This window comes from Phyllobates terribilis, unplaced genomic scaffold (genome assembly GCF_046119375.1).
Source record: "Phyllobates terribilis strain yellow unplaced genomic scaffold, ASM4611937v1 Scaffold_3__8_contigs__length_932513732, whole genome shotgun sequence".
NCBI lineage: Eukaryota > Metazoa > Chordata > Amphibia > Anura > Dendrobatidae > Phyllobates > Phyllobates terribilis.
Window position 1 is genome coordinate 51,859,667 of NW_027362763.1, and position 72,089 is coordinate 51,931,755.

Sequence of the window (72,089 nt, forward strand, 5' to 3'; positions counted from 1 at the left end):
CGGATGGCGGGAATCTTCACCACAGGTAAGTTTGAAAAGTCTCTTTTTCAGGCACGCAGTACCCGGTGGTTGCGGGCACAAAATCCTGCCGACTACGCCAAAGTTGACGCGCCCCTGGGCCTGCTGTGTCGCGCAGCGTCTCGCGCACGGGGGCTTACCCGGAACCGGATCAGATGTGGGTTGTAGTCTCCGAGTGGCGGGGACCCGGTCCGTGCCCAGGGAGTCAACTCAGTGTGTGGCAATCTTGATAGATGTTATTTGAGTGTCGACTACGCCACCCGTTGATTTGCAGCTATGGAGCTGCCGCTGCAGGGCAGACCGCTGAGGCCGGTGTAGAATTGTGCAGCGTGATAGTATAACCCCCAACGGGAGGGGTATGGCCTCAGGGCAGCCGACGTGGAAGATGAGGGTAGCAGGAACCACTCAGAGACGGTGCGGTGTAATTCAGGGTCTTTACTGGTAACAACGATAGACCCTTCCGGAGTACTTGCTAGCGAACGGGGCCTGGTCAGTCCTTGAGCAGATGGGATCTCCCCTGGCCAGGCGGAGTTGTAGGCCTCCCAAACTGACTGTACTCTTCTGGCTACCTTGCTAGAAGCGGATATAAGTAGCCCACATCCCTGAGTGTACCGTGTGGTGCTCACCCGTATGGCCGGTGACTCGGGGCCTTCTAATGGCTTCCGCTCCACGATGGCGGTGCTGGTCCCACGCGTGTGACCGTGCCTTCGGGTTTCTGGGCCTGAGGACCTGAAATCCCCTGCCGGTCGGCTTCTGCTGCTGGGTAAGAGTTGGTCCCCACAGCCTCGGACGCCGGGTCCGGTAAGAAAGCTTCTCAGTCAGGGCGAGCTCTGCAGCTGCCAGCCCCTGACTTGTAGTAGTATTGCTCCCACTGAGCTTCTGCTGTTTCTTCCTGTGACTGTTTCTTGTCTCTACTCTCCTTGACTGACTAACCCTGCTTCAGCCCCGGGTTTATATAGGGGAAGGTCTTCCCCTCCCAAGACTGGGCAGGAGGTGTGGCATGCACAGGATCCCTGGCCAAGAGACCTCCCACCTGCTCTCAGACATAACATTGCTTGTTACTGTGGAAACCAGACCCCTGGGGTGCCACAAATTCAGTTAGGGATAGGACGCTGTTGTTCTGAGGGACAGTTTTAGCTACCTATTTGGTCTATTCTGCTTTACCCAAGCTACTTTATAAATCGCTGTGCCTTGCAGTGCTAGTGCACAGTTCTCTGTGCTGTTCACCACTTTCTGCAAGGTCTCTGTGTGTGAGTGCAGCTCACCCTGTAGTGTGTGCTTCAACCACGTCTGGTTGTAGTGCACTCAGTGTGTGTCACTGCCTCATACATTGTCCTTTTTTGCCAATTCATAATTTTTCCTGATATCTCCTATTAGTGTGGTGGTTCCATCCGTATTCAGCTAAATTGGTTCCAAACACACTATATAGGAGTAGATAGAGAAATTTTTTGGGTCTTGCAGCGCTAGTGCACAGTGCTCTGCATCTGTACTGTTCACCGCTGTCTGCAAGGTCTGTGTGTGTGAGTGCAGCTCACCCTGTAGTGTGTGCTTCAACCACGTCTGGTTGTAGTGCACTCAGTGTGTGTCACTGCCTCATACATTGTCCATTTTTGCCAATTCATAATTTTTCCTGATTTCTCCTATTAGTGTGGTGGTTCCATCCGTATTCAGCTAAATTGGTTCCAAACACACTATATAGGAGTAGTTAGAGGAGCCTTTCTGCAGCATTGGGCCCTGCAGCCCCAGCCAGATTAGTATTAGCCTATTTTTTGCAGCCTCATCTATTGCATTGTAGGTTACCTTCCTACATTGTAATAGCTACAAAAAGTTTGTGATACTATCGTTATTACATCTTTAGGCACATCCAGTGTCTTTTTGTGACAAAAAAAACCTAAATAAAGTTCACCAAACACTCCACTTTACAGTTGTGTAGGCCACATTAGCTCATATTAAAGTCTAGTCCACACTTTATAAAATTAGTGTTTCTTATACCTGTTAGCAGCTGTTCAGGAATAAGCACACTAAGCCCTTAGTACTTTTCTGCCTATCTTTATCAGTCTACCGAGATGAAGAAGGCAGGGAGTAAGGCATGTGGTCGTGGGCGTGGGCGTGGAGTTTCTGCAGGGAGAGGACGTGAGGATTCTGTGCCTGCAGGGAGAGGACGTGGGGATTCTGTGCCTGCTGCGGGCACCAGTGACTCAGCATCCCCCAGTTTTACCAGGGAACAGTCCTTTATGCGCAGCTTTGTAGGAGCTAGCCGTACCCCACTGCTGCGCGAGGACCAAATTGAAGCCGTTGTCGGATGGATGTCAGCTAACGCATCGACTTCAATTAGTTCCAGATTCTCTCAGGTCCTGAGCACTGAAGAGCACCCATCTGTCTCTTCACCACCTGCCAAATTGCCCAGGCAGTCAGAGAGCCCTGGACAGGAGCCATCTCTACTTCTGTTCTCTGAATCTCTTGGCTTGGAAAGAGGGGGCCAGCCAAGCAGAATTCTAGAATTTGAAGAAGAGGTAGTATGCAGCGATGCGCAACCGTTTTGTCTCTCTGAATCTGAAGAGGTGGGTGGGCCAGTGCCTATGGTCAGCAGCACACCTCAGTACGCATCTGATGATGAGACTCAGGTGCCACTTTCTGGTGCGTACTGTGCTGTCGAGACTACCCAGGAGAAGCAGTTGTTTGAAGAGGATGGTGTAGTTGATGAGGTCCTTGACCCATCATGGCGTGAGGGACAGGAAGGTGGTGGGAGCAGCTCTGAGGAAGAGATTCCCCGAACGGCCCAAAAAGGAGGGAGAGGGAGAGGGCAGACTTGGTTGCCTGTAGCCTCCACTTCGGCACCCATTAGGAGCATGGCTCTTCCAAAATCCAAAGCGGGCGCTCCCAAGACTTGCAGTGCCTGGTCCTTTTTTGACACAGTTGCAGATGACATTTGCTTTGTCAAATGCAAGCTGTGTAATCAGAAGGTGAAAAGAGGGAAAAGTGTCAGCAACCTCAATACCACAAATATGTGGAAACATGTGCGGACCAAGCACGTGGTGGAGTTACAAAAACACACTGAAGACCTAGGCCAACCTACAGCGCCACCTACCACCTCTTCAGCTCGTGTTGTAGCCTCTTCCTCCAGCTCACACACAGCTGGTTCGGCTTCCTCACAGGATCGCCATGGAAGAATCTCTGGCACTGTTGTACAGAGACACAGTGTAATTCCACCCACAGCACCACTTTCCCAGTCATCCTCACACTTCCAGGCCAGTCTACAGCCATCGTTAGCACAGGCATGGGAGAAAAGGCGCCCATACTCGGCAAACCACCCCCGAGCACAGGCTCTGAATGCTGGCATTGCTAAACTACTGGCCCTTGAAATGCTATCATTCAGGCTGGTGGAGACTGACACATTCCGTAACTTTATGGCATTGGCAGTCCCACAATACAACGTGCCCAGACGCTTTTATTTCAGCAGGCAAGCCGTCCCTGCCCTGCAACATAATGTGGAGGGAAAAATTAAACATGCGCTACAAAACGCCATCAGTAGCAAGGTCCACCTGACCACCGATGCGTGGACCAGTAAGCATGGACAGGGACGATACCTTTCCCTCACTGCCCATTAAGTAAATGTTGTGGAGCCGGGTACAAATCTTGAGAGTGGCGCTGTACGTGTTCTGCCAACTCCAAGGATTGCAGGAATCCAGTCTGTACACATTGACTCCTCCTCATACTCCAGTTCCTCTGAATCAGCGCTGCAGGAGCCGTCACGGTCTACCTCCACATCGACCCGTGAACGGTTACCTGTTATGATGACCGATATGAGTACAGCCGTGGCCAAATGTCAACAGGCCGTATTAAAATTAATTTCTTTGGGGAATCGAAGCCACACAGCGCAGGAGCTCTGGAATGCCATCAAGCAGCAGAGCGACGTGTGGTTTGTGCCAGCGAATCTCCAGCCAGGCATGGTAGTGTGTGACAATGGCCGAAATCTGGTGGCAGCTCTGGGCCTAGGCAACCTCACTCACATCCCATGTCTGGCACATGTGCTCAACTTGGTCTTGCAGAGTTTTTTGAGGGACTATCCGGATCTTGATGCACTGCTTCACAAGGTCCGCATAGAGTGCGCTCACTTGCGGAGTTCCAGCAATGCAAGATCACGCATTGCAGCTCTGCAGCGCCGATTACGTCTTCCGGAACATCGCATCATATTTGACCTACCCACCAGGTGGAATTCAACGTTACATATGTTGGAGAGGTTGTGTGAGCAGCAGGCAGCAGTAATGGAGTACCAGCTGCAGCAGGCGCAAACAAGTCGCAGTGCGCGCCTTTCACACTTCACCACCACTGAGTGGGCCTCTATGAAGGACATTTGCCACGTTTTGCGTGCCTTCGATTATTCCACGCGGATGGCGAGTGCAGATGATGCACTAGTCAGCATGACTATCCCCCTTATCTGCCTGCTTGAAAAAACACTGCAAGCACTAAGGGACGAGGTTTTGGAAGAGGTGGAGGATGAGGAGTCACAAATGCCATCTGCTTCTCTACAGTCTGCGCAACGTGGTTCCTCACAAAGGCCTAGGCAGGGGACACTTTGTGAGGAGGATGAGGAGGAGTCAATGGATGAGGAAGACATCTGTCCAGAGGAGGGAGGTACACAATGCTCTAGTAGTCAGTATCTAGAGCGAGGGTGGGGTGATGCAGAGCAGGCAGAGATCACGCCTCAAGCAGGGGACAGCGTTTCTTGGCCAGTTGGCAGTCTGCAGCACATGGTTGATTTCATGCTGCAGTGCCTGAGAAATGACCGCCGCATCGCCCACATTCTCAACACGGCTGATTATTGGGTGTCCACCCTCCTAGATCCTCGCTACCGGGACAACTTACAAAGCCTCATAACACCGTTGAACCGGGAGCGTAAAATGCGGGAGTACCAAGACGCACTGGTGCATTCCATCATGTTCTCCATTCCAACCGAGAGCAGTGCTGCTAGTGCTTTACAAAGCAGCTCAGTGCGTCGAGGCAGTGGAGGAAGCTCTGCACAAAGAGGGAGCAGAAGCAGCGCCTCAGCACAAGGCAAGACCAGTATGGCCGAAATGTGGCAAAGTTTTGTGTCCCCGCCGCCACAAATGTCTACACCATCACAGACGGCTCCAGTCAGCAGGAGGCAACGTTTCCGTCAGATGGTGACAGACTACATGTCTTGCCCTCTTAGTGTACTCCCAGACGGATCTTCTCCCTTCAAGTTTTGGGTCTGTAAGCTGGATACATGGCCAGAGCTTAGTCAGTATGCATTGGAGGTGCTAGCTTGCCCTGCTGCTAGTGTATTATCGGAACACGTCTTTAGTGCCGCAGGTGGTGTACTAACAGACCGTCGCATGCGACTATTATCCGATAACGTTGACCGGCTTACTTTTCTCAAAATGAACAAGGCCTGGATCTCTCATGAATTTGCCAGTCCTCTTCCAGAATAAATAATTGGTTGGCAACAGTATCCAGGTCTCCTGTTCTGTTCATGTTTCTACCACCTGAACTGTAATCCTTGAGCTCCAACACCGCCAGTTGGCGCTCGGAAGTGCCGTCTGCACAGTCAACACTTGCTGCTGTGTTATTGGGGTTCAGTAACGTCAGCTGTTCCCCTGCTGTGCGGACGGCAATTTCTCCTGCTCTGTCCACATTCTCACTACTACAGATTTTAAAGTTGCTCCAATTACACCTCTGGCTCCTCTGGTTTCTGTATTATCCCTGAGCTCCAACACCGCCAGTTGGGGCTCGGAAGTGCCGTCTGCACAGTCAACACTTGCTCCAGTGTTATTGGGGTTCAGTAACGTCAGCTGTTCCCCTGCTGTGCGGACGGCAATTTCTCCTGCTCTGTCCACATTCTCACTACTACAGATTTTAAAGTTTCTCCAATTACACCTCTGGCTCCTCTGTTTTCAGTATTATCCCTGAGCTCCAACACCGCCAGTTGGCGCTCGGAAGTGCCGTCTGCACAGTCAACACTTGCTGCCGTGTTATTGGGGTTCAGTAACGTCAGCTGTTCCCCTGCTGTGCGGACGGCAATTTCTCCTGCTCTGTCCACATTCTCACTACTACAGATTTTAAAGTTGCTCCAATTACACCTCTGGCTCCTCTGTTTTCAGTATTATCCCTGAGCTCCAACACCGCCAGTTGGCGCTCGGAAGTGCCGTCTGCACAGTCAACACTTGCTGCCGTGTTATTGGGGTTCAGTAACGTCAGCTGTTCCCCTGCTGTGCGGACGGCAATTTCTCCTGCTCTGTCCACATTCTCACTACTACAGATTTTAAAGTTGCTCCAATTACACCTCTGGCTCCTCTGTTTTCAGTATTATCCCTGAGCTCCAACACCGCCAGTTGGTGCTCGGAAGTGCCGTCTGCACAGTCAACACTTGCTGCCGTGTTATTGGGGTTCAGTAACGTCAGCTGTTCCCCTGCTGTGCGGACGGCAATTTCTCCTGCTCTGTCCACATTCTCACTACTACAGATTTTAAAGTTGCTCCAATTACACCTCTGGCTCCTCTGGTTTCTGTATTATCCCTGAGCTCCAACACCGCCAGTTGGCGCTCGGAAGTGCCGTCTGCACAGTCAACACTTGCTCCAGTGTTATTGGGGTTCAGTAACGTCAGCTGTTCCCCTGCTGTGCGGACGGCAATTTCTCCTGCTCTGTCCACATTCTCACTACTACAGATTTTAAAGTTGCTCCAATTACACCTCTGGCTCCTCTGGTTTCTGTATTATCCCTGAGCTCCAACACCGCCAGTTGGCGCTCGGAAGTGCCGTCTGCACAGTCAACACTTGCTGCCGTGTTATTGGGGTTCAGTAACGTCAGCTGTTCCCCTGCTGTGCGGACGGCAATTTCTCCTGCTCTGTCCACATTCTCACTACTACAGATTTTAAAGTTTCTCCAATTACACCTCTGGCTCCTCTGTTTTCAGTATTATCCCTGAGCTCCAACACCGCCAGTTGGCGCTCGGAAGTGCCTTCTGCACAGTCAACACTTGCTGCCGTGTTATTGGGGTTCAGTAACGTCAGCTGTTCCCCTGCTGTGCGGACGGCAATTTCTCCTGCTCTGTCCACATTCTCACTACTACAGATTTTAAAGTTTCTCCAATTACTACTCTGGCTCCTCTGCTTTCAGTATTATCCCTGAGCTCCAACACCGCCAGTTGGCGCTCGGAAGTGCCGTCTGCACAGTCAACACTTGCTGCCGTGTTATTGGGGTTCAGTAACGTCAGCTGTTCCCCTGCTGTGCGGACGGCAATTTCTCCTGCTCTGTCCACATTCTCACTACTACAGATTTTAAAGTTGCTCCAATTACACCTCTGGCTCCTCTGTTTTCAGTATTATCCCTGAGCTCCAACACCGCCAGTTGGCGCTCGGAAGTGCCGTCTGCACAGTCAACACGTGCTGCCGTGTTATTGGGGTTCAGGAACGTCAGCTGATCCCCAGCTGTGTGTCCGGCAAATTCTCCTGCTTTGTCCACATCCACTGTACTACTGATTTTAAACCTCCTCCAAATACACCTCTGGCTCCTCCGTTTTTAGTATTTACCCTGGGCTCCAATACCGCTAGTTGCTGCTCAGAAGTGCCGTCTGCACAGTCAACGCTTGCTCCAGTGTTATTGGGGTTCAGTAACGTCAGCTGATCCCCAGCTGTGTGTCCCGCAAATTCTCCTGCTTTGTCCACATCCACTGTACTACTGATTTTAAACCTCCTCCAAATACACCTCTGGCTCCTCCGTTTTTAGTATTTACCCTGGGCTCCAATACCGCTAGTTGCTGCTCAGAAGTGCTGTCTGCACAGTCAACGCTTGCTCCAGTGTTATTGGGGTTCAGTAACGTCAGCTGATCCCAAGCTGTGTGTCCGGCAAATTCTCCTGCTTTGTCCACATCCACTGTACTACGGATTTAAAACCTCCTCCAAATACACCTCTGGCTCCTCCGTTTTTAGTATTTAACCTGGGCTCCAATACCGCTAGTTGCTGCTCAGAAGTGCTGTCTGCACAGTCAACGCTTGCTCCAGTGTTGTTGGGGTTCAGTAACGTCAGCTGATCCCCAGCTGTGTGTCCGGCAAATTCTCCTGCTTTGTCCACATCCACTGTACTACTGATTTTAAACTTCCTCCAAATACACCTCTGGCTCCTCCGTTTTTAGTATTTACCCTGGGCTCCAATACCGCTAGTTGCTGCTCAGAAGTGCTGTCTGCACAGTCAATGCTTGCTCCAGTGTTATTGGGGTTCAGTAACGTCAGCTGATCCCCAGCTGTGTGTCCGGCAAATTCTCCTGCTTTGTCCACATCCAATGTACTACTGATTTTAAACCTCCTCCAAATACACCTCTGACTCCTCCGTTTTTAGTATTTACTCTGGGCTCCAATACCGCTAGTTGCTGCTCAGAAGTGCTGTCTGCACAGTCAACGCTTGCTCCAGTGTTATTGGGGTTCAGTAACGTCAGCTGATCCCCAGCTGTGTGTCCGGCAAATTCTCCTGCTTTGTCCACATCCACTGTACTACGGATTTAAAACCTCCTCCAAATACACCTCTGGCTCCTCCGTTTTTAGTATTTACCCTGGGCTCCAATACCGCTAGTTGCTGCTCAGAAGTGCTGCCTGCACAGTCAACGCTTGCTCCAGTGTTATTGGGGTTCAGTAATGTCAGCTGATCCCCAGCTGTGTGTCCGGCAAATTCTCCTGCTTTGTCCACATCCACTGTACTACTGATTTTAAACCTCCTCCAAATACACCTCTGGCTCCTCCGTTTTTAGTATTTACCCTGGGCTCCAATACCGCTAGTTGCTGCTCAGAAGTGCTGTCTGCACAGTCAACGCTTGCTCCAGTGTTATTGGGGTTCAGTAACGTCAGCTGATCCCCAGCTGTGTGTCCGGCAAATTCTCCTGCTTTGTCCACATCCACTGTACTACGGATTTAAAACTTGCTCCAATTACACCTCTGGCTCCACTCTGTTTTTAGTATTTACCCTGGGTTCCAGCACCGCCAGCTGGTTCTCGGTAGTTCCATTTGCTCTTGTACCTTCTACTACCCATCCCGGTTCCAGTACCGTCAGCTGGTCCTCGGTAGTTCCATTTGCTCTTGTACCTTCTACTACCCATCCGGGTTCCAGTACCGTCAGCTGGTTCTCGGCAGTGACTTTGGCACGGGTACTCCCTCCTGCCCAGCCTGGTTCCAGCACGCCAGCTGTTTCCGGGTAGTGTCAACGTCACTTTGCCTCCAATGCGTTGTCCTGTCGTGTTGCGGTTGGGTTAGCCGACTCTATGGTGCTTGCAGTTTAGGTGACTCCTATGTGGGCTGCGGGATCTGGCAATGAAGGCTGGTTCCATAGTGCCAATAGGACAAGCACCCCCTGTAGGACTGTGGGTTTTGGTAACTGCGGCCGGCTCGCGGCCTTGAACTTTTTTTTACATGGGTACCTTCTGCTACCCATCCGGGTTCCAGTACCGTCAGCTGGTTCTCGGCAGTGCCTTTGGATTAGGTGCCTCCTTCTCGGTATCCAAGTTCCACCAACGTCTGCTGGTCCTTGGTAGTGCTTTCTGGCACAGGTACCTCCTGCTTAGTAACCGAGTTCCAGTACCGTCAGCTGGTCTTCGGCAGTTCCATTGGCTCTTGTACCTTCTGCTACCCATCCGGGTTCCAGTACCGTCAGCTGGTCCTCGGTAGTTCCATTTGCTCTTGTACCTTCTACTACCCATCCGGGTTCCAGTACCATCAGCTGGTTCTCGGCAGTGACTTTGGCACGGGTACTCCCTCCTGCCCAGCCTGGTTCCAGCACGCCAGCTGTTTCCGGGTAGTGTCAACGTCATTTTGCCTCCAATGCGTTGTCCTGTCGTGTTGCGGTCGGGTTAGCCGACTCTATGGTGCCTGCAGTTTAGGTGACTCCTATGTGGGCTGCGGGATCTGGCAATGAAGGCTGGTTCCATAGTGCCAATAGGACAAGCACCCCCTGTAGCACTGTGGGTTTTGGTAACTGCGGCCGGCTCGCGGCCTTGAACTTTTTTTTACATGGGTACCTTCTGCTACCCATCCGGGTTCCAGTACCGTCAGCTAGTTCTCGGCAGTGCCTTTGGATTAGGTGCCTCCTTCTCGGTATCCAAGTTCCACCAACGTCTGATGGTCCTTGGTAGTGCTTTCTGGCACAGGTACCTCCTGCTTAGTAACCGAGTTCCAGTACCATCAGCTGGTATTCGGCAGTTCCATTGGCTCTTGTACCTTCTGCTACCCATCCGGGTTCCAGTACCGTCAGCTGGTCCTCGGTAGTTCCATTTGCTCTTGTACCTTCTACTACCCATCCGGGTTCCAGTACCGTCAGCTGGTTCTCGGCAGTGCCTTTGGATTAGGTGCCTCCTTCTCGGTATCCAAGTTCCACCAACGTCTGCTGGTCCTTGGTAGTGCTTTCTGGCACAGGTACCTCCTGCTTAGTAACCGAGTTCCAGTACCGTCAGCTGGTCTTCGGCAGTTCCATTGGCTCTTGTACCTTCTGCTACCCATCCGGGTTCCTGTACCGTCAGCTGGTCCTCGGTAGTTCCATTTGCTCTTGTACCTTCTACTACCCATCCGGGTTCCAGTACCGTCAGCTGGTTCTTGGCAGTGACTTTGGCACGGGTACTCCCTCCTGCCCAGCCTGGTTCCAGCATGCCAGCTGTTTCCGGGTAGTGTCAACGTCACTTTGCCTCCAATGCGTTGTCCTGTCGTGTTGTGGTCGGGTTAGCCGACTCTATGGTGCCTGCAGTTTAGGTGACTCCTATGTGGGCTGCGGGATCTGGCAATGAAGGCTGGTTCCATAGTGCCAATAGGACAAGCACCCCCTGTAGGACTGTGGGTTTTGGCAACTGCGGCCGGCTCGCGGCCTTGAACTTTTTTTTACATGGGTACCTTCTGCTACCCATCCGGGTTCCAGTACCGTCAGCTGGTTCTCGGCAGTGCCTTTGGATTAGGTGCCTCCTTCTCGGTATCCAAGTTCCACCAACGTCTGCTGGTCCTTGGTAGTGCTTTCTGGCACAGGTACCTCCTGCTTAGTAACCGAGTTTCAGTACCGTCAGCTGGTCTTCGGCAGTTCCATTGGCTCTTGTACCTTCTGCTACCCATCCGGGTTCCAGTACCGTCAGCTGGTCCTCGGTAGTTCCATTTGCTCTTGTACCTTCTACTACCCATCCGGATTCCAGTACCGTCAGCTGGTTCTCGGCAGTGACTTTGGCACGGGTACTCCCTCCTGCCCAGCCTGGTTCCAGCATGCCAGCTGTTTCCGGGTAGTGTCAACGTCACTTTGCCTCCAATGCGTTGTCCTGTCGTGTTGCGGTCGGGTTAGCCGACTCTATGGTGCCTGCAGTTTAGGTGACTCATATGTGGGCTGCGGGATCTGGCAATGAAGGCTGGTTCCATAGTGCCAATAGGACAAGCACCCCCTGTAGGACTGTGGGTTTTGGTAACTGCGGCCGGCTCGCGGCCTTGAACTTTTTTTTACATGGGTACCTTCTGCTACCCATCCGGGTTCCAGTACCGTCAGCTTGTTCTCGGCAGTGCCTTTGGATTAGGTGCCTCCTTCTCGGTATCCAAGTTCCACCAACGTCTGATGGTCCTTGGTAGTGCTTTCTGGCACAGGTACCTCCTGCTTAGTAACCGAGTTCCAGTACCATCAGCTGGTCTTCGGCAGTTCCATTGGCTCTTGTACCTTCTGCTACCCATCTGGGTTCCAGTACCGTCAGCTGGTCCTCGGTAGTTCCATTTGCTCTTGTACCTTCTACTACCCATCCGGGTTCCAGTACCGTCAGCTGGTTCTCGGCAGTGCCTTTGGATTAGGTGCCTCCTTCTCGGTATCCAAGTTCCACCAACGTCTGCTGGTCCTTGGTAGTGCTTTCTGGCACAGGTACCTCCTGCTTAGTAACCGAGTTCCAGTACCGTCAGCTGGTCTTCGGCAGTTCCATTGGCTCTTGTACCTTCTGCTACCCATCCGGGTTCCAGTACCGTCAGCTGGTCCTCGGTAGTTCCATTTGCTCTTGTACCTTCTACTACCCATCCGGGTTCCAGTACCGTCAGCTGGTTCTTGGCAGTGACTTTGGCACGGGTACTCCCTCCTGCCCAGCCTGGTTCCAGCATGCCAGCTGTTTCCGGGTAGTGTCAACGTCACTTTGCCTCCAATGCGTTGTCCTGTCGTGTTGTGGTCGGGTTAGCCGACTCTATGTTGCCTGCAGTTTAGGTGACTCCTATGTGGGCTGCGGGATCTGGCAATGAAGGCTGGTTCCATAGTGCCAATAGGACAAGCACCCCCTGTAGGACTGTGGGTTTTGGTAACTGCGGCCGGCTCGCGGCCTTGAACTTTTTTTTACATGGGTACCTTCTGCTACCCATCCGAGTTCCAGTACCGTCAGCTGGTTCTCGGCAGTGCCTTTGGATTAGGTGCCTCCTTCTCGGTATCCAAGTTCCACCAACGTCTGATGGTCCTTGGTAGTGCTTTCTGGCACAGGAACCCCCTGCTTAGTAACCGAGTTCCAGTACCGTCAGCTGGTCTTCGGCAGTTCCATTGGCTCTTGTACCTTCTGCTACCCATCCGGGTTCCAGTACCGTCAGCTGGTCCTCGGTAGTTCCATTTGCTCTTGTACCTTCTACTACCCATCCGGGTTCCAGTACCGTCAGCTGGTTCTCGGCAGTGACTTTGGCACGGGTACTCCCTCCTGCCCAGCCTGGTTCCAGCACGCCAGCTGTTTCCGGGTAGTGTCAACGTCACTTTGCCTCCAATGCGTTGTCCTGTCGTGTTGCGGTCGGGTTAGCCGACTCTATGGTGCCTGCAGTTTAGGTGACTCCTATGTGGGCTGCAGGATCTGGCAATGAAGGCTGGTTCCATAGTGCCAATAGGACAAGCACCCCCTGTAGGACTGTGGGTTTTGGTAACTGCGGCCGGCTCGCGGCCTTGAACTTTTTTTTACATGTGTACCTTCTGCTACCCATCCGGGTTCCAGTACCGTCAGCTGGTTCTCGGCAGTGCCTTTGGATTAAGTGCCTCCTTCTCGGTATCCAAGTTCCACCGTCTGCTGGTCCTTGGTAGTGCTTTCTGGCACAGGTACCTCCTGCTTAGTAACCGAGTTCCAGTACCCTCAGCTGGTCTTCGGCAGTTCCATTGGCTCTTGTACCTTCTACTACCCATCCGGGTTCCAGTACAGTCAGCTGGTCCTCGGTAGTTCCTCAGCTTTCTTGTACCTTCTGCTACATTTCCAAGTTCAAGCTTTTTGAAATGGTTCTTGGTAATCACTCTAGATCTTCCTGACGAGGACCCTGAAGACGAGGACCCCGAAGACCAACCCTAAGAAGACGAGGACCCCGAAGACGACGACCCTGAATACAAGGACCCTGAAGACCACCCCGAAGAAGACGAGGACCCTGAAGACCACCCCGAAGAAGACGAGGACCCCGAAGACGAGGACCCAGAAGACCAACCCGAAGAAGACGAGGACCCCGAAGACGAGGACCCCCGAAGACGACGACCCTGAAGACCACCCCGAAGAAGACCAAGAAGATGACCCTGAAGAAGTTGACCAAGAGGACAAAGAAGAGAAGACAAGCACCAAGATACAGAAGAACAAGAGACAGAAAGCCAAGAAGCAGAAATACAAGAAGCTGCAGAACAAAAAGCGGAAGAACATTAAGCATAAGACTAAAAATCAGAGCAAAAGATAATATCTAAATTATAAGCAGAAGATGACTAAGCAGTGTATGGGGGTGAGTCCGTTCCTCCTCGTGGTGCCCCTGGAATAGACCTGCTGCTGCAGGCCAAACTGAACGCGGACAAATCCTGTTGTAAATCTTTTGTGACGGGCAGAACGAAAGGTGTAATGTCCAACCTTTTATAGATAACAACTACAGGAATGCCTGCCACAAATAAGAATATGATGAAGAAGAAGAAGATGAAGAAGTAGAATATGAAGAATGTAAAAAAAAAGAATAATACGAAGAAGATGAAGAAGAAGAAGATGAAGAAGGTGAAGAAGAAGTGGATAAAAAAGATGCTGAAGATGATGAAGGAGAAAGTGTGGGAGAAGTAAAAAAGAAGGTGAAGAGCATGGAAGTAGTGAAACATAAATATCTGACAAAATATAAAAATACTTAACATAGTCAATATTTCCGTAACTCAGAACGTCTTAGAAAAAAATATTAAGTCCTGCTATTCCATTTGATTGGGCTAAACCTCTATGCCTTTATTGTCTCCCCCACCTCCCCCAATACATTCTACATTATTCTTAGTTGTTTTCCTTCATGTAGAATTAACCTACAAGGAAAGAAAGGGTTTATTTTCATTCCGATATTTCTGTCCCATTGACTTGCATTGGTTTCCGGTATCGGAATCGGTGATATTCGATACTTTTTTGGTATCGGTCCGATCCAATCCGATCCGATATTTCCCGATATCGGAAGGTATCGCTCAACACTAGTTATTGCTTATACCCTGTTATGTATGTTTTCATAAAATGTGTTTAGTCCAGGAGTACTAAAATTTACCAGGGGGGAATGTGGCACCCCAGGGGGTCTGGTTGCCACAGTGGTGGAAATACCATGTCTGAGAGCGAGCATGGGTTTTCCTGGTCAGGAGCACATTTGCATGCAACGCCTCCTGCCCCAGTCCAGGGGGGGGGGGGAACCTGTCCTTTATAAACTGGATCTGGGGTGGGGTTAGTGAGTAGTTCCAGAGACAGTGACAGAGCAGCAAGGAGCTCTGTAGGAGCCAAGAGCTGAAGACCAGGGACTGGAGCAAGCAGAGCTCGTCCTGGCTGAAGATGCAGAGAACCGGACACCGGAGTCCGAGTCTGTGAGGATATTCACATTCAGCAGCAGAAACCACATGGCAGGGGATTCCAGGTCCTCTGGCCATAGAAAGCCCGGAGGCTCAGTCACAAGCAAGGGACCGGCACCGCCATCGAGGAGCGGAAGGTACCAAAGGCCCCAAGTCACCAGCCATACGGGTGAGCACCACACGGTACACTCAGGGACGTGGGCTACCACACGACTACAGCAGGGTAGCCAGGAAGAGTGCAGTCAGACGGGAAGGCCTACACCTCCACCTGGCCAGGGGGACTCTTGTTCGCTCACAGACTGACCAGGCCTCTAATGTTAGCTAGTACTCCCCGCAGGGCCTTCTTCATTACCAACAGTAAAGACCCTGAACTGCACTGCACGGACTCTGAGTCATTTCTGATGCGCCCATGCACCGAGACCTTCATCATCTACACACGTTGCCCTGAGGCTATACTCCTCCCGTGGGGAGTTATACTACCATCTGCTGCGCACACAACATCAGCCTCAGCGGTCTTCCCCGCAGCGGCGGTTCTCAGTGACCGCAATCCACGGGTGGCGTAGTCGGACATTTCAACATTAAAAACCAAGTAAACAGATCCGCCACTGGTTTGACCACCCTGAGCCACGGGACCGAGTCGCTGCCACGGAGACTACAACCCCTAGCATTACACAGAGACCCGGCACCGGGTATTCCCCCACACAGAGGCGCAGGTGGCGCGTCACATAGCAGGCCTATCCAATCAATCAGAAAAAATCTGTAAAGTGTCACATGCAATAGAAAAAATAATAATACAGCAATTAGTGATAGTGAGGACCCAAGATATAGAGTCACACAAATAAACTCAACGGTATGAAAACCTGTCAAGTGAATAAACTATCAGTAGAGGCTATTAAGTGTTGCATGCAATATATATGAGGAAAAAAAGTCCATAGATAGTGCTGTATATAACCTTGAAGCAAAAAAGATTAAAACTCAACATGGTAACACTACCACAAAAACCCTAGGAAGACCAGGAGTTATGGCGAGAAGACATATAGCTGAGTGCTGGTAAAAATGCAATATAGACTAGTGTCAAGAGAGATCCATTCAACATAAAGCAGACATAAGACATCATAACATGGCAGGTATATAGGGAGTGGAGGGAAGAGGCAATACAACCTGGTGACTGTGAGAAAAAGGACAACCCCAACGCGCGTTTCGTGTTCCTCTTCTTTGGGGGGAAGGATACATAGGGGGTAGGGAAGCTCCCTTATATTGGGCCGTGCTCAGTGTACTCACGTGTGGCTGCATCAGTGCTTCTGGAAGCCGCAACAGAATGGAAGTAGCGGCAGCAGCGTTCCACGTCACCAAGCCCCGTCCACCGGCCGACGCGTCAGCCCGGGAGGAGTGGAGAAGTGACGTTGGAGGACGCGTCACCACGGCAACCTAATTCGGCCCGCAACTGAAAGCGCAAACAACGGGAAAGCTAGCCGCAGTATGGAAAGAGATGCACCATATCCAAGTAAGGATAAGCACATCATAAGATCTCCCCAGCATAGTGCCATTAATCAATACTTCAGTCATAAAGGAAGCAAGGAAGTGTCATGATGGTCATCCCTTGATATTGTGGCACCCTGCTACTACAGGTACCACAGGACCCAAAAGGATGCATGGACGGACTTCTCCACAAGAGGCCCTTACTACACACAGACAGCTCCACCCTTCCACCTCATACCACCAGAGGGAGCCCTGTTAGGGATATATATACTGGAGGGTGGAGTTAGATAGAGAGAGTGTGCTGACACTTTAGAGCAGTGAAGAAGCAGCACGTCTGCTGCTGTGTTGAGGGCCCCGAGTGTGGCCAAGGCAAAGAGAGAGGAGAGAAGAGTTAAGGGGGCAGGGGAGCATCTGAAGCTCACCCAAGGACACAAGCCGGACACCGGGTCCGCGCTTACAAGGTCCTCTATACCCAGTAGGGACAACCGGCATACCAGGAGGATTCCAGACCCTTGGTTCACCTGAAGCTACCATCATTTTACAGAACTAGGAACCACGAAGGCCCCAGCATACAGGGATAGCGGTAGCCAAAGAAAAGTTCTACTACAAGCAGACAGGTGAGAGAGTGAAACAGCATAAAAGCTAGGCCTAGTTCCAGGCTGGCCAGTAGCTTTAGAGGAAGGAAGAAACAGATAAGGAGGCCTTATACCCACTCACTGGGGAGAATCCAGAAGTGCACCCTTCCTATCAAGTACCCTGGACTGTACCTGCCGTCAACACCAGTAAAGGTACTGAAGCGAACCCCCTGTGTGCATATCCGTCATTCCCCCTGACCCGACCGGGCCACTTCTCACCTGCATCCCTTACATCAAGCCTGCCCCGGGGGCAAGCTACTTCTGTGGGGTGCAGAAACATCTCAGCTGCCATCCCATCACCCCCGGAGGTCTGCAGCAGCGCCGGTACCCATTACCGGGAACCACAGGTGGCATCACGAGACAAAACTGTTAACAAAACCCCTTTTAAAGAGGGACCCCAGGGTACGGGCCCGGGAGCCGACTGCCGTGACATCCCACAGAAGGTCTAGGCCCGGGTACCGAGTCTCCCCTACATGTCCCCTGGGCGAGTCACATTCTTCCTGGCGCCACGAACATGATTTCGTGCCCATTGCCACCGGGTACTGTATGCCGTATTTGAACTGTGTTTTAACTGTGGTGAACATCGCAGCCATTACCGCGTCGCCGCGTGGTAAGAAGAGTGGCGTAATCGCGAGGAACCAGAGAGGCGTGACCGTTGGTAGCGCGCGAAGCTCAAGCCCCGCTTCGCTCTCTGATGCAGCAACAGGAAGCGTCAGGTCCTGGAAGGAGACCGTGATCTGCGGAGCTGCGGCCTACCTGATAAAAGTAAAGAAGGTAGGCTACGGTTTACTAGGGGGGCAGAACCATGGCCGACGACCAGCAAGACGCCGGAGCACCAGTTAACGCTCTTGATGCTCAAGTCGCACCCGGCGCTGCTCTGGCTGGAGCGGCCGCCCCACCAGCAGGGGTCGTGACGTGACTCCAGTGATACCCATGGCCCTGCCGTATGTCCCCGGAGCGAAATGGCTTCCCCAGTATGATGGCAAACCAGACACCCTGTCTGGGTTCAAAAGGAAAATATGTGGTGTATTGGACATGTACTCAATGACTGGTAAACAGAGAGCCGCTGTTGTGCTGGGACAATTGGCTGGTGCCTCAGAGCGGGAAGTTGAAACCTGGCCGTCCGCAGACCAGGAATCAGTATCTATTATATTTAAGAGGCTGCAAACTGTCTTTGAAAACCGCACTGAGACAGATTTTCGGATGAGGTTCTACCACTGTACCCAGAAACCTGAGGACAGCAACCGGGACTATGCCTGGCGTTTACAAGAGGCCCTGCGGGCCCTGAAACAGATTAGCCCAGTCAGCATACATGATGAAGACAAAATGCTGATAGAACAATTCATCCGGGGGTTAAGGTCCCAGGAGGAGAGCAGAACTGTACGGTGGTGGGTCTTAGATCATCCAAATGCCACCTTTGATGCCCTGAAGGACATGGCTATTAAAGGCCTTCAGCCCCTGGAAACATCAGATACTGCTATCCAGCGTTACCAGGGTGGGGCCATCCCAATGCCCACAGCACTCCCTGCCCCTTCATTAGCGGCTGAGGCAAAAGTGCAAGCAGCGTCCTCTAGCGAACTGGACAGCCTGCGCTCTGAAGTGCCCTACAGCTACAGACGGAGCCCGAGCCAGAAGGAAGGATCCTAGTCGCCGACAGCCCTGAGGATGTCCCCTGGATGAGGAGAAGAAGGAGGACAATGTCACCCCGTGGAAGGCCAAACGACCGACGTAGCCCTCCAGGAGAACTCATCTGCTACCGTTGCCACAAGGCAGGCCACACCACACGGATCTGTCCTTTAAATGGGCAAACCCTGGGGCCAAGGGCCGACACCCAGGAGTAGATCAACCAGGCCCATCGAGCTGGTATGACCGGTTTGTAGGAGGAAGGCCTTTCCTGTCCATTGTGCTGGCATCGCAACACCTGCACTACTAGACACCGGGTCACAGGTAACCATGATACCTGACGTTCTTTACAAAAGGTCTGTGTATGCCTCCAATGGCCTTCCTCTGAACCTAGTCGGGGTTAAGGACGTGACAGTGAAGGTGGGAAGGGTGGAACTAAAGGACCAAGGACTGATTATAATAGAGTCTAACCCTGGTGATACAAACGCATATATGATACTTGGCACAAATGTTGTTGGTAACTGTTTGGGAAAAGTGTTGTTTTTACTCCAACAGATTGCTGACACTGCCAAACCAGGACAGAGGAAGGTGCTCCAGAGAGAGATTCGAGCCCTCCTGTACCAGCAACAGGTAAAGCTATCAGGTGGTGAGATTGGCAATGTCACCCGTACATTACCAGACCCGATACCCATTGTGATTCCCCCAATGAGTGAAATGCTGATTTGGTGTAAGGCTGCAATAGGTCTCAAGGGACAAAACTACCAGGCGGTAGTAGAGCCTGTAAACTCAGAGCACAGACCTAGACTCCTAACTGCTAGAGGGGTAGTTGATGTGCGCAATGGGAGGATATCCATACGCCTCCTAAATTGTGGGGAGGAGGAAGTCAAATTGCCAAGATACGCCACTGTTGCCAGACTGTATACTGTGAATAATAATGCCATACACACCGTGGAATCCTTGACCCCACCAGATACGGTGGAAGACAATGACTCCGAAACTCAGCTGGAGGAATGGTGTCAACAGCTCCATGTTGGAACTGACGCCACTCCTGTCCATCAAAAACACGGTGTTTACAGAGTGGTTCAGGAATACAAACAGGTGTTTACTAAACACCCACTTGATTTTGGAAGGGTCAAAGGGGTACAACACCACATACCCATAGGTAACCATCCACCCATTAAGAAGCGTTACAGACCCATACCACCAGCACACTACCAAAAAGTAAAAGAAATGTTGCATGACATGAAAAAGGCAGGGGCAGTAAGGGATAGTTGTAGCCCCTGGGCAGCTCCCCTGGTCCTGGTCAGAAAAAAGGACGGTAGCATGAGGATGTGTGTAGATTATAGACAAATTAATCAAATAACACATAAAGATGCATACCCTTTGCCCCGTATAGAGGAATCCCTGGCTGCACTGAAATCTGCCAATTATTTCTCTACATTGGATCTCACTAGCGGGTACTGGCAAGTTTCTGTCGCTGAGGAAGACCGGGAGAAGACAGCCTTCACCATCCCGATGGGATTATGCAAATTCAAGAGCATGCCTTTTGGACTCTGCAACGCACCTGGAACGTTCCAGAGGTTCATGGAGTGTTCCTTGGGACACCGGAACTTCGAGACAGTGCTGCTATACCTGGATGACGTTATCGTGTACTCGAGGACGTATGAAGACCATCTAAAGCACCTGGCGGAGGTATTTGAGGCATTGTCCCGGTATGGGATGATACTAAAACCTTCCAAGTGCCACCTGCTCAAACGGAAGGTTCAGTACCTGGGACTCGTAGTCAGCTCAGAGGGGGTAGCACCAGACCCAGAGAAGGTCACTGCCATCCAGAAATGGCCTGAACCAAGGAACATCAAAGAAGTACGTCAATTTCTGGGACTGGTCGGGTACTACTGGAGGTTCATTAAGGACTACACCAAAAAGGCAGCACCTTTACAAGATCTCCTAGTAGGACAGTCCAAAAGAGGTAAAAGTCCCCCATTCCAGTGGGGCAAAGAACAGACTGAGTCCTTTGCATTGATGAAGGATACTCTAACCGGGGAGGAGATCCAGGCTTACCCTGACTACAGCCAACCCTTCCTGTTATACACAGATGCCAGCAACAAGGGACTGGGAGCTGTGTTGTCCCAGAAGCAAAACGGCAGAGAAAAGGTAATTGCCTATGCCAGTAGGAAGCTTCGCCCTACTGAGAGGAACCCAGAGAATTACAGTTCCTTTAAGCTGGAGTTCCTGGCCTTGGTCTGGGCTATCACTAAAAGATTCAAACATCACCTAGTCTCAACTAAATTTACAGCCTTTACCGATAATTAGTGTTGAGCCACCCCTGTAGTGTTCGAGTTCGGTTCGGTTCGTCGAACACCCGTATGTTTGCCGAACTGTTCGTTGCACACCTTCGAACACCGTTCAAACCAATGGCAGGCAAACAAAAACACATAGAAACACAAAGAAAACACCTTCAAAGGTGTCCATAAGCTGACAAACTGCTCAGAAGACACAACTAACACATGGAAAAGTGACAAGTACATATAGTCATGCGAAAAGAAAAGAGGTGGAGGAGTAAAAGGAGGGGGAGACACAGATATAGGCATGTCATGCCCTTCTAAAACCAAAAAAGTGCGAAGCCGACACGGCCAGTGCGCTCCTGCCCGTGCGACCTCCGTGTCGCCGGGTTTGTGCCAGAGCCGAGGTGGACCCTGACGGCCAGCCCCCCTCTCCCAATACTGGTGCCTGTCCGCTGGTGGGTCGAGCGAGCCCCCCTGTGGTGGAGGCAGGTCTAATCTTTTTAATTTAAATTGTCTCTCTAATTTGAATGAGTACACTTTAAATCCTTTTACAAGGATCTATTGGAGGGCAAGTCTCATGCCAGCAGCCGCGGTAATTAAAGCTCCTGTAGTGTCCACTAAAGCTGCTGCAGTTAAAAAGCTTTTATAAGGATCGAGCTTGGCGGTCCACCGCAAGGCGTCCTACCGCCAGTCCCAGCCCCTATGCCTTGGGGTGCCTCCCCGATGCTCTTCACTGAGTGTCTCGGGGGCCCGAACCATTTCCTTTAAAAAAATTAAGTGTCCAAACCACAGGTGGTGTAGCTTGCTTAACAGCTGGGATAATCCGCCGACTAGCAGACACTGCTACTAGGCACAAAGTATTTCCTGGGCTACATGCAGTTAAAAATTTGTAATTAGATACTCTCATTGGATGCTGAAAAAGCATTCCATAGAGTCTCCTTGCACGCCATATATTATTCTCTTAAAAAGCTTGGGGTAGGGGTCTAGGGGACCCTTTTATAGCCAAAATCACGGCCATGTATCGCAATACGTCACCTAGGCTGAAGATAAATGGAACATTTTCATCACCTTTCATAATCACCAATGGGACAAGGCAGAGATATCCTCTGTCCCATCTCTTATACATCCTAGTGATGGAGCACCTGCTCTCATCAATTCGCCATAACCCCAATATTAGGTGGATTGAGGTGCGAGGCACCGAGTACAAGTGCTCTGCATTTGCTGATGATGTCCTAGTATATATCACTCAATCACATATATCCATCCCTGCTGTTATGGCTGAAATAGATCACTTTGTTACATGGTCAAATTTTAAAATCAATGCAGTGAAGTCTGAGGCCCTCGATGTCTCCCTCCCCAAAACCATGCAGGATTCCATCCAGTCCAACTTTCCCTTTGCCTGGCCCTCACAGGGTATCAAATACTTAGGAATTTGTATTCATAGAGACCTCTCCAGTCTATGTTATCTTAATTTTGGGCCCTTTATTGAACAACTCCATACAGACCACGGTTGGCAAGTTAGAACTGTAAGATTACCTACGTGAACCACTGGTGTTTTGTGGAAAAGCACATGTACACGGTGTTCCAAATTATTATGCAATAAGTGTTTAGGAGTGATAAGGTAAGAATTTTTTTGTTTGTCAGTTAAACTCATTGATGGTGATGTGTGTCTGGGCTCTTTATATCACTGTAAGCAATTGCAGACACCTGTGCTAATTAGTTTGACAGGTGTGTCCAATGAAAGGCAAGACTACTTAAGAAGGCTGACCCACATTATTAAGCAGCCTACATTTTCTGCCAAAATGGGAAAGAAAAAGGATGTGTCGGCTGCTGAGAAGCAACAAATTGTGATCATCGCACAATCAAGAAGTATGTAGCTGATTCACAGTACACACGTGTGCGTGCTGATAAGGGAAAATTGAGGACTCTTTCCTACATGCAATTACGTCAGGTTAAAAGAGCAGCGGCAAAAAAGCCTTGTCATAGCAGCAGACAAGTTTTTGAAGCTGCTGGTGCCTCCAACGTCCCCTGAACAACAAGATGCAGGGTCCTTCTGAGGTTTGCAGCTGTGCATAAGCCATCCTGTCGACCTCCTCTATCCACTGTACACAAGCAGAAACGGCTCCAGTGGGCCAAACAATACATGAAGACTGACTTCAAAACTGTTTTGTTCACCGATGAGTGCCGTGCAACGCTCGATGGTCCAGATGGATGGAGTGGAGGATGGCTGGTTGATGGACACCCCATGCAAACACGGCTACGGCGCCAACAAGGAGGAGGTGGAGTAATGTTTTGGGCTGGAATCATGGGGAGAGAGATTGTCGGCCCCTTTAGGGGTAAAGATGAACTCCATAATGTATGTGGAGTTTCTCAAACAGCACTTCCTGCCATGGTTCAAGAAGAAGAACCGTGTATTGTGCAGCAAGATCATTTTCATGCATGATAATGCACCGTCTCATGCTGCACATAACACATCTGCATCTCTGGCTGATATGGGCATAAAAGGGGACAAACTTATGGTGTGACCCCCATGCTCCCCTGACGTCAACCCCATTGAGAAACTCTGGAGCATCATCAAAAGGAGTGTCTATGATGGCGGGAGACAGTTCACATCTAAGCAACAGCTCTGGGAGGGTATTCTGTCCTCATGCAAAACAATTGAAGCAGAAACCATCCAAAACCTGACAAATTCAATGGACGAGAGAGTTCAGAAGCTCCTTTCGAACAAGGGGTCCTATGTGCAAATGTAACATCACCTAGAATAAAATTTTGAGTTGAAAACTGTTTGATTTCAGTTTCTAATAACCTGCTAAAGCTTATAATTTCAAAAATGACCATTTTTTTTGTTCTTTATTAAAATGAAAAGGTTGATCGAAGAGTGTGGGGTATCTAAGAGTGTGGCAACTCAGTAGTCAGGATTATTTCGAATTCTGACAATCTGAGGGTCATGTTGCAGGTAGTGCAGCAAGAAGGCACTCATGTGTCTTGCGCATCTAGGAGCCCCAAAATTATTTTCCAGGCTAGATGCAGCTAAAAATTATTATTAATTTGAAAGCTGGTGGAGCTTAGTATAGATGGCCTAATAGAATCAGTACTGCAAACTGCTATAAGGCCCAAATTATTTTCCAGCCAAGATACAGATAAACATGATTAGTAATTTTAAATCTGGTGGAATTTAGTATAGATGGCCTAATAGAATCAGTACTGCAAACTGCTACAAGGCCCAAATTATTTTCCAGCCAAGATACAGATTAACATGATTAGTAATTTTAAATCTGGTGGAGTTTAGTATAGATGGCCTAATAGAATCAGTACTGCACACTGCTGAAAGGCCCAAATTATTTTCCAGCCAAGATACAGATAAACATGATTAGTAATTTTTAATCTGGTGGAGTTTAGTATAGATGGCCTAATAGAAACAGTACTGCACACTGCTACAAGGCCCAAATTATTTTCCAGCCAAGATACAGATAAACATGATTAGTAATTTTAAATCTGGTGGAGTTTAGTATAGATGGTCTAATAGAATCAGTACTGCACACTGCTACAAGGCCCAAATTATTTTCCAGCCAAGATACAGATAAACATGATTAGTAATTTGAAAGCTTAAAACGGTTGGTGAGGTGATTTTAACAAATCATCAAGCTTTTACTCTCTCCAGGATGACACGGGTAGAAAAAGTCGTTTCGGATCCATGATTTGTTCATCTTTATGAACGTGAGTCTGTCTACATTATCAGTGGAGAGCCGCGTGCGCTTATCTGTCAGCACACCACCAGCAGCGCTGAACACATGTTCAGACAGAACGCTGGCTGCGGGGCATGATAAGATCTCCAAGGCGTAAGTGGCGAGCTCCGGCCATTTATCCAGATTGGAAGCCTAAAAAGAGCAAGGGTCCAGTGACACAGTCATGGCTTCAATGTTTACTTGGAGATACTCCTGTACCATCGTCTCTAGGCGTTGACTATGTGTCAGACTTCTTGTCTCCTGTGGCCTTGCAAAGGATGGGCTAAAAAAGTGGTGAAATGATTCCGCAAAATTGATGTTACCAGCAGATACTGTGTTTCTGTTACGTTTTGAGTGCTGAACACTCGACGGTCCCATGGTTGGCAAGTTAGAACTGTGAGATTCACTTTGTGCACCACTGGTGTTTTGTGGAAAAGCACATGTAAGATTCTGCAACAGTCTCTGAAGATACTCCTGCATGCGTGCATCTCTTTCTATGGCAGGAATAATTTCTACAAATTTACTTTTGTACCGGGGATCTAACAGTGTGGCAACCCAGTAGTCAGGATTATTTCTAATTCTCACAATTCGAGGGTCATGTTGCAGGTAGTGCAGCAAGAAGGCACTCATGTGTCTTGCGCATCCAGGAGCACCAAGTCCCTGTTGTGTTGGTGGTGAGGTAACAATCATGCTTCCTTCCTCTGCCCTCTCCCCCCAACCTCGCACAACAGAAATGTGATCAAGGTCTCCCTCATCTGATGAGTCTTCCATCAGTTCGTCCTCCACTTCTTCCTGGGCTCCTGCACCTTCCTCACTAGTTTGGCTGCTACCATGCGCCCTGGTAAAACCATCTCCCCCACCCTCACATGCCTGCCGCCTTGGTGCTGCCGACCGTCTGGACCTTGCAGATGTTAGCCCTTCCGCATACAACTCCTCCTCCTCTACTTCCTCCACCACCTCTTGCGCCACCACCTGACTCCGAATTCTGTTTAACATGTGCTCCAGCATGTAAATCACCGGAATAGTCATGCTGATAATGGCATCGTCAGCACTAAACATCTTCGTCGCCATTTCAAAACTGTGCAGAAGGGTGCATAGGTCCCTGATCTGAGACCACTCCTCCAGCGTAATTTGCCCCACCTCTGGATCTCGTTGGCCCAGGCTATACGTCAGAACGTATTGCACCAGGGCTTGTCGGTGCTGCCACAGTCGCTGCAACATGTGCAGAGTTGAATTCCACCAGGTAGGCACATCGCATTTTAGCCGGTGAAGTGGCAGGCCCAACGACTTCTGTAGAGATGTAAGTCGCTGAGCTGCGGGATGCGAACGGCAGAAGTGAGCACACAGCGACCGTGCCCTCTGCAGAAGGCCATCTAGTCCGGGATAGTGGGCTAAAAATTGCTGGACAACCAGGTTCAACACGTGAGCCATACAAGGCACGTGTGTGACATTGTCCCAGCGAAGGGCCGCACCCAGGTTTGCAGCATTGTCGCACACAGCCTTCCCTGGTTGCAGGTCCAGTGGAGACAACCATTCATGAAACTGGTTCTCCAGAGCTGACCACAACTCCTCAGCTGTGTGACTCACATTTCCCAGACATTTCAAAGTAAAAACCGCCTGATGACGTTGAGCCCTGCTGCCAGCATAGTAAGGAGGTGTGCAGGATCCCTTCTGCGCAGTTAGAAAGCTTGTGGCATGACCAGACAGGCTTTGGGTGCAGGTGGAGGACCGAGAGGAGGTTGAGGAGGCAGAAGCAGTGGAGGAACTTCGAGATAAAGAGGATTGACGCACAACTCGTGGGGATGGCAAGACTTGGACAGCAACCCCTTGTACTGCTGTCACCATAGTTACCCAATGCCCAGTCAGCGACATGTAACGCCTCTGTCCATGCCTACTCGTCCAAGTGTCTGTGGTGAAATGCACCCTGTCAAACACAGAGTTTCTCAAAGAAGCGATGATATTGTGTGCGACATGCTGGTGGAGCGCAGGCACACCTTTCTTTGAGAAGTAGTGCCGACTGGGCATCTGGTACTGGGGCACTGCGACGGACATAAGGTCTCGAAAATCCTCTGTGTCCACCAGGCGGAAAGGCAGCATTTCTGTAGCCAACAGCTTGCAGATGGTGAAATTCAACCTCTTAGCTTTGTCATGGCTAGGAGGAAATGGTCTTTTACTTGTCCACATCTGAGGGACCGAGGGCTGGCTGTTGTGCTTAGACGGGGTTGAGAAGGGTGTCCCCGGCAAACTGCCGGTCTGTGATGAAGATGCAGGCGGACATGTTAGGTTGCATTGATCCAAAGGTGGTGCTATCGATGACGGACAGCGCTCAACACCAGCTGGTGTTTCCACCTCCAAAGAAAATGATGACCTGCCAATCACGCTGGCTGTCGCGGGTAAAGAGGTGGCAGGTCTGCGTCCCAAAACAGGTGTGACTGCTGTCCCCCCAGTCACAGAGGATGTAGAGGCCGCGGATGCACAAGATGTAGCAGACGGTGGTTGGCCCGGCTGGCTAGGCCGCATTGTAGCACAGTGAGCTTACCACTGCAACTTATGCTTCATATCCATGTGCCGGTTGATGCATGAAGTACTCAAACTATGTATTTTTTGGCCTCTACTTAGCTTTTGCTGACAAATGTTACAGATAACACGAGTTGGGTCATCCTTATCGATCTGAAAAAATGCCCAGGCTATGCAAGGCTTAGCACCCATGCGACCTGAAGAGCCACCACGACTTGTGGTGAGAGGCAGAGTTGTGATTGAGGATGCAGTTGTTGACGTGCTTCCAGCACTACGTCTCTGTCCAGGAAGACGCAACCTGACCTCATCGTCACTAGCATCCTCCTCCACCTCCTCTCCTGACCTCATCGACTGGCTGACTGTGGGTTGACAGTAAGTGGGAACTCCAACCTCGTCATCATCACCCTGTGTGTTATCACACCCGTCGTCCTCAGAGCCAACCTCTTCCTGCCCTGACAAAAAACTCAAGTTGTCGCTCCAATCAGGTATTTGAGTCTCATCATCGTCTTCCTCATTGTCTCCACCAACAGGAGTTACAGTTTGGGAACGAGGGTCTACATTATGGTCAGAACCTTCTGCCTCTGGTCCTGGATCCGACTCATAAAGATTCTGGGCATCAGGGCAGATCATTTCCTCGTCTGGATTCACAGAAGCTCTGGAGCCGACCTCTGATTCCCAGGCTATAGTATGAGTAAACAGCTCTGCAGACTCAACCATCTGTTCTACCCCATACTCAGACGGGCAGCTGGAGACTTGGGAGCTGTGAGGAACCAAGTGTGATTGGGGTGACACCTCTGAGGACTGGAGTATTTGTGATGTTGAAGTTGAGGTGGAGGAGAGACCACTTAAAGGAGCACTTGATATCCGTTGAAGCACCTGCTGTTTTTGTGCCTCATCTGGAATTTGTAGCGATTGGCGTGGCCGTAAGAAAGGGATCTTATCACATTGTCCGCTAAAAGAAGTAGACATTTTAGTTTGGCTGGAAGATGGTCTTTCTTCTGCAGATGTTACTGTTGCTTTAACACCTACCCCACGGACACAACCTTTTTTCCCCTTCCCAACACGCCTATTCCCCTTTCCACCAGCAGCAGGCCTTTTTCCACTCAATTTGGTGGTTAACTAATTCACAACTCTGGAGTTGTTTGCACAAAAAAACAAGGGATGGGAACCGAGCAGAGCTGAGTGGCCAAACTGTGGTATTAGGCCAAAACTATTGGCTGGGTTAGATGCAGAAAAAAATTATATTCAGTTTGCAACCTGATAGAGGTCAGTATAGATGGATTAATCGAACAAGTCCCACACACAGCTAGAAGCCCAAATATTTTTTCAGAGGTAGATGCAGAAAAATTTTTTATTCAGTTTGCAACCTGATGGAGGTCAGTATAGATGGATTAATAGAACAAGTCCCACACACAGCTACAAGCCCAATATTTTTTCAGAGGTAGATGCAGAAAAAAAATATATTCAGTTTGCAACCTGATGGAGGTCAGTATAGATGGACTAATAGAGAAAGTACCACACACTGCTAGAAGGCCAAATATTTTTTCAGAGCTAGATGCAGACAAAAAATTATTTTGAATTTGCAACCTGATGGAGGTCAGTATAGGTGGACTAATAGAACAAGTCCCACACACAGCTAGAAGCCCAAATATTTTTTCAGAGCTAGATGCAGAAAAAAATTATATTCAGTTTGCAACCTGATGGAGGTCTGTATAGATGGATTAATAGAACAAGTCCCACACACTGCTAGAAGGCCAATATTTTTTCAGAGGTAGATGCAGAAAAAAATATATTCAGTTTGCAACCTGATGGAGGTCGGTATAATTGGACTAATACAACAAGTCCCACACACTGCTAGAAGGACAAATATTTTTTCAGAGCTAGATGCAGAAAAAAATTATATTCAATTTGCAACCTGATGGAGGTCAGTATAGATGGACTAATAGAACAAGTCCCACACACTGCTACAAGCCCAAGCCCAAATATTTTTTCAGAGCTAGATGCAGATAAAAATTATTTTGAATTTGCAACCTGGTTGAGGCTAGTATAGATGGACTAATAGAACGAGTCCCACACACTGCTATAAGCCCAAGCCCAAATATTTTTTCTGAGCTAGATGCAGATAAAAATTATTTTGAATTTGCAACCTGGTGGAGGTCAGTATAGATGGACTAATAGAATAAGTCCCACACACTGCTACAAGCCCAAGCCCAAATATTTTTTCAGAGCTAGATGCAGATAAAAATGATTTTGAATTTGCAACCTGGTGGAGGTTAGTATAGATGGACTAATAGAATGATGCTATGCCCAAAAGGTTTTACTTCACTAGGTGCAGTAAAATTATTTGTATTCTATACAGAGGTGGTGTAGCTTGCAACACTGATAGGCTACTCCACTGACTAACACACACTGAAAGAGGCCAAAAAGGATTTGCTTTGCTAGATTTAGCCAAATGCTGTGAAAAAAACTTGCACAGCACTGGCACAGACCTGCCTGGCAAAAAGTGATAGGAACTGATGTAACCTAGCCCTCAAAAGGACTGCAATTACAATTAGTCTTTACTCCCAACCTATCTATTTAAGAGCACAGACCTGCCTGATAAAAGTCGTAGGAAATGATGTAACCTAGTCCTCAAAAGGACTGCAATCATAACTATTCCCTACTCCCAAGCTATCTGTAGATTTGTGTGAAAATTGACTTGAAATTAACACTGAAAGTATAGCGCACACAGCAACAGCGTTGCCATCTAACACGCAGCTGCAGCAGTGAGAGAATGGTGGCTACGTGGAAAATGGCTGGGTCTTATAGGGCAAGGACATGTGACATACACTGCCAATGACACATGCCCTTGCTTGTGTGAAAAAAAGCAGTTCGCTCCGTGTGTGTGCTGCTGATCGGCTGACAGACTGCACCTCCCCACTGTAAATGCGGGAAAGAGAAAAAAAAATGGAGATCTTCATTATTTATGCAGAGATCCATCCCCTGTCCCTCCCCCAGCCCCGCTGTACACTCAAACTGCGTATTAACATTAATTTTCAGCATTACTGAGAAAAAATCCAGTTATGATTTTGGTGCACGAACAGTTATCGAACATAACTTCGAACAGCCGAATTTTTTTCAAATTGTTCGTGTTTGCCGAACGGCTCGAACAACGCCAAAAACAGCTCGAATTTGAGATTGGCGAACAGTTCGAGTCGAACACCGCTCATCTCTACCGATAATAACCCCTTGACACACCTGGAGACAGCCAGGTTGGGAGCCATGGAACAGCGTTGGGTGGCCAAATTGTCGAATTACCAGTTCACAATCAAGTATCGGGCAGGTCACAAGAACACTAATACTGATGCCCTGTCAAGAATGCCCCAGCAGTCGGACACTGAGGATGAAGTGGATGACCTAGAAGAAATTGAATTACCTGCTTTCCACAGAAATGGAATGGTCCACGAGCAACACACCTCCAGAAGACGTCATGGTAAGACGCTAAACCCTTTACCTCATCACAGCTGTAAGGAGACGCAGGAGAGTGACCCGGTTGTCAGCCTCATCAAAGGACTGATAACCCAAGAAGGTTCTCACCTGGAGAAGGATGCTCCTTCACAAGCCAAACACCTGTGGAATGAGAGAATCCGGCTGTTCATCTACAGAGAAAAGCTGTGCAGAAGGTATGTCAACCCCAGAACCCATGAAATGGTGTGGCAGATTGTAGTACCCAGGACGGATATCCAGATGGTGCTAGAAGCCTACCTTGACCAAGCAGGTCACTTTGGCTGGAAGAAGCTGGAAACCTTGCTGAAGGACCGGCTCTATTGGGTTGGAATGCGGAGTTCCATGGAAAGGTGGTGCCAGAATTGTGGGCCCTGTAGCCTCAGAAGGAAAGACTACGGCAGCCAGAAAGCACCCTGGCAGTCCATCAAAAGAACCCAACCCCTGGAGATTGTCGCTCTGGATCACGTCAAACTGTCACCCAGCAGATCAGACTATTCCTATGCCCTGACCATGGTGGATCACTATTCCCGGTACCTGGTTGTGGCCCCTGTCAAGGATCTGACAGCAGAAACTGCAGAAGAACATTCCAAGCCTACTTCTGCAGGCCCCATGGATACCCGGACAAGGTGCTAACAGATCAAGGCCCTGCCTTTGAAGCTGTTTAAAGAATTCTGTCCCTGTATGGATGCAAGAAGATCTGGACTACACCGTATCATCATCAAACCAATGGTATGTGCGAGAAAATGAATAACATCGTCATTGACCTGTTAAAAGCCCTACCTTTGGAGGAGAGGAACCAGTGGCCAGAAAAGCTACCTGACCTAGTGGACCTGTATAACCACATACCTGTGAGTTCTACTAATTGTACCCCAGTGTACCTCATGAGAGCAAGACCTGGAAAATTGCCCATGGACCTGGATCTCGGTGTAGTAGAACCTGCTGCGGATATGTCCACTGAAGACTGGGACACAAATCGGCAAGAGCTGTACAGGAGAGTACAGGCCTGTGTTGAAGACAGCCTAAACAAAGTCAGGGAAAGACAAGAAGGTCAGTATAACAAGCATGCACCAGCAGAACCCTTGGCACCAGGAGAAATAGTGCTAAAGCGGAAAAGAAGAGGTCACAAGCTCGATGACCAGTGGGAAAGAGAGCCCTACACCGTGTTAAATTCCAGATTTGACAACACCAAAACCTGCCTGATCAGCAAGGATGGAGGTAGGACAACTACAACAGTCTCAAGAGACCACTTGAAATTGTGCCCAGGTCTACTGAAGACACAGGAGGAAGAAGTACCTCTTATAATACCGGAAAAACCCAAGGAAGATGTAGTTTATACAGTTCTAGGAGACTTCCCTGCAGACTGGCCTCAACTCGATGGAGCAGTTATCATACCAGTGATACACTTCTGTCAGCCACCAGAAGAACCTCCACCACAAGAAGAGCCTGTGAGCACCCTAGAAGAACCTGCTCAGGAACAGGAAGAGTCCCCAGTAAGAGGAGGATCACCAGTTGAAGCAGAACCTGAGGGTTCAGTAAACAGTGCACTTGCCAGTCCTATAGAGATGTTGAGGCAGTTCTATAACTTACCCGCACGTACACCTGATAGGTTAGTGGATAGTGCATGCACAGACACCAGTATCACCCCAGTGCTACGTAGATCCACACACAGCACACAAGGCCAAATCCCTACCAGGTATAGGGAATAAGGTACAAAATGCCTACTGTGTAAATAGTTACCCGTAAGGGTACAGAAGGAAAATTTAAAATTTGTTTTTGTGTGTGAACTGAAAAATACATGTGTGCATTTAGTTACCCGTGAGGGTATAAAGACTGTAGGTTATGGACAGTGAATAACCAAAGAACTGTCCCTTGTAAATAGTTGCACTTATTAAAGTGCCCCCTATTGGTTTTATGTCAAAGACCACTGAACAAAAACCCGTTTGGCGTGGCTGAAGACGTGTTCCAAAAGGATGCATGGACGGACTTCTCCACAAAAGGCCCTTACTACACACAGACACCTCCACCCTTCCACCTCATATCACCAGAGGGAGCCCTGTTAGGGATATATATACTGGAGGGTGAAGTTAGGTAGAGAGAGTGTGCTGACACTTTAGAGCAGTGAAGAAGCAGCACGTCTGCTGCTATGTTGAGGGCCCCGAGTGTGGCCGAGGCAAGAAGAGAGGAGTTAAGGGGGCAGAGGAGCATCTGAAGCTCACCCCAGGACACAAGCCGGACACCGGGTCCGCGCCTATAGGGTCCTCTATACTCAGTAGCGACAACAGTCATACCAGGAGGATTTCAGACCCCTGGTTCACCTAAAGCTACCATCATTTTACAGAACTAGGAATCACGAAGGCCCCAGCGTCCAGGGATAGTGGGAGCCAAAGAAAAGTTCTACTATAAGCAGACAGGTGAGAGAGTGAAACAGCATAAAAGCTAGGCCTAGTTCCAGGTTGGCCAGAAGATTTAAAGGAAGGAAGAAATGGATCAGGAGGCCTTATACCTGCTCACTGGGGAGAGTCCAGAAGTGCACCCTTCCTATCAAGTACCCTGGACTGTACCTGCCGTCAACACCGGTAAAGGTACTGAAGCGAACCCCTTGTGTGCGTGTCCGTCATTCCCCCTGACAGGTGGCATCACGAGACAAAACTGTTAACAAAACCCCTTTTAAAGAGTGACCCCAGGGTACGGGCCCGGGAGTCGACTGCTGTGACATCCCACAGAAGGTTAAGGCCCGGGTACCGAGTCTCCCCTATATCCCCCCTGGGCGAGTCAATATAATCATAGAAAGGTGTATGAGAATGAAAACAGTGCAAATCATTAGATAATTAATAACCAAATGGGGATAAAAGATAGAAGTGATATTATATAAACAGAACCCCAGTGATAAAGTGGACATATGCCATCAATGAGGGGAAAAAGGAGGATGTACACTCAGAAGAATACACAAATAAAAATATTATATCACCATATTGATACATGAGTGCTAGAAGTCCCATATTGAAAGTGAAAAAATAATAAATAAAAAATAAATAATAATAAAAAATAAGTGCACAGGAGTGAGACTGAATTATAGGAAAACTTATTTATTAATGATAGAAAAGTAAAGAAAGTGCAGGAATAATAAAATTAGTGATGATACATCAAATGGATAAACAGTATACATAGTAGATCCATATAATGTCAAATACTGTAATACACAATAAGTATATGGAACGTGCGTACATGTAAATATACTAAAGTGCAAGTGCATGGGGAAAAGATATATGTAATTATATCTATGACATGTTACAAGCTATAGGAAACTCTAAGACAGATTGAAAATAGTTATTAGTAATAATAAATTAAAATCTTTGAAATGAACAAATGAAAGTCAGACATTACTTTTCTGGTTCCACAGAATTTAAAAAAAATTAACCTCATGAAATCGGCCTGGACAGAAATGATGGTTCTTCTTAACTTAATATTTTGTTGAACAACCTTTTGAGGCAATCACTGCAATCAAACGATTCCTGTAACTGTCAATGAGACTTCTGCACCTCTCGACAGGTATTTTGGCTGACTCCTCATGAGCAAATTGCTCCAGTTGTCTCGTGGTTGAAGGTTGCCTTTTCCAGACGGCATGTTTCAGTTCTTTCCAAAGATGCTCAATAGGATTTAAGTCAGGGCTCATAGAAGCCACTTCAGAATAGTCCAATGTTTTCCTCTTAGCCATTCTTGGGTGTTTTTAGCTGTGTGTTTTGGGTCATTATCCTGTTGCAAGACCCATGACCTGCGACTGAGACCAAGACACTGGGCAGCACATTTCTCTCTAGAATCCCTTGATAGTCTTGAGATTTCATTGTACCCTGCACAGATTCAAGACACCCTGTGCCAAATGCAGCAAACCATCCCCAGAACATAACAGAGCCTCCTCCATGTTTCACAGTAGGGACAGTGTTCTTTTCTTGATATGCTTCATTTTTCCGTCTCTGAACATAGAGCTGATGTGCCTTGCCAAAAATTTCCATTTTTGTCTCATCTGTCCATAGGACATTCTCCCAGTAGCTTTGTGGCTTGTCAACATGTAGTTTGGCAAATTCCAGTCTGGCGTTTTTATGATTATTTTTTCAACAATGGTGTTCTCCTTGGTCATCTTCCATGAAGTCCACTTTGGATCAAACAACGACGGATGGTGCGATTTGACACTGATGTTCCTTGAGCTTGAAGTTCACCTTTAATCTCTTTAGAACTTATCCTGGGCTCTTTTGTTACCATTCGTATTATCCGTCTCTTTGATTTGTCATCAATTTTCCTCCTGCGGCCACGTCCAGGGAGGTTGGCTACAGTCCCATGGATCTTACATTTCTGAATAATATGTGCAACTGTAGTCACAGGAACATCAAGCTGCTTGGAGATTGTCTTATAACCTTTACCCTTAACATGCTTGTCTCTAATTTTGTTTCTAATCTCCTGAGACAATTCTCTCCTTTGCTTCCTCTGGTCCATGTTGAGTGTGGTACACACCATGTCACCAAACAGCACAGTGAGTATCTGTAGCCCTATATACAGGCCACTGACTGATTACAAGATTGTAGACACCTGTGATGCTAATTAGTGGACACAATTTGATTTAGCATGTCCCTTTTGTCACATTATTTTCAGGGGTACCATCATTTCTGTCCAGGTCTATTTCATGAGTTTCATTTTTTTTTAAATTCTGTGGAAGCAGAAAAGCAATGTCTGACTTTCATTTTGTTCATTTTCATAGATTTATAATTTATTATTATTTTTGTCAGATTCAAGTTATTTCTGTGACCATTGTGGGTTTTTCTTTCATTAAACAATTTTGACCACGTGTGTATGTACTGAATTCTAATGTACGTTATCTGCAAAGTAAAATATTAACATTGTGCAAACATCATCAGGTAGACTACAACTTTGGGGCATTAAATCCATATTTAGGAACAGCCGTACACAACTCAGTGCACATCCAATTCATTTTAACCAACAAAAGTTTCCTTCACAGTTCAAGGACATCAGATTGGCACACGCAGTATCAGGCACAGCACCCGCCGTTTCTAGCTTCAGTAATACAGTACATTTCCCGCTTTATTTTCCTTTCCGCCTGGACTATCCCTACACTTACTGGCAAAGAACAGAGACCACTGGGCCTGACGTGGATTGAGTCTCTGGGCGTTTTGTAAATAGGCCAGGTTTTTGTGATCTGTGTAGATGATCACCGGGTGCAAAGCCCCTTCCAGCAGGTAGCGCCACTCCTCCAGCACAAATTTGATGGCAAGCAGTTCATGATCTCCTATGGAGTCAGGATCGGTCTGGCCTGGCGGGAAATCGGGAAATTTCCTGGTGGGCCCAGATATGAGAGTGAGAAAATTGGTAGCGGGGGCCCTTTAAAAGTGTGGGTCCTTTAAAAGTGCGGCTGAATCAAATGTAGCGTCGTGCGTGTGGCGCCCCTTAGGGTTCGGTCACCACAGAGGTGTTGCAGCTCAGCCAGAGATGTGGCATCTCACTCTCAGGTAAGGAAGGAGTACAGTTCAGGACCCTAACAGCTGCATCCAACACACACAACTCCAGGCAAGCAGGAGGGGCAAGATGACTCTGCTTCTTGCTGAGCCCCTTTCCTGGCTGGAGCGGGGGGAACCCAGAGAGGGGGAACCACATAGTGGGTGTGGGTGGAGGAAGTAGTTAAGGGGAGCACATAGAAGGAAGATATAAGTAGAAAAGCCATCTTAGAAAGAGAGGCTAATCAGAGGAGGAAAGTGACAGGAACAGAGTCTCTGTTGGAGCTCTGCTCCAGAGGCGGGCCTAGACAGTGAGGCCCAAGTTGGAGAGGAAGGAGAGAAGAGAGGAGAGGGAACAGGAAGGCTCCAGGAACCAGAGAAAAGGACCCTAGGGGTACAGGCCATGCAGAATGCCACCCGTGTGTCCGCATCTACCGGGAGGTGGAAGGGTCAGGCTGCATAAAGGGGACCGGTCCCTCAGCTAGCGGAAGACTGTACGTCTTAACTAGAAACCAGAGGCTGCAGTATTTCATGTCCTGTAGCCAACAATCCATACCAGTCTCACCAGGAAGGTAGCTATAGAGGACCCAGGGGATGGAACAGACGTTGCCCGCCAAGGCCCGCAGGTACTGGACTGGGACACTTGGTATGAGGTTCAGGGAGACAGCCAGAGAGAAGACACAGAAGGGGGTCCTATGTACTCCGGAGTTAACTGGGGGTGGACTGAGCCCCTCACTGAGTAAACGCAGCACGGCACGGGAAGTTAATTTGACGTCTGTAACTTGGACTGCAATAACCGAGAGTAAAGACCCTGAGGACTGCACTTCCTTGCCTCTGTGCTTCTTGCTGCGCCATCAAACCCTGCACTACAACACCCAGCACAACCAACATCAACTACACTGCCCTGGAGCTAGCTCTCATGTGGAGAGCCACACCATCCCTGCTGCAGTATCATCAGCTTCAGAGGACTGCTCCTCAGCGGCGGCTCCCTTAGCCGCTTTCCACAAGTGGCATCACGAACTCTATAACTCCCCTATACATAACCCCTTTCTATTGACCGCCCTGGGTCACGGACCGGGTCACTGCCACTGTGACAATTCCCCCAGCGTCCACCGGCCCGGCACCGGGTACCCCACGGCCCAGGGGGCGCCTCACGCACACGGCACATTCATTGGTGACAGCGGGCCTGCAGTAACGTGCATGCAGCATACTTACCACGTGAGTCCCTGACACTAAGAGGATGGATTCTTTCTGGGCGGTGACACGCACTGCGCTCTGCTTTCCCGCTGGCTGGCAGACTGTGGTGTGGTGTCAGGTGACATTGACGCCGCTCTCTTCTGGCCTCTGATACGCCGTGGCCGCACTCTGCAGTGCTTTCTCTCTGCTCCGGGGCCGTCCTATGATACGCCGGCGCCACCGAATCCGTCGTCTCGCTCTGCTCTCCCTGCTCCCGGGCTTCTGATACGGTCCCATGCCGGCTCCATATCTGCCCTGGCCTGCTCCTCTGTAGTAATACCGGCTCCCGACCGGGTGGTGGCACCGGCACCGGCGCAGCCCCGCTTCTCTCCTGCTCTGACTCTGGGCTTTTTTATACCGGCTCCGGGGCTGGATATGTGGACGGTGACCGTCCTCTACAGTTCAACTCTCCAACCTGGCCTGGAATTGGAAACAAGGCTGCAGTCATATGCCTGCATATGTGTGTGTATATGCCTGTGTGTGTGTGTATATGCCTGCGTGTGTGTATATCTCTGCGTGTGTGTATGTATATGCCTGCGTGTGGGTGTATATGCCTGCGTGTGTGTGTATATGCCTGCGTGTGTGTGTATATGCCTGTGTGTATATGCCTGCGTGTGTGTGTGTACATGCCTGCGTGTGTGTGTATATGCCTGCGTGTGTGTGTGACGCGCCCCCTGGGCCATGTTTGTGTAGCGTTGCGAACGCGGGGAATACCCAGAGCCGGATCAGATAGGGGTAGTAGTCCTCGTGGCGGTGACCCGGTCCGTGCCCAGGGTGTCAAACTAAATGGCAGTCTTTAGCAGTAGATGTTAGAGTGTTCGACTACGCCACCCGTTGAATGCGGCTATGAAGCCGCCGCTGCAAGGCAGTCCGCTGAGGCCGGTGGTTCGGATGTGCAGCGTGGATGGTATAACCCCCAACGGGAGGGATATAGCCTCAGGGCAGCTATGTTAGAGATGACAATGGGAGTGATGGTGCGGGTGTCCCAGTACTGATGGTGCAGGTGCGACGACGAAACACGGAGGCTTGAAGTGCAGTTTCAAAAGCTTTACTCACAGTTCTTTATCAGGTCCCTTGTGCACAGTTGGACCACCCGAGCCGTGCTGCGTCCACCAGGTCAGGGACTCGGCCAACTCCCAGGCAGTTCCAGAGCGTGGTCCTGAGCTCCCCTCTCTTCCTTCCTACTGGCCGTCCCCACCAGGGATCCACCTTTGTCCAGCTCCCTCGGGCCTTCTGGTGGTGAAACCTTTCCCAGCTTCCCTGACCCTATACGTGGTATGCCTTCCTGGTGGATATGGCGAGGGGTCGCGCCAAAATTTGTCCACGACCTCCGGTTCCTGGCTAAGGATAATTGGCCTCCACCAGTTTGGGATCCGGTACCCTGCTCTGCCAACCCTTCACCCGTTTCCGTTCTCTCGTGGGATCTCAGGGTTCCCTCTATGCTTTCGTCTCTGGGCCTTTCCTTGCGTCTCTCTTCTTCCTCCTTTTTCCTTCTCTCTCTCTCTCTCTGCTTCAGGCCTGGCTCTGGAGCTGGGCCCAGACGGAGCCACAGCTCCCTGTCAGCCCTCTCTGGCTGAGCTCCTCTCTGAACAGACCCTGATCTAAGATGGTGCCCACCTTTTATATTCCCTCTGACACCCGAGCCCAGGTGACAAGCACCCAATGGGCTCCTTCCTATGCCCATAGTCCCTCCCCTGTCTGCTCCTACACCACTGGGATGTTCCTCCCCCCCCCCCACTCCAGCCAGGGACAGAAGCTGTCGTACCTGCACATCTATCTGGTGGGAGTACCGTTGATCTGTCCCCCGGAAATGGGGTGAGTGTAGTGCATGCAGCTAACTGAGCCCAGTTCCACACTCCATCCTTACCCGGGAGTGGAATACCACACCTCTGGTCTGAGGTGCAATACCCCTGTAGCAGCCGAGTCCTCGGGGTGCTACATTATCCCCTGGTAAATCACAGCACGTCCTCGGGCTGAAACAGAGCAAAACAATTAAACATACAAAAATTTTAAAGTGTACACTCACATATAAGATATATCAACTGACAACTCATCCCTTTATGGGAGGTACTCTTTTCTTAGAATGTTACAGGTATAAAACATTACGAAAACATTATCAGACTTTCTACACACACTTATAAAATACCATTAATTCTTTTAGCATAACATAAAACTTTTTCATATAAAACATTCTCATACAAAACACATTTTCGATCTTCTGGCCACGGTGCAACTTGTGACCAGGTAAAGTGCAACAGTCACTAGTAGAAAAACAGTTCTCTATAAAACCAGTAGGGGGCGCCTTAGGAAGCGCAACTATTTACAGGGTATGGCCGCTCTCAGTCCTCGGCCAGTGGGAATAGGGAAATGGCTGCTCACAGTCCTCAGCCTGGTAAGGGATAGGGGCACACAGGAAACAGTTCCTTTAAACAGTTCCACACTAGTCCCAACGGGGACCACACTTCAATTAGCAGCATGTCAAGTACCCTTACGGGTAACTATATACAGTTCTCTGTTTATGCTACTTCCTTCAGTAGCAGTATCCTCTCCTTGTTTCCTCCCGAGGGTAGTCTTCAGACCCGTCCGGGTCCTCTTGGCTTTCCTCATATTGTATCTCCTCCTCCGTCAACCGGTGCACGTGAAGGGCGTATGGTCCTTTGGCACACTGATGCCGGGTGAAGGTGACCTCATCACCCGGGTAGAGGTCACGTCCGCGATGTCCCTCCGGCAGGTGGCTTTCGACATCCCTGCGGGTGACAAAGACGTCGCCGGGGGTTCGGTGATCCCGGATAAAGCCCCAGCCATGCTCCAACTGGAACTTTATTACGGTCCCGGTGGCGCGGGGACCGTGGGCCGCACGGGGGTTTCGTCGGGCTCGGCGTTTCTGCTCCGCACTCCGGACCTGCAGCTGTTCTTCGCGGATCCGCCTCTCTCGTCGTTCTCTCCCGAAGACCTCTAGTTGCTGACGGCAGCACTCCTCCCGCTGGGCTGCGGCCGCCCGGGTCTCTTGGGTGAACCCCATGAGGTCCTCACCGGTCGGATCCCATGCGAATTGGGCCTCTTCCAACGGGAGCGGAACAATTTTGGCGGGCGCCGGAGCCGGGATTAGAGGCTCACACAGGGGCCGTTCCCTCCAGAGTCGGGGGTTGATGTACTCCGGTGGCCACACGAAGGGCAGCCCGTCCGAGCTAGTATGCTGCGCGAAGAGATCTTCGCCCAGGGGCAGCACTGTGGAGGTTGATGGTTCTGTGGGGGCAGCGGCGCCCAGAGGTACTTGGCCTTGTGTCCAGGCCGGAGGCATCCTTTTTGGGTCCAGGTATGGCACCTTTGGTGAAGAGGGCGCTGGAGGGGTAACGGCGCCCGGATGCACCAGGCCTTGCGACCAGGCCGGTGGCACAGTGGAGGTAAAGGGCGCTGTGGAGACCGCGGCGCCCAGAGGCACTCGGCCTTGCGACCAGGCCGGTGGCACTTCCTCTTTTGCCGCGCTCAGGGTCAAGGGGCGTGGCGCGGAAGGGGGCGTGACCGCGGCTCCGGCCGCTTGAGGCCTAGTTGGGAGCAGTGGCGGTGCGGCAACGGGCGCAATAAGGGTGACTTCGGGCTCTGCGACGGGGAGCTGGGGCAGGCTTACGGCTACTGGGCTCGGGGTGATGACGTCCCCATTACCTGCTTCCATCCCTGCGGCTCCCTCCGCGGCGTCGTCTCCGGCCTTCGTCCCTCCTGCACCATCCTCAGGGGCAGACTTTCTCTACGTTGCGGGTGGCGTCCTCTGCTGGCGGGTTCCAGCCTGCTGGGCCATCTCCCTCCTCCATTCGGCCAGTGCTTCCTGCTGTACTCGGGCCATCTTCCGGGCCAAGGCTTCCAGCGCGGTCTGTGCACGCTCCCGATCTCTGGGGAGCTGTGCCAGGATCTCCACCAAGCCTTCTGGGGTGGCAGCCTGCAACAGGTTCCGGACCACAGGGTCAGTGCTGCTCGACTCTTCCTCCATCTCCGGGTGCGATGTGTCCAGACTCCTCCAGGCCGCACCCATCCTCTCTGTTTTGTTCTCTATCCGCCCCCCTTGGGAGTGGTCCCGGGGCAACTTAGTGACAGTCAGTTTCAGGGGCAGACCCCCCACTTTGATGGACATTTCCATGGTGGTAATCTCGGCTGGTGGGGGCGGTCTCCGCTTTTGGCGCTCTTCTGGGACCGCGCCCACGATGGGAGGTGGTCTCTTGCCACCCTCTGGCACGCCCACAATGGCGTCCGCTCTGCCAGGGCGGGAAACTGTCCAAGATGGCGGGAATCGTCTCCTGATGGCGGGAAACTTCGCTGATGGCGGGCAAAGACTGCAGATGGCGGGCAAACGGCGGGAAACGACCCCAGATGGCGTCCAATGGCGGGAACCCTCTGGAATTGGCGGGAGACTCCTTTTTGCGGTAAATGTGAACTTTTCTTCAGGCACGCAGTACCCGGTGGTTGCGGGCACGTAATCCTGCCGACTACGCCAAAAGTTGACGCGCCCCCTGGGCCATGTTTGTGTAGCGTTGCGCACGCGGGGAATACCCAGAGCCGGATCAGATAGGGGTAGTAGTCCTCGTGGCGGTGACCCGGTCCGTGCCCAGGGTGTCAAACTAAATGGCAGTCTTTAGCAGTAGATGTTAGAGTGTTCGACTACGCCACCCGTTGAATGCGGCTATGAAGCCGCCGCTGCAGGGCAGTCCGCTGAGGCCGGTGGTTCGGATGTGCAGCGTGGATGGTATAACCCCCAACGGGAGGGGTATGGCCTCAGGGCAGCTATGTTAGAGATGACAATGGGAGTGATGGTGCGGGTGTCCCAGTACTGATGGTGCAGGTGCGACGACGAAACACGGAGGCTTGAAGTGCAGTTTCAAATGCTTTACTCACAGTTCTTTATCAGGTCCCTTGTGCACAGTTGGACCACCCGAGCCGTGCTGCGTCCACCAGGTCAGGGACTCGGCCAACTCCCAGGCAGTTCCAGAGCGTGGTCCTGAGCTCCCCTCTCTTCCTTCCTACTGGCCGTCCCCACCAGGGATCCACCTTTGTCCAGCTCCCTCGGGCCTTCTGGTGGTGAAACCTTTCCCGGCTTCCCTGACCCTATACGTGGTATGCCTTCCTGGTGGATATGGCGAGGGGTCGCGCCAAAACTTGTCCACGACCTCCGGTTCCTGGCTAAGGATAATTGGCCTCCACCAGTTTGGGATCCGGTACCCTGCTCTGCCAACCCTTCACCCGTTTCCGTTCTCTCGTGGGATCTCAGGGTTCCCTCTATGCTTTCGTCTCTGGGCCTTTCCTTGCGTCTCTCTTCTTCCTCCTTTTTCCTTCTCTCTCTCTCTCTCTGCTTCAGGCCTGGCTCTGGAGCTGGGCCCAGACGGAGCCACAGCTCCCTGTCAGCCCTCTCTGGCTGAGCTCCTCTCTGAACAGACCCTGATCTAAGATGGTGCCCACCTTTTATATTCCCTCTGACACCCGAGCCCAGGTGACAAGCACCCAATGGGCTCCTTCCTATGCCCATAGTCCCTCCCCTGTCTGCTCCTACACCACTGGGATGTTCCTCCCCCCCCCCCACTCCAGCCAGGGACAGAAGCTGTCGTACCTGCACATCTATCTGGTGGGAGTACCGTTGATCTGTCCCCCGGAAATGGGGTGAGTGTAGTGCATGCAGCTAACTGAGCCCAGTTCCACACTCCATCCTTACCCGGGAGTGGAATACCACACCTCTGGTCTGAGGTGCAATACCCCTGTAGCAGCCGAGTCCTCGGGGTGCTACATGTGTATATGCCTGCGTGTGTGTGTGTATATGCCTGCGTGAGTGTGTATATGCCTGCGGGTGAGTGTATATGCCTGCGGGTGAGTGTATATGCCTGCGTGTGTGTGTATATGCCTGTGTGTGTATATGCCTGCGTGTGTGTGTATATGCCTGCGTGTGTTGTAATGCAGCGGCTAGCGGCATTACTGTAATGGTCCAGGGTGTGTTTTGGCTGACCATGTACCTCCCCCTCAGGTTACTGATCACATGACTGTGACATCACCACAGGTTCTGTGCACACAGAAGGTCTGATCACATGACTGTGACATCAGCACAGGTCCTGTGTGTGCACTGGAGGATATATAAATCTTGGTGCTTTTGAAACAGGGTGTGAAAGGCGTGAGGCCTGTTCCCCATGTGTGGGACACCGTGAGAGTGTGAAGCCTGGTGAAGCCTGAAAGGCAGAGGCTGGATCCTTGTGTGTAAGAGATGCCAGTAGCCTTGGAGGGCAAGAGGCTTGGAAGGCAAGAGTGCTGGAAGGCAGTGGCTGGATGTTATGTGTGAAAACATACCAGTAGCCTTTGAAGGTATGAGGGCTGGAGACCCCCATCTGGGAAGCCGTAAAGCCACAGCTCTGGCAGAACAAATCTGAAGCAGCTAAAACCCGGCAAAGGTAAAAAAACTGCTTGATGTGGACATTTATATTGTTACCTTGCTGAAGGCTGTATCTGGTGCCAAGTGGACATATCTGTCACTGGAAAGGCTCTTGGACATTATATGTGTAATATGTCAGCGAGCCACTAAGATGGACTCGGTTATGAGCGGTTTATAATAAATAATAAACTGCTGGATTGTGAAATACCAGAAAGGCGTTGCATGTGTGCTTTAGTTGACCTTGTGAAGCGAGTGTCCCCCAGCATGATGACTAGCGCTGCTTTACCGTGTATATGCCTGCGTGTGTGTGTATATGCCTGTGTGTGAGTGTGTATATGCCTGCGTGTGTGTGTATATCACTGCGGGTGCGTGTATATGCCTGCGTGTGTGTATATGCCTGCGTGTGTGTGTATATGCCTGCGCGTGTGTGTATTTGCCTGCGTGTGTGTGTATATGCCTGCGCGTGTGTGTATATGCCTGCGTGTGCGTGTATATGCCTGCGCGTGTGTGTATATGCCTGCGTGTGTGTATATGCCTGCGTGTGTGGGTGTGTATATGCCTGCGGGTGAGTCTATATGTGGTGCCCCTGAGGGTTCAGTCGCCACAGAGGTACTGCACCTCACCCAGAGGTGTGGTGTCTCCTTCTCTCAGGTAAGGAGGGAGTGCTGCCCGGAACCCCAACACGCGCATTCAACACTATACTACTCCAGGCCGGCTGGAAGGGCAAGATGCACTGTGTTTCTGCTGAGCCCTGTCCCTGGCTGGAGTGGGTGGAACCAAATAGAGGGGGAACCAGTAGTGGGTAAGGGTGGAGGATGTAGAGGAGGGGAGCACCATGATAGGAGGTATATAAAGTGAAGCGATCTTAGGGTGGCAGGAGAGAGAGTGAGTGTGATTCAGTGAAAGGAGAGGAGGGGAGCAGAGTCTCTTCAGGAGCTCTTCTTCAGAAAGGGGCCTAGTAATAGAAGCCCAGGAGGGGAGCAGAGGAGAAAAACTCCGTTAACATAAGTGATCCCAGGGGGTACGGTGAGTGCAGGATGGCACCCGTATGCCCGAGTCTGCCAAGTGTCAGAGGGATCAGACCGCAAGAAGGGAACCGTGCCCTGGACCAGCCGTGTTATTCCAGGTCTCGGCTGGAAAACCGGAGGCTTCTGCACTTCCTTGGTGCAGTTGCCACAGCCTCACCCTAGTCACCGTGAAGGGCATTAAGTAGGTCCGGGAACTCCAGGTTGCCCAGAGGGACTTCAGAGCACCCGATCGGGACTGTGTGTGGGGAATCGCAGGGCAGGAGGGAGAAGACCCAGTGCGGGAAGTCGGTCTATTAAGGAACATAAGGAAAGCGGGGTTCCGTCAAGCGCTCCTGATATACTTGAGAAAGTGCTGGACCCCTCATCTGGTAGACGCCGCACGACGCAGGAGGCTGACACCCGTACAGTGTACCTGAGGAACTTGAACAGAACTGTGAGTAAACTCGGACGACTGCACTCCACTGCCTCTGTCAGTTATTTCTGCTGCGCCATCTCTCCTGCACCACAAGCCCCCGCATCACCATCATCTATTCTACACTGCCCTGGGGCCTGATCCACCTGTGGGGAGCCGTTCCAACCTAGCTGCCCTACCAACCGCCCCAGAGGTCTGAAGCAGCTCTGGTACCTATTACCAGAAACCACAGGTGGCGTCACGAACACTTCCTAAAAACTACAAATCCCATATAAATATTTTCCTTCCCCTTTTTGTTGACCGCCCTGGGCCACGGACCGGGCCGCCGCCCCCTGTGACATATCCCTTCCCCTAGCATCTAGAGGCCCGGCACCGAGTACCCCACGGCTCTGGGGGCGCGTCATATATGCCTACGTGTGCGTGTATATACCTGCACGTGCGTGTATATGCCTGCGTGTGCATGTATATGCCTGCGTGTGTGTGTACAGTGCCTACAAGTAGTATTCAACCCCCTGCAGATTTAGCTGGTTTGATAAGATGCAAATAAGTTAGAGCCTTCAAACTGCAAACGAGAGTAGGTTTTATGAACAGAAGCATAAATCTTACAAACCAAAAAGTTATGTTGCTCAGTTGAATTTTATTACATTTTAAACATAAAAGTGTGGGTCAATTATTATACAACCCCTATGTTTAATATTTTGTGGAATAACCCTTGTTTGCAATTACAGCTAATAATCGTCTTTTATAAGACCTGATCAGGCCGGCACAGGTCTGTGGAGTTATCTTGGCCCACTCCTCCATGCAGATCTTCTCCAAGTTATCTAGGTTCTTTGGGTGTCTCATGTGGACTTTATTCTTGAGCTCCTTCCACAAGTTTTCAATTGGGTTAAGGTCAGGAGACTGACTAGGCCACTCCAACACCTTGACTTTTTCCCTCTTGAACCAGGCCTTGGTTTTCTTGGCTGTGTGCTTTGGGTCGTTGTCTTGTTGGAAGATGAAATTACGACCCATCTTAAGATCCTTGATGGAGGAGCAGAGGTTCTTGGCCAAAATCTCCAGGTAGGCCGTGCTATCCATCTTCCCATGGATGCGGACCAGATGGCCAGGCCCCTTGGCAGAGAAACAGCCCCACAGCATGATGCTGCCACCACCATGCTTGACTGTAGGGATGGTATTCTTGGGGTCGTATGCAGTGCCATCCAGTCTCCAAACGTCACGTGTGTGGTTGGCACCAAAGATCTCGATCTTGGTCTCATCAGACCATAGAACCTTGAACCAGTCTGTCTCAGAGTCCTCCAAGTGATCATTAGCAAACTGTAGACGAGCCTTGACATGACGCTTTGAAAGTAAAGGTACCTTACGGGCTCGTCTGGAACGGAGACCATTGCGGTGGAGTACGTTACTTATGGTATTGACTTAAACCAGTGTCCCCACTGCCATGAGATCTTCCCGGAGCTCCTTCCTTGTTGTCCTTGGGTTAGCCTTGACTCTTCGGACAAGCCTGGCCTCGGCACGGGAGGACACTTTCAAAGGCTGTCCAGGCCGTGGAAGGATAACAGTAGTTCCATAAGCCTTCCACTTACTGATGATGCTCCCAACAGTGGGGACAGGTAGGCCCAACTCCTTGGAAAGGGTTTTGTACCCCTTGCCAGCCTTGTGACCCTCCACGATCTTGTCTCTGATGGCATTGGAATGCTCCTTTGTCTTTCCCATGTTGACCATGTCTGAGTGCTGTTCACAAGTTTGGGGACGGTCTTAAATAGTCAGAAAAGGCTGGCAAAAGAGATCTTTAATCCACACATGTGAAGCTCATTATTCTTGGTGCCTGAACTACTTCTTAATACTTTAGGGGGACCAAACAGAATTCTTGTGGTTTGAGGGGTTGAATAATAAATGACACTCTGAATTAATTTTTAACGTTTTAAAAAAAAAAAAAAATTTGCTGCAGTGCATTTCCCACTTCCAGGCTGATCTACAGTACAAATGTCACAATGCCAAGTTAATTCCGCATGTGTCAACCAGCTAAATCTGCAGGGGGTTGAATACCACTTGTAGGCACTGTATATGCCTGTGTGTGTGTGTATATATGCGTAGCTCCCCGAGGGTTCGGCCGCTACAGAGGTATTGCATCTCAACCAGATGTGCGATATCTCACTTCCAGGTAAGGATGGAGTGTGGATCAGGACCCCGACACCTGCATGCATTACACCACATTTCCGGGGGGCAGGGCGACCGATATGCTCCAAGTAGAGCACGACAGTCCCTGTCCCTGGCTGGAGTGGGGGGGAGGGAACACCGAGGAAGGGGGAACCCTGTAGTGCATAGGAGGGAGAGGGCAGTTCCTGGGTGCACTTAGAAGGAGCAAAAACCTATAATATAACACATGGACTGATAATATATAAAATGTAACATTTATTATTGATATATTAAAAACAATAAAAAATACATATGATATATCCTCGTTAAAGCCCAGGTGAAACGCGCGTTGGATTCAGGTCTTACGGGTCAGTACAGTTCTGTCATCTTTACTTACTCTATATTCTGTTTTACTATACTCATACACTCTGCTGCTTCATTGATTGTTCTGTACTGTGAGTTTATCTACTCACACTTTGTATTTTATGTAAATCTTATATGATTACTTGCAGTGCGGATCTTTTATACATTTGCAGCATGTGATTGAATTTGATTCACTGGCGAATATTCTTATATGTACTATAGCTGTCAATCCCAGCGACCTTTGTTTGTGTTGCTTCCCTTTTCTTATTATACTTATGTATTTTTTATTGTTTTTAATATATCAATAATAAATGTTACATTTTATATATTATCAGTCCATGTGTTATATTATAGGTTTTTGCAGTTTATGCAGACACATGGGCATTTTGATGGTTTTGTGTGATTCAGTTTATTGATTGTTGCACTTAGAAGGAGTTATAAAAGGTGGGCACCATCTTAGTTTAGTGTTCAGTTCAGTTCAGACAGAGAAGAAGAGAGAGCAGGAGGTGGGAGCAGAGGCTCGGCATGGGCTCTGCTCCGCAGGCTGGCCTGAGAGAGAGGCCGGGGCCTGGAGGAAGGAGAAGGAAGGAAGGCTCATCCGCTCCTGGAGGAGGCTCCAGGAACAAGGAACGAAGGGACCCCAGGGGTGTGGACCGGCGAGTCGCCACCGCACGCCCGAATCTACCTGTGTAGGGGGGTCAGGCCAAAGGGGGAGACCGGTCCCTGAAATTAGTGGAGGCGGGGAACTACCCTCAGCTAGAAGCCGGAGGCAGTGACATTTTATGTGGCACAGCCCCTCTCTACACCCGCTAGGAAGGCACCACATAGGGTCAGGGAAACAGCACCAACGTTGACCAGAGAAGGCCCGAGGCAGCCGGACAGAAGAGAGGTCACTGGCGGGGTATGACAGGCCAGAGAAAGGACACATAAAGGGGGTCCTGTGAAACGCTCCAAAGTTATCTGGGAGTAGGTCGAGCCCCTCACCTGGTGAGCACAGTGCGGCGTAGGACTTTATGACCAGCTGTAGTAACGTGGATAAAGAACTGTGAGCAAATACTCTGGACTGCATTACAGGACTCTGTGTCGTTACTGCTGCTCCTGCGCACCATCACCCCCAACTTCCACACTTGCTGCCCTGAGGCTATACTCCTCCCGTGGGGAGTTATACTATTCTCTGCTGCACTCCCAACACCAGCCTCAGCGGTCTGCCCTGCAGCGGCGGTTCACTCTGACCGCAATCCACGGGTGGCGTAGTCGGACATTTAATCACAAAACCCTATAAATAGACTGCCATTTGGGTTGACCACCCTGAGCCACGGAACTGGGTCCCCGCCACGCAAGGACTACAACCCACAGCATTCACAACGGGTCCTGTTCCGTGTATCCCCACACACGCGCGGCCCAGGGGGCGCGTCCTATGCCTGTGTGTGTGTGTATATATGCCTGTGTGTGTGTGTATATGCCTGTGTGTGTATATGCCTGTGTGTGTGTGTGTGTATATGCCTGCCTGTGTGTATATGCCTGCCTGTGTGTATATGCCTGTGTGTGTGTGTATATGCCTGTGTATGTGTATATGCCTGTGTGTGTGTGTATATGCCTGTGTGTGTGTATATGCCTGTGTGTGTGTGTGTGTATATGCCTGCCTGTGTATATATGCCTGCCTGTGTGTATATGCCTGCCTGTGTGTATATGCTTGCCTGTGTGTGTGTGTGTAAATGCCTGCATGTGTGTGTGTCTGTGTGTAAATGCCTGCATGTGTGTACAGTGTGTGTGTAAATGGCTGCATGTGTATACAGTGTGTGTGTATATGCCTGCATGTGTTTGTGTGTATGTATTTGAGTGCCTGCATGTCTACGTGTGTATATGTGTCTTCACACTTGTGTGCGTGCTTCCCTGCGTATCTGCATTTTTGTGTGTGATTGTCTGACTGTGTCTGAGCATGACTGCGTGTGCATTTCTGTGTGTGCTTGCCTGCGTGTGCACGTGTCCCCATTTCTGTGAGTATGTGTATCTGCGTGTGTATATTAGGGCTCTTTCACATATCCTGATATTTACGGGGCTGGAGATATCCGTGTCCACCTGTGTGTCATCCGTGTGACACGTACCGGCGCTTGGGAATCAGTGTACAGTTAGCGTTGTTCCCAAGAGCCGGGTGCTGAGCGCTGCCCTCATCATAGATCCCTGCCGGCGCTGCGATCAGCAGCAGCAGGGTCAATGATGAGAGTAGTAGTCTACTCCTGCCGTGTCCAACTATAAAAATACGAATAAAATAAAAAAATCCTTATACTCACCTCTGCTAAGTGTCACCCGCTGTAATCCGTGCGAGCGCTCACGCCGAGGAGAATGACTCCTGCAGCGAGCGGGCCCCGGAGCTGCACTCAGTGATTAACAGGGCACCCCTTGTTGAGTGTAGCTCCAGGGCCCACTCGCTGCAGGAGTCATTCACCTCGGCGTGAGCACTCGCACGGATTACAGCGGGTGACACTTAGGAGAGGTGAGTATAAGGATTTTTTTATTTTATTCCTATTTTTACAGTTTCACACGGCGGGAGTAGACTACTACTTTCATCATTGACCCTGCTGCTGCTGATCGCAGCGCCGGCAGGGATCTATGATGAGGGCAGCGCTCAGCACCCGGTGCTTGGGAAGAGCGCTGTCATCAGTGTGCAGGACATTTTGCGGGAGGTGCAGCAGGTAAAAACATTCATTTGAGTGGGTCTATGTGTACCAATGTCTCTGGTATGTGTGGAAACTGTCATCGCATGTGCTCAAGTGTGAAAGAGCCCTTAGTATGTGTCTGTGTGCAATTGTTTTTGTGTGTGTAAGAACCCTTCTGCATGTCTCTGTGCTCTTCCGAAGATTTATTATATTTGGGGAGAGATGGGAGAGAAATTTTAGGAGACAGAATGGGGAGATGTGTGAAGAAACAGTATGGTGAACCAGAGGAGGGGTGGGAATGAGTGCAGGAACAGAATGGGGAAGGGGAATGTGTGAGGAAACAGTATGGAGAGTGGGGGAATAGTGTGAGGAGACAGTATGGAGGGAGAAAAGTGTGAGGTGACACAGCACAGAGACTAGGTAGTGTGGGGGAAGGAATGGAGATGCGGCAGTATGGGGGAAACAGTGTGAGGGCACAGAAAGGGGGGAACAGTATGCTGAGGAGGGGAAGTGTGATGAAGGGGCACAGTATAGAGACTGGGCAGTATAGGGGGGACACAGTGTGAGAGGACAATGTGAACAGGGGGCCCAGTATGGTAAGGAGAGGACAGTGTGGAGAGCAGGTACCATAAGAGGGGTAGAGTGTATGTCATATTTTGTGCAGGGAGCATTGTAAGAGTTAGGTTTATTCAGGGGCTCAGTGTAGATATTTTTATTCAGGAGCATTATAATGACTCTGCTATCTTTAAGGGCATCGTGTCGGGATGTGCTGCAGAAGACCGGAGAAGATGGAAGTCTGCAGAGACAAGCTGTGGATGAGAAAAGTCATCATGGAGACTGGACAAGAGGAAGAAAAGAAAGAGAACAACTCTAATCAGAGAAGACGTCTCAGGTAAGATACCTGGATGTAAATGTTCATTTGTGATCCTGCCTGTGTCTCATCAGTACTGTGGTTCCTGTATGGTCCGCAGTCTGATGATGACTAATAACAACTCCCAGTATCTCTATTGTTAATTACATACTGGGAGTTGTAGGTTTATGCGATACAAAGATATATGGGGCTGACCTGACATTACAAATGATGGTGGTTCCGATGATGTATTCATGTACTGATGTGTTTGTGCTCGTCTGCGTATCTGGAATAATATGTATTTTTGTAAGATGCGTGTATGTAACTGTGCATTGTGGTGTGTAATAACATTCATATGCTTGAGGCACCTTTACTAAATCTATTAGGACTCACTCACATGTGTTAGGGAATTCCATTTGTCTTTCCACATTTAGGAACAGACAAGTGAAATTTGCTAACCTTGTCATAACTGTCACCATTGGGATGTGCTTGTATGGAGCGGGTTCAGGAGCTGAGCCTGCTCCATACCGGGCAGATGTCGGCTGTGTTACATAGCCGGCGTCTGCCTGTAACAGCAGTGATCAGAGCTCGCCTTGATTGCTGCTGTTTTGAGTATTTAAGTGCCCTTGTCAATCACTGACAGCGGCATTTAGATAGCACAATGGCCGGTGCATGCAGTCACCTGCTCCCTTCAGCCCCTGTGACGCAGTTGCAGGTTGCTGTTCGGTTTCCAGTAGTGCTGAGTGAGCGTGGTCGGATAAGAGACATTACAGTCACCGCGAACTACAAAGTGAGCGTGCTGCAATAACGTCCGGCACCTTGATTGTGACACTTCCATGGAGCCGAACCTCAGGCTGAGCTTCATTGAATGACTAACATGGCAATTCCTGCATGTGTTGCGTCTGTCTACCACCGCAAAACATGCTACCCCGGGGACTCGAGCATAGTAGCAGAGCACTACAAGATACTCAGATAACACCCGAGCATGCTGGGATCACACCTTATCCGACCACGCTCGCTCAGCACTAGTTGCCAGGTGCTGCTGCCATGTTAGTCATTCAATGAAGCTCAGCCTGAGGTTGGACCCGTTGAAGCACCGGAAGGCAGCGAAACTGCCGTTGTCCCTTTTTTCCTCTCCCCCGCATACCCTTCGTGGTCTCAGTCCAATGCTGCACGCTGAAATGCTTCGCACACAAAAATAAAGGAAGGTTTAAAAGAAGACTGGATGAGTGCTGCCTTTCCTTCTATTCTTGCTTGTGATTGAAATATTTCTTGGATGTGCACCACCGTTTAAGTCTTGAAGCACACAGTCTGAATTATGCCCTGGTGATTGATCCTTTGAAAAAAACAGCGTGGTGCCAAAATGTTTCTCTTGCATTTGATCAGCCTGAGGTTGGCCTCCATGGAAGATGTCACAATCAAGGTGCCAGACGTTATTGCAGCACCCTCACTTTGTAGTTCGCGGTGACTGTAATGTCTCCCTCCTTGCACCGACCCTATGACAGGAAGCGAGTGGCGCCAGGGAGAATAAAATGTAATTTTCACCGTGTAGCCAATGCTTTTCCAATAAGCCGTCTAACCAGGCTTTAAACCCTATTTACCTGCAGATTACCCCTATATCTGCAGATAAATAGTGTTTTTCAAGGTGACAAGTAACCATTAAAGAGACTCTGGCAGTACGGAATGACTGTTCGAATAAAGTCCTGCCGCTTGGTGCTCCACAGCGCGGCCAATCAATTAATTATAGTGCATTATAGAAAAGCATAACAAGTAATAAAACCGTTTACGGTGGGCTGTAATGTGGGCCCCCAGAGTCAGTTCCCCTGGTGGGCCCTAGGCACCCCAGTCCGACCCTGTATGGAGTAGTTGCGCTCGGATGAGGAGAAGAGCTTGGAGAAGATGCCACAGGTTACCATTCTCCCAGATGGGGATTTCTGGGTGAGCACCGCTCCGGCTCCGGAGCAGGAAGCATCAACCTCCAGGAAGAACTGCTTGTTGCAATCCGGACGGTGCAGCACAGTGGCGGAGGAGAAAGCTTGTTTTAGGGAGACGAAGACCTCCTCCGCTTCGGAAGTCCATTCCTTGGGATTTGTTCCCTTACGGGTGAGTGCGGAGATGGGAGCGGTCCGAAAGGAGAAATGAGGGATGAAGAGGCGGTAATAATTTGCGAAGCCCAGGAATCGCTGAATCGCCTTCAACCCCTCTGGTCGGGGCCATTTTAAGACGACAGAAACCTTCTCGGGGTTCATCCGAAGACCAGTCTCGGAAATAATATATCCCAGGAATGGAAGGGAAGTCTGCTCGAATAGACATTTCTCAAGTTTTGAGTAGAGATGATTCTGCTGGAGCCTTAGCAGAACCTGATGTACATTCCTCCGGTGTTTGGGCAGATCGGGAGAGAAGACGAAGATATCGTCCAGGTACACCACTACGCAAGAATACAAGAGATCACGGAAGATGTTGTTAACCAGCTCCTGGAAGACGGCTGGGGCATTACAGAGACCAAAGGGCATCACGCGATATTCATAGTGACCGTCCCAGGTGTTGAATGCCGTCTTCCACTCGTCTCCCTGGTGGATCCAGACCAAATTGTACACCCCACGAAGATTGAGCTTGGTGAAGACCCTTGCGCCTTTAAGGCTGTCAAACAGCTCCGAGATTTGAGGCAGGGGGTACTTATTCTTGATGGTAATCTGGTTAAGACCCCTGTAGTCAATACACGGCCGAAGCGAGCCGTCTTTCTTTTTAACGAAGAAGAATCCTGCTCCAGCCAGGGAAGTAGATTTCTGGATGAATCCCCTAGCAAGATTCTCCTCAATGTACTCAGACATGGCTAGGGTCTCAGCCAGCGACAAGGGGTAGATATGCCCGCGGGAAGGAGAAGCACCGAGTACCAGGTCGATAGGGCAATCATACGGCCTATGAGGTAGTAGTGCCTCAGCTTCCTTCTTGTCGAAGACGTCTGCATAGGACCAGTAGGGTGCCAGCAGACCAGGTAGATTAGCTGGAGTAGACGGAGGTTGAGCCGGACGAACCGGAACCAGGTAAGTCTCATGGCAATCCTGCCCCCAACGGAGCACCTCACCAGATTGCCAATTCAGGACGGGTTCATGTCTCTGTAGCCAGGGTAGACCTAGCAAAAGGGAGTGAGAGAGTCCAGATAGCACATGAAAGGAGATCCTCTCCGAGTGCAGCATTCCCACCTGAAGGGTTACAGGCTCTGTGGCGAGCAAGATGGTCTGCAGAAGGAGTCGCCCATCCACGGAAGCGACTGCCAATGGTTCGGCCAGACGTTTAGTGGGAATTTGATACTGCTCCACAAGAGCCTGAGAAATGAGATTCCCAGCGGCTCCGGAATCCAGGTGGGCGGTCTCAAAGAAGCGGATCTCACCACTGGAAATAGAAATGGATAGAGTCAAGGACGGAGAGGATTTACTCTTGCCTAGGATGACCTCTCAGAGCGGTCCTAGACACTGGAGTTTCCCGGCTTCACCGGACAGGAACGGATCAGATGCTCCTTACTGCCACTGTAGAAGCAGCTCCCCTTGGCTCGGCGCATCTCTTTGCGACACTTGACCATCTTGATCTGGTGAATCTGCATGGGTTTGGGCGATCGTGCCCGGGGAATTACTGGTTGGGAGGCAGGTTTCTGGAATACAGGAGCAAGACAAGGAAATCTTCTCTCCCGGGTTGTCTCCTTAACTCGTTCCAAGAAACGGATGTCAATCCAGGTAGCTAGTGACACCAGGGTGGAAGGAATGTCCCGACGGGCTAGCTCGTCCTTGATTCGTCCAGAAAGACCCTCCCAGAAGGTGAACAAAAGGGCCTCGTTGTTCCAGGCAAGCTCAGATGCGAGAGTGCGGAAATGCATGGCATACTGGCCCGAGGAAGCAAAGATGCGAAACGCGCGTACGGGTGCTGGGCAGTGTGGAATCTTCTATTATGGCCAATGGTCTGTATCTGTATATTTGATTACAGTAATCCCTTTCTATAGACAGGATTAATAGTGGATATTTGATTCTGGTATACATCAGTATAATGTTTTACTAATATTTGATCTAAAGAGATGTATACCTATATATATTTATTTTCTCTGTACTCCTGTGAGAATTTGTTGTCATTTACCCTGGAATATTCAGAATATCTCAATACTGATTAAGTGTAACTTATATTAATCTTCTATACAAACCTCTTTTTTGAAAGATAATTAATTATATATATAATGTGAAATACTCTTAACTGAGAGATCTGTATCTACCTCTCATATATTTGAAACAATATGCTGTTATCCATCTTGCACACAATGTTATAATTGGGGTACTAAACATACAAAATATCTTTTGATAACGGATTGGAGAAAACTGCATTTATTCTCTATACTTTTAAAAGGGATATACTAGTACATTTTTTACTTTTGCATTGGCATTTACTACTACCCATATGCCTTAAGAATATATCTAAACCACACTGCCCGGGAATTTTCTATTGGTGTTTTTATGGGCGGAGATGATATTTTATAAAAGCTTTCTGTGTGCTGTGTTTAATAAAGTATCTAAATTAACTTATATGACTACTTCATGTGATTTCTATAGATATAACGAAGGGAGATTTAATAGACGCTCTTGAAGGGGAATAAAGCCTGTAATAACACAGCAGGGCAGGAGGTGGGTAGTGTTTATTAGGAGCTTAGACCCGGCTTCTGCATTCAGTGACACTTTCCCTAAACCTTGTGGGGTCATCTAATATTTTTATCATTAATATTATTATTACTATTATAAAGCGGCTCGAGGGAGCATTATTATTTTTAATAAAAAAGAACAGGTAGTCACTATTATTATCATTATTATAAGGAGGCCCATAAGGGGCACTATTATTTTAAGGAGGTTCGAGCCACACTATTAAAGTGAAACTGTCAGTAAGATCAACCCTCATAAGCCGTCTACATAAAGATGCAGGTCATAGAAAGTTGAATAGAGTGATGCCTTGATAGCCACGATTTGATGAATGTCTTAATCAGAGAAATCCACTTTTTTCTTAATATGTAAATGAGCTGTTAGGCAGGGTCATATTTGTAATAAAGACCCCCATTTTTGGAAGTGGTTGTGGCAGAGCAGCATGGGCCAGCGTGCTTCATATGCCAGGGTTGGATGCAGCCCCAGCCCCACATGCCCTGTTCCCACAGAAAGATATTTCTGTTAGCACTGGAATCTGAATTTCTTATTGATACAAAACGCTATAATTTTTATTGTGTATAACAGATAAAAATAATTTATCTTACATAAAAAGACTCTAACTGATCAGAAGAGTAAAGCACCCATAGCGCTTTCCTCCTTGCCTGCATCTGGTACTGATGCTGAGCCTATATTGTTGCCTACTTAAGGGTTGCAAGGCAACTTCCTTATAAGGTAAGATGCCCCTTTAAGATTAGAACACAAGATTCCATTATGACATCACAATTAACCATCACTACTTCTACAAGTGTTTACACTCCTGTTGTCACTTTGACATTCCAGTGTCATTGTTGTCGGTGTGATAAGCCATATAGCTAGTCATATACTGACCGCGCTTGGATTACTGGAAATGTCTGGAATTCCTCCAGACAGACTTCAGGTGTTAGCACTACTCCAGGGGATTCTTACCACCTATGACCCTGACTTTGTGCTACCACTACCCGATGGCGTCCTCAGCTTCACTTACCGGCTGGTTATGGAGCTTGTGAGAGATTGCCTGACCAAATACCACCAAGGTTGTATAAGCTCAGAATATCTTGAGCATTTACAGCAGAACATCTGGACATTAGTACAGCAGGTAAGTAGCAGACAATCTGCACAAATTATATATAATAATAATGGAAAATAATAATGGAATACAAGTTTAAGTTTAACCTGTGCCAGATACCCAGATAAGAATAGCCTGGAGTCAAAACAGGGCAATCAGGCTACATGACAAAGGAGAGGGTGGGATCTAAAGGGTTAGTTGAATTAGGGATGGGAAGGTCCTGGATGCGGGGGGAGGAGGGAATAGGATTGGTTAACCCTTTATGGACCACAAATTTTTTTCCGCTCTCATTTTTTCCTCACTTTCTTTCAAGAGCCATAACTTTGTTATTTCTCCATTGGCATAGACATGTGAGGGCTTGTTTTTTTGGGATGAGTTGCAGATTTCAATGGCTCCATCCTATTTACCATACATTGTATTGAAACAAGGGGAAAAAAATTCCAATTGAGATGAAATGGTTCTTTTTGTCACTATATTCAGAGACCCATAACATTGTAATTTTTCTGTTGATAGGACTAAGTAAAGCCTTTTTTTGCGAAGTGAACTCAGATTTTTATTGATACCAAACACCTATCAGATCAGACTTTAACAAACGTGGCAATACCATATATGTTCATGAAGTTTATTAATTATTTTCATTTCTTGTTAATTTTCATCTTTATAGGCTGAAGAAAAATCACAAAGTGGAGAATTGGCCTTTTTTAAACAACTGGCCCAAAATGTCCTGTATGTACTGGAGTATCCGGCCTACTCACTGGAGCGCCTGGTAAGGATCCATCATCTTCTACATCTCATGTCCTTGTTGTCTCATCTTCTCCAGATTACCAGTCATATAGCAGAAGGTCAGATTTATGATGGTAGAGGCCTTCCCCTCTCCGCTCCAGGCAGACACAGGATATTCTATGGCGGCCTGTCTCTGCGGCTCCATCCTCGGTGGTGATAGTCTGTACTCAGCGGTGCGGAGCTTGTATTTCTACCTCTGTCTCACTCCATCATCACAATCTTCCTCCTTGTAAATGCTGCAGTTCTGATAGAAGTTATTAGAGAACAGTTGTAGATACAAGTCCCTTAAATATTAATGTAAATTTGCTTGATGGAGCGGCCGTGAATTGTCCCTCCAATACTGAACTTGTCAAGTAAATCAAGGTTTAATCCTTCCCGCTTTATATATATGGTAATCTAGTGTTTGAGAAACGTTATATTAATTGTATATCTTATATCCATCAGGAAACATCAAAAGGCGACTCCGCAGAGGGGCAAAACCTAAATGTTGCTGACCCTGATAACAGTCAGCCAGGGCCAAAATCCGATCTGATAGAAGGTAAGACGATCATCTAATATTTTACATTCAAATATTACGTTATTGAGAACGGCAAAGAATATGTGGATTTATTCTTCATCTTCTGTATAAATAAATAAGCAAATAAATAGGAGAAACCTGCATGGTCTGGGAGGGTGGGGAGTGAGCCCCTGATGCGCGTTTCATGTAGGCTTCTTCCACACCCCCTGGAAGAAGCCTACGCAAAACTTCTTCAATACCCCTTGGAAGAAGCCTATGCGAAACACATGTCGGGGTCTTGCTCCCCACCCTCCCAGACTGTGCAGGTTTCTCTTTTTTATGTGTCTTATTTATTTTGAGGACTACAGCTTGTTCCTATATCTTCTACATTCTAAACAGACACAAACTTGTATGAATACCATTATGAATAGGTTTTGAAGTGATTTTGATCAGTTGTTCTTGGTTTGAAAGAGAGAGCGTTCTCTGTGTCTGACATTCTCTTATTATTTTTTATCATGAATTGTTCTGATTAATCAATAAAATTTGTTATGTTTTTTGATATTTGACTTTTTTGCTTCCTTTTCTTTTGGTTATTAAGTGCTGATACAGACATTTAATAAATGACGTTTCTTCATTATTTTAGGAATAACTGTGCCGGGAAATACTGATGGTGGACTATGTGAGACACCAGAGATCATCCAGGAATCTGCCAGTGTAAGTATCAGAGGGACGTCTGTATATCGTCAGATGACGGGTGTGAATTATACATCCCATATTATATCCCATATGACAATGGGATATCACTGGTCGTCATGTAGATCAGACATATTATGTGTGATAATGGTGTTATTCTTCCTGCCCCCTCGGTGTGATGTCCCTTATCCTTCCCTGCAGTATTGATTTATGTGTATGGGGGATTTCCCTTTATAATATAATGGGGTCTGTGGAGGGTCCGGCTGGTATCACGTTCTCTACAGTGTAATCAGCGGGGACATAATATAGAAGAGAGACGTTCCTGCATCTTGAGCTTTTATTCTCCTGCATTTTCTGTCTTAATGTCATTTCTTATTCCTTTTTAGGCCTTGATCGGATCTTTGAACCCAGTGAGAAATCCTTGTAAGAGCGACTATAAACCGATCAAACTGATCAGCAGTGGAGCCTTTGGGTGAGCTTTACTTTGGTATAATATTTATTTCCCAGGGCTCCTTATGATGATGCCTCGGTGTCCTGCCCATGTAATATTCCCATAGAGAAATTAGGAGTCCACATCACTGTCCACATCGCTCTGTCAGGTCAGTTAGGATGTGACGTGGATATGGACCCTCCATTGATAATCATTTATGGAGTATTATTTTATGCATTTCTAGACATGGATTTATAGTGATGGCCTCACATCTAGTATTAACCATTAGTACAGGAGATCGTTTGACGAGGTCGATAGATGGACTGTTAATAAGAATTTGTAATAAATCATGGATTTTCTTCCTCTCTAGGGCCGTCCACTTAGTGCGCCATAAAGACACAAACCAGATTTGTGCTATGAAGACAATGGACAAGGAGAACCTGAAAAAGCCAAAGAGACTTGAATTGGCCTTTCTGGAGAGGGACATCTCAGCATTCGCCGATTGTCCCTTTGTGGCCTCCATGTTCTGCTCTTTTCCTACTAAACTTCATCTGTGTATGGTCATGGAGTATGTACCAGGTAGGTCACATCCATTGTATCTATATCCAGCCCACGTCTGTTTAATCCTAGCACCTATATATGACCATAATGTGCCCACATGGATGGCTACATGTAGTATACAGTATACGCTCTACATTACACAGTATATCTCTATATAGGCCATCTTGTCCCAATATTTCCACTTATTTCATATTCACCCTCATCATGTGTAATTTACATTGAAACAAACCCTCACCTCTCATATTTGCTTTCTTCTATAGGAGGCGACTGTGCCAGTCTTATAAAGCGCTGGGGTCCTTTACCAGTCCCCCTGGCCCGTATGTACATTGCGGAAACGGTTCTTGCTGTGGAATACCTGCACAGTTATGGAGTGGTGCACAGAGACCTGAAGCCTGGCAAGTAAGTGACCCCAGTAGTATAGTAAAGGGAAAAAAAATTATAGTTTTTGTACAGTCTATGGGTAATTACTTGGGTCTGACACCATTTCTTTCTTTCACAGCCTCCTGATATCATCAACAGGACATATTAAGGTCACCGATTTTGGGGTTTCAAAACTCGGCCTCATGAGACCAAGCTCAGATATCTACAAGGCTTCAACTGAGGACATCACCAGCGAGTTCCTTGATGAAGAGGTAGGCTTTACTTACAAGATCTTGCACTTTACAGATTTCATCTCTTTACCCTTCTCTGACAATTTCTCTATAAAACATTTGCACTAATGTTATTTGACGCAATTATATTTATTGATCATCATCTCATTCTTCTGTTGGTTTCCAGACTTTTGGCACCCTTAGTTACATGGCCCCAGAAATTATCCAAAGGAAAGGCTATGGAAGGCCCGTTGATTGGTGGTCAGTAGGGATCACCCTACATAAATTTCTTTTGGGACGTACACCATTTAGAGGGACTTTAAAAAGAGATATTTTACGCAGTGTCCTTGAGGGTAAGTAAAATAATCTGAATGCTTGTGATGTCACTGTTATTTGGTTTCATTGGTTTTCTGGTTTAATTTCTAGCCTTATTAAGAACATTTTTTATGAAAATTAATGAAAATGTTTCATTTCCTGTAATATTTGCTTTTTATATAACAGATAAATTAATTTGGACATATCATAAATACTCTACTCCACCCAATGCTCAGGACATCATCACTCAGCTGCTCAGAAAAGATCCAGCAGATAGACTTGGGACAGGTAATATTATAATAGTATTATGACTTATTACACCTCTGTGACCAGACAAATGGTTGTGTCCATGAGGTTCAGTAATCTACTTACTTATCCATTCCCCATTTTTCATGCTGTGACTTTCAGTACATTTCCTTCATGTCTGCTGTTACATCTTCAGTTCAGGTTAACATAAACTGTACCGATATGGAGCAGTTTCTCTAAAAATGACTGTATCACTTTCTTTCTTGTCTTCCTTTTCCAGGAGGAGCAAATGAGATCAAAATGCATCCATTTCTGCATGACTTAGACTTTGACAACCTTCTAAGTCAGAAGCCCCTGTTCGTTCCTGAGCTAAAGTCAGATGAGGACACCCGCTACTTTATCAGTAAGTAAAATGAGACGTCATCTGCAGAAAACTGCTTTGTGTCTTGTCTTTCATTTTATGTGAAAATAAGTTCTCAACATTATTAGTGATAACAGGGTGACTGTCTGACCGGGTCTTATACTAATTATCTCTGATAACACTTGTACTTTGTAGCTCGTTGTAGCAGACACATGAATTCAGATGAGGCGGACACAAAAGAGGACAATGACTGGCCAGAAATAAAAAACTTTGTATCATCTTATCAAAGGTTTTCTAAAGTAAGTATGTGGCTACTAATATGTCTAAAACCTATAATTACAAAAATGCTTAAAATAAATCAATTTATTTTTCTCCGTGTGTTTTAGCTAAATATCACCAATACCGGGATGATGACCAATGTAGAGCCTATGTCACCTCCACAGTGTTCCCAAGAGAACAGTGAAAAACACTCAGACATGTGAGTAGATTATTATTATTATGAGATTTAGTTCTGATATATGTTCAGAACCAAATACAAGACACGAGTAACACAAATCTAAATCCAGCATCCACCACCCCTCTGTGCATCTGACTTGTGATAACACTGCAATAACAGTTGATTATTGTGACCAGCCATTCATTTCCTGCTCATTTCAGGCCAATATTACTAGTTGAGGGCCTGGGCAGGGTATCCCCTCTAGGTTGTCCTAATTGGCCTCACAAACAGGTGTTCTTCATTTTTTCTATTGTTTTTACTTTTAATTTACTGGTCTTTCTTCAACCAAACAGGCAGAAAGAGTCTTCCTCTTCTAATACTAAAGGAGACAATCAGTGTTTCACTGCTAAAAACAACGAGTCATCCTCGTCCTCATTGTCAGGTATGTACAGGTTTATAGGCCATCCAATTATAGCCTATAATCCAAAATTATAATGTGAATCAGCACATGAAGGCTCCAAATATCACTTACTTTATTCCCGTTGCTCCCCTAAGTATTCCGTTTTTTGAGTTACGGGTCTTATTTAGTGCTAATTTTTATCGTCTTTTCCAAGAGGGCAGTGCTCACAGGATCCTCTGGGGCGTGTCTTTAGGTTGCTCTGCAATATAAAATTGTGAGCCATGCCCCCTTGGAAAAGACCATAAAAATTAGCACTAAATATAAATGCCCATATCTCTACAACCATAGGGTGGATTTTAGCAAAACAAATATCAGAATACTCGGGGAAGCAGCAGACATAAGATAATGGTGAATCTCAGATACTTTTGATCTAGTGACAGGTCCTCTTTAACGTTGCATTGAATTATTATCTAACTGATTATATAATAACACAGTGGCTTGCTGCAAGTAATGTCATGATAATAAGGGGACATAGTTCCTTGGAGACACCACATGGCAGCACACAGAAATGCTACAGGTGCATATTAATCAGTTGCATAACTCTATATAGATATAAAGAAAATATTTTAGAAGTTTATAATTAATATTTTTTTCGGACTTTTTGATTAGAATCTCCAGTTCAGAAGAAAAGAAAATATTTTCTAAAACTGAGAAGACAAGAAAAAACTGAGAAAGTAGAAGAGGGGGAAAGTAGGCGAGGTAAGTGTGACAATAATCTCCATGTTGTATGATGTCACTGAGAAGAAGTCATGTGGAGCAGATGTTATCTGTCAGTGGTGGGATTGTCACATGTATGATGACTGGCAAAGATCCCTGCCCTCTGTGTGATGAGATTCCTCTAACGTTCTCCCACAGTGACACCACAGTAGTACCCTCTAATATGGAGTCCCATTACTTACATTAGTTTTACATCTTTTCTCATAGGTTCCATCTTCCGCCGGATGATATCATCCTGCCGGCGTGGATTATCCAGGGCTGCTCGCGCTGTCAGAGGAAGATGCTTTTTTGCCTGCTGTCACCAGGGCACCTTAGACATCTCGAGGACAGAAAACCCCCACATCTAGCACCCTGAAGAAACTACAGCATGTCCACCATCAATGCTGTACCTGTATGGAAGGATTTGAACCATCTACCCGTGGCCTCCTGACCAGCAAGAAACACCTGCTAAAGTTGAAGGCTTCTCCAAGAACACGTCTTCATCCTTCCATGCAATATTTAATTAAACTAAATAAATACAAATTTTAAATTGATTAATGTCTTTTAGAATTTAATTGATTATTACTGATATTTTTGGTATATCAATACTATACATCATATACCATATATCTGAAGGGTTGGATTCCAAAGTGGAGAACAGCGGTTCTATGTCTCCAATTAATCCTCTGAACCTCAGTCAAAAGTGGAGGAGAGGACCAAAGATTCTGTTATTCCTAAGAGTACATACACACATAGCCTTGTAGATGCCAGTAAACCATCGTGAATTGCTGGCAGCTGAGCTTTAGGAAAGCTACCTGTCCGGAGATGTGCACCGTCGACAGTGGTAAAAAAAAGCATTATAATGAGAACAATATGGCCAAAGGTCCCCGGAGCCTTTAGCCCTGGCCGGTAGCCCAGATTGCCTCATTGTAATCTGCTAATGATTTCACAAGGAATGAAGCCCAGAGTGAAGAAGGAAGCCCATGAGAGTAATACCCACTTCAGAACAGAGAAAACTTTCCAATGGCTACAACGGTTTCTGTATTGGCCACAAGTAAATCGAGTGGTGAAAGAAGATTACCGGAAATCCCATCAGGGTGAGATGACTAAACCCCCTAAACACAGAACATCTATATAGGTGAAGAGGATTTCTTTCCCATTGGAAGTGCTGATGGTGGACTATCTTATGATCAGCCGCTCCAATAATGGTTGTTTGTACTGTCTGGTGATGATGGATCATTTTAAAAAGTTTGCAGTCATGACTCCCACTGGGAATCAAACAGCCGAGTCAGCGGCCTGTGCCATCTGTCATGACTTCATGTGGGTATACGGGTGTCCAAAAAGAATTCACTCTGAGCTAGGAGCCTGTTTTCATGGAAAAGTCATGGATGAATTGCACCAACTGTACAACATTGAGAATTCCAGAACTACACCCTAGCACCCATAGGGAAATGGGGACTGTGAACATTTCAACATAACTTTATCTACATTCTGAGAATTGTGGAGGACAACAGGAAGATGACAGGATGTCACACGCTGTCTAGCGCTGTGTATCTGCGGTCTATTCTAGATGCCGCTGTAACTTAAACTGTGAAATTCCCTCTTGTACTGCATGGGTTAATGTCAATTCTATTGCCATGTCCTGGTGGATGTGAGTCTCTGTGTGAGTCTACTCCCCTTAGCCTTTAAGTAGCCTCTCCTTCCACCAGGTGGTGCAGCTGATAGAGTTTCAATCTATACTGGAAGCCGTGCTGTGCAGCCCTGTTTGTTTGTGCCGCTGAAGTCCTTTCCTTTGAGATTGCTGTACCTTTGTTCTGAGGAGGGAGATTAGGGGAATTAGTGCAGGGCTTGTGAAGGAGTTAGGGCTTTGGGTGGAGACCCGAACCTTCTCACCATCAGAGATACCTTCGGGGTCAGGGCTATTCAGGGTTCCCAGTCTAGGGACAGATTAGTTTTCCCTGCTCACCCAGCCCGTATCTGCTATTTCCTCACCAGCATTCCCCTACACCGTGACACAGGAAGATGAAATGGCCTGAATTTGTACCAGAAGTGGTCTAGTTGTACAGTAACCAGGTTCATGCCACGACAGGGTACACGCCTTACACGTTGCTGTTTGGACATAACAGCCATAAGGTTACTGAGCTAGAGCTTGATCCAGTGGAAGATTGTACGAAGATAAACACCACAACTTTGGTGTGGAAACACCAACATCGGTTAGAGACACGGAGACTTAAGATTGTACAGAAGCCCCAGGGGAAAAGGCATCCTGTAGTAACTCCATTACAGCTGGGGAATTGAGTTTTGGTTCAAGTGAAGCACCCTTGGGGAAAATTGTACTACACATGGGAGGCTGTTCCTCATCGAGTGACAAGGAGAGTACACCCCGAAAGGAGAAGACGTTGCACCAGAGAGAGTACGGCACCCTTACATGCTACCGCCACATGTGTCTGATGAAGAGAGAATGACCGGGGCTAGCTTAGAGGGTAGGCTAGAGGTCAAAATCACAGGAAGAGTGTCTCAAGACCTAAGTGTCCCAGAAGAGACAGGTCAGGAGGGACTTCACAGATCTGAATGTACCAACGCTCGTGTTGCACCCAGGAGGTATGCGGAAGATGATTTCATATGGCAGTATGTAATACAGCAGACACAGGAGTGTGTTTGGATATTGGCGACTCTGAGACCACCGTCAAGGAGCGTCTAGAGCATAAGTAACCTTTCTCATCCAAGTAATGGTAAGTTTAAAGACTGGAGGAATGTAAGGAGAGTGAGTGACTCATATAATAGAAATGAGCTGTAAGGTATTTGTGGGCAGATGCTGCCATGTAGTGATCAGAGACTATAGGTGTAGGAACCTAAAAGGGTATTGCAACCAAGGCACAGAAGGCAGGCTGAATGAGAGGAAAGCAGAGCTAGGTGCACAGGGGACATGTGATCTGCAGCAGAAAAATACAAAAGCCAGGAAGTCAGTCTTCGCCCAGACTTGTAACAAGTCACCTGTGGTAGCTAGGACTGACGTAGGTGATGAGTGTGTCCAGAAACACAAGATCAGTATTGGAAGTGGATTAAGCAAGGGGTGCAGAGTCCTTACAGAGGCTAGGAGATCCTGATTGTCGAGGCTAAAGATAGCAGATAGCGCAGACCCTATTGCAGAAATTGAAATTCGGTCGTGTGAGCGTAGACCCAATTGGAAGGACAGAAATTTGGTTATGTGAGTAGAAGGGAGCATGAGTTGTCTCTCTGGAAATTGGAGGCAAGGACAGAAGGTCTGTGGTAGAAGAAATTGACTGTGGCCCACAGTGTGAGACTTTCATCCTTGCAGGAAAGTGTAGTGTGGGTACCTGTTAGGGTCTGGGGTGGTGACTGCCATTGGAAAATAGAGCGGGTTGACGGAGGCCCATACTGATTCGACCCAGACACTATTGGCTGACAGTCCAGTGTATCTTTAACTATTATGGGTTAGTGTGTTACATGGCCTATTGCAATATTCATGCATATTGCACATTTGCACATAAAAAAACTAATCTTTATATAACTGTAAACTATCACTAATCACATCAAACTGTATGTAAATATATTTAAAAAAAAGAAAAAAAGTTCAGTTTTTTCTATATAAAATGGTAAATAAGATGCACGGTGCTAAATTTACTGTTTGCATTCGTCACAAGTATAATTTACATGTCTTTTGCATAAGTACTTTGCACAACTGCAACATATGACATTTTAATCCAAAGGCATAAAGGGGTCTATTCAATGCAATACTTCAGTCTTAAAGCAATCCAATCAAGATAAATGAAGCATAGATGCCAATAAAATCAGTATTTATTTAACCACTTCGCCCCAGAGCCTGTTTTTGCATTCGTGACCGGGCCAATTTTTACAATTCTGACCACTGTCACTTTATGAGGTAATTACTCTGGAACGCTTCAACGGATTCCCCTGATTCTGAGATTGTTTTTTCGTGACATATTGTACTTCATGATCGTGATAAAATTTCTTTGATATCACTTGCGTTTATTTGTGAAAAAATCGGAAATTTGGTGAAAATTTTGAAAATTTTGCAATTTTCAAACTTTGAATTTTCATGCCCTTAAATCAGAGAGATATGTCACACAAAAGAGTTAATAAATAACATTTCCCACATGTCTACTTTACATCAGCACAATTTTGGAACCCAATTTTTTTTTTGTTAGGAAGCTATAAGGGTTAAAATTGACCAGCTATTTCTCATTTTTCCAACAAAATTTACAAAAACATTTTTTTAGGGACCACATCTTATTTGAAGTGACTTTGAGGGGCCTTTATGACAGAAAATACCCAAAAGTGACACCATTCTAAAAACTGCACCCCTCAAGGTGCTCAAAACCACATTCAAGAAGTTTATTAACCCTTCAGGTGTTTCACGGGAATTTTTGGAATGTGGAAGAAAACAATGAACATTTAACATTTTTTCACAAAAATGTTAGTTTAGACCCAATTTTTTTATTTTCACAAGGGTAACAAGAAAAAATGGAATATACAATTTGTAGTGCAATTTTTCATTAGCGCGCTGATACCCCATATGTGGAGGAAAACCACTGTTGGGGCGCATGGCAGGGTTTGGAAGGAAAGGAGCGCCATTTGACTTTTTGAATGTAAAATTTGCTTGAATAATTAGCGGACGCCATGTTGCATTTGGGGAGCCCCTGATGAGCCTAAACAGTGGAAACCCTCCACAAATCACACCATTTTGGAAACTAGACTGCTTAGGGAACTTATCTAGATGTGTGGTGAGCACTTTGCACCCCCAGGTGCTTCACAGAAGTTTATAATATTGAGCCATAAAAATAAAATTTTCACATTTTTCCCACAACAAATGTTTTTCATCCCCTAATTTTGTATTATCATAAGGATAACAGGAGAAATTGCACCATGAAATTTGTTGTGCAATTTCTCTTGAGTACGCCAATACCCCATATATGGGGGAAAACCACTGCTTTGGTGTAGGACAGGGTTCGGAAGAGAAAGGAGCGCTATGTTGGCTGGGATAAGTTGCAGACACCATGTCACATTTGAAGAGTCGCTGACATGCCGAAACAGCAGAAACCCCCACAAGTGACCCCATTTTGTAAACTACACCTCTCAATGAATTCATCTAGGGAAGTAGTGAGCATTTTTTAATTTTTTAATTTATACCATTGGGCAGTGAAGAAAACATAATTGTTTTTTTACCACAAAAAAATGTTTTACCCTCAGATTTTACATTTTCACACAGGCCAATGGGTAAAAATGGTGCCGAAATGTGTCACACAATTTCTTCTAAAAGTGGCAATACCCCATATCTGGCTGTATCGTAGCGCTCAGCCATACGGCGAGATCTGGGAGGGACGGAGCGCTATTTGACAATTGGAGAACAAATTATTGTAGAATAGGCAATTGGATTTGGGAGCACAAAATTTTCTGAATTTCTTTTGGGGGGCAAGGGCCATTTCGCTTTTCCAGAGCCTTTCTGCTACCAGTAACTTGGAAGTCCCTTACATTTCTAACAGATGACGGACCTGAGTGGGGACTAGCTTTTTTTGAGGACTGAGTTGAAGCTTTTATTGGGAACTTTTTACGTAACATTTATCCGGCGCTCTAGGCTGAGCACTTACATCGGGGTTTCCATCTAAATTTCCAAGTGATGTAATTCAGATGAAACCCCTGCAGGATCTATTCACTGTAATGAGGCTACAGAGTTACTTTGGACTCTGTTCCTCGTGCGGTATAAGTGATCAGTTTATTTTTCGGGTCAGTGCGATTACTGAGATACAAGATTTATATCGGATTTTTATGACTGACAGCTGTCACACACTAAGAGACGCTTTTTTTTGCAAAATCTAGTTTTTGCATCGCCATATTTTGAGAGCTATAATTTTTCCATATTTCGGCTGACAGAGTCATGTGACGGCTTGTTTTTTTGCGGGACGAGTTGACATTTTTATTGGTATCATTTTTGGGTACGTGATAATTTTTGATCGCTTTCTATTTCGTTTTTTGGGAGGTAAAATTAACGAAAACCAACAATTCAGGAATTGTTTTTTGAGGTTTTTTTATGTCGTTCTGCGTGTGGTAAAAGTGATAAGGCAGCATTATTCTTCGGGTCAGTACGTTTACAGCGATACTACACTTACTGTATATTTTTTTATGTTTTGGCTCTTTTACACAATAAAACAATTTTATAGAAAAAATATTTTTTCTGCATTGCTTTATTCTGAGAGCTATAACTTTTTTATTTTTTGGCTTATGAAGCTGTCTAGCGGCTTTTTTTTGTCGAACAAGATGACGTTTTCAGCGGTACCATTTTTATTTCCATTTTGCTTTTTGATTGCATTTCTTTTTCCACTTTTTGTTTGGCGATATGATGAAAAAGCATAGTTTTTTGCTCCGTTTTTTATTTATTTTTATTACGGTGTGCACAGAAGGAGTTAATTAGTGTGCCAGTTTTATAGATTGGGTTGTTTCGGACGCGGCGATACCAAATATGTGTACTCTTTTTGTTTTTGAATAAATATACGGATTTATTGGTTTAATATTTTATTTATTTTTATTTATTTTGTGATTTTTTTTAACAGTTTGAAAACAATTTTTAGACTTTTTTTTACTTTTTTACTTAGTCATGTATTGGACATTAATTTTTATTTTTCTAATCACTGTTCTCATGAAATGTAATAGACATGTATTACATTGCATGAGAAGTTTGCTGACAGTTTCACACTGTCTGTCTCCTGCTAGGCTTCAGCTGCAGACTGAGCCTAGCAAGGCACAATATATGGCAGATCTGGAGGCGGTCATGTGACCTCCAGCTGCCATAACAACGGCAGGTCCTGGAAGGCATCAGGGGGCCGTCGGAGAGGTAAGTGGACGACCCCCTCTCCTCTCACTATCTTCTATATGCTGCGATCACTATAGATCGCAGCATATAGAAGATAGGAAAGGGTTAACATCATTGGGACCTGATCCAATCAGGTCCCGATGATGTCCCCTGTCAGAGCCGTCGCTCTGAACCGCAACCGCAGCACTTGCAGGATCCTGGGGGTCCTGAGGGCTGCGGGACCGCCGACTGTTCATAAACGTTCCTAACCAGAGCCCAGGCAGCGCCGACGTTTATGTACAGTGGGCGGTCGGGAAGCGGTTAAATTCATTAAAACAGTCAGTAAAAAACACAGTACTAAAAAAGGAGAAGTAAATAGAAGGATCCCACAGTCAGTAGGTTGGGAATATGACCGAGAGTATGAGTGAGGCAATAGGTATCAGCACATACAAGGATAATATAGAGGCAGATGTGGCACCCCAGTGGGTCTGGTTGCCACAGTGGTAGAAATACCATGTCTGAGAGCGAGCATGGGTTTTCCTGCTCAGGAGCACATTTGCATGCAACGCCTCCTGCCCCAGTCCAGGGAGGGGAGGAACCTGCCCTTTATAAACTGGATCTGGGGTGGGGTTAGTGAGTAGTTCCAGAGATAGGGACAGAGCAACAAGGAGCTCTGTAGGAGCCATGTGTTGAAGACCAGGGACTGGAGCAAGCAGAGCTCGTCCTGGCTGAAGACGCAGAGAACCGGACACCGGAAACCGAGGCTGCGAGGATATTCACATCCAGCAGCAGAAACCACCTGGCAGGGGATTCCATGTCCTCTGGCCATAGAAAGCCCGGAGGCTCAGTCACAAGCAAGGGACCAGCACCGCCATCGAGGAGCGGAAGGTACCAAAGGCCCCAAGTCACCAGCCATACGGGTGAGCACCACACGGTACACTCAAGGACGTGGGCTACCACACGACTACAGCAGGGTAGCCAGGAAGAGTGCAGTCAGACGGGAAGGCCTACACCTCCACCTGGCCAGGGGGACTCTTGTTCGCTCACAGACTGACCAGGCCTCTAATGTTAGCCAGTTTTCCCGGCAGGGCCTTCTTCATTACCAACAGTAAAGACCCTGAACTGCACTGCACGGACTCTGAGTCATTTCTGCTGCGCCCATGCACCGCGACCCTCACCATCTACACACGCTGCCCTGAGGCTATACTCCTCCCTTGGGGAGTTATACTACCCTCTGCTGCGCACACAACATCAGCCTCAGCAGTCTGCCCCGCAGCGGCGGTTCTCAGTGACCGCAATCCACGGGTGGCATAGTCGGACATTTCAACATTAAAAACCAAGTAAACAGATCTGCCACTGGTTTGACCACCCTGAGTCATGGGACCGGGTCGCCGCCACAGAGACTACAACCCCCAGCATTACACAAAGACCCGGCTCCGGGTATTCCCCCACACAGCGGCCCAGGGGGCGCGTCAACTTTGCCGTAGTCGGCAGGATTTCGTGCCCGCAACCACCGGGTACTGCATGCCTGAAGAAAGACTGTGATACTTACCGTGGTGAAGTTTCCCGCCACCCGCAGCCGTTTTCCCGCCATCCGCAGCCATTTTCCCACCATTGGGTGCCATTTTCGGGACGCCGCGCGGGAAGAAGAGGGGCGTGGACGCCGAAAGCGCGCGAGAGCTGAAGCCCCGCCTTACGCACTGACGCTGCGCAAGGTCCTGGGAGGAGCCCAGTGGACGCCGACGTCACCAGCGCGCGATGCAAGGTCCTCGACCCCGATGATCGCCTGCGGATCCGCGGCCTACGGAGAAGAATCAATGGAAGGTAGGCCACGGTTAACTAGGGGGGAGGAAGACACCAGGAATGGATGTAGCTCCCACCGCCAGCGCGGCTGCTGCTGCAGTGATGCCGTTCACGATGCCATATATCCCCGGAGCGGCATGGTTACCCCAGTACTCAGGGGAGTCGCATACCCTGAGCGACTTTAAAGAACGACTGAATAGCCTATTCAAAGTATACCCCCTGTCCGAGGAACAAAAAGTGAGCATCCTGATAGGCTAGTTAATCGGAGCAGCCCAAAGAGAAGTGAAGTCCTGGTCAGCCAGGGAAAAGGGGACCGTAAAGGAAATACTGGCCCGTCTAAAGGACACTTTTGATACCCGCACCTCAGCAGAGATCAAACTAAAATTTTGTGGATGCAAACAGCGGGCACAAGACAGTATACGGGACTATGCTTTGAATTTGCAGGAGGCCCTGAGAGCCATTAAGCAGGCA